The sequence below is a fragment of the Nomascus leucogenys genome, chromosome 13 (genome assembly GCF_006542625.1).
Source record: "Nomascus leucogenys isolate Asia chromosome 13, Asia_NLE_v1, whole genome shotgun sequence".
Classification (NCBI taxonomy): Eukaryota; Metazoa; Chordata; class Mammalia; order Primates; family Hylobatidae; genus Nomascus; species Nomascus leucogenys.
Genome location: NC_044393.1, coordinates 98,909,296 through 98,979,727, shown reverse-complemented (window position 1 = coordinate 98,979,727; position 70,432 = coordinate 98,909,296). Strand labels below are relative to the sequence as shown.

Genomic DNA, 70,432 nt, shown 5'->3' with positions numbered 1-70,432 from the left:
TTCTTTAAAACCAAATGCCTCTTTGCAGTGACACCGCACCTGGGTCTGGAGGGAGGTTGAGGACTGAAGAAACAAAATTGAAGGGGCTGGTTGACATTTGTACCTATGTAAGCACCAGAGGAAGCCTTCAGGCTATTTGAAAATGCACCTCCAGGCTGCAACCAGTATCATGAAAAATCGGGAGAGCCTGGCAGCTTCTTACCACTAGAATTGTACCCCAGGGGCTCTTTCTCTGGCTTAGGGACTTATTTTTTCATTAAAGGTGGTAGGATTTTATAAATAGCAAGGAAAAAAAACCCATGGTATTAACATACATTATCTACCAGAGTAGAGGGATGGATGAAGCCCAGGCAAGTAGTTAGGTCGGTAGCCAGCCCCAGAATTGGGGTCTTAGGGCTGGGAGGGGCTGGGCTTGGAGAACATCATGAGATGAAGCTTTGAGAGCTGCAAGCCAGGTTCCAGTCTTGCTCTCCATTTGATTTGTGCCCCACTAGGATTTGGTAAAGTTTGGCTTTACAAGTTTCAGTCTGTGTGAACTGTGCTAAGGAGAAATGAAGCTGTGCCCTGTGTCCATGTTAATGGAAGGCAGGCCTTGCAGGCAGGTGACACTCAGGGGGACACATGGAGGCCATGGTCAGTTATTCTCTGCAGTTAGGAGGGTCCTTTTCACACTAACTTGAGAAATTCTGGGTTTGGCTAAGGAATGAATAACAATGATCACGTCTGCCATCCACCGATGGCCCTGGCACTCCTGTGCTGGGGACTTGTTCAATCCTAGAGATGACTCTGCACAGTAGGCATCGTTCCTAGTACACTAAAGTTGCACAGCTAGTAAATGGCACAGCTAGGATTTGAACTTGGGTTTTTCTGGCTCCCAAACCTGCAACAATCTCACGAAGGGCACTGCTTCCCTGTGGTAGGTAGTGTCAAGACCTACAAGGGCCATTTCTTTCAAACAGTTGTGGGGGCAAATGAGAACTTTTCTCTGCCAATGAATTATGTCCCGAGCCCTCAACTTTCTCTGCACCCTTCACTGCCATAGGCAGCCCTTCTAAATCTGCTCCTGGAAAAGGGCTTTTGTGTCTGTGCTAGGATGTGTGTTTGAGAAAAAAGACTCACTGTGTCAGGGAGCATGCCATGCTTACGTGTGTTTTTGTGTAAATTTTTTTTTTTTTTTTGAGATGGAATCTGTTACCCAGGCTGGTGTACAGTGGCGCCATCTCAGCTCACTGCAACCTCTGCCTCCTGGGTTCAAACTATTCTCCTGCCTCAGCCTCCTGAGTAACTGGGATTACAGGCATGCGCCACCACACCCAGCTGATTTTTGTATTTTTAGTAGAGATGGGGTTTCACCATGTTGGCCAGGCTGGTCTCGAACCCCTGGCCTCAAGTGATCCTCTCACCTCAGCCTTCCAGAGTGTTGGGATTACAGGCGTGAGCCACCACACCTGGCCCATGTAAAAATTTTTACATAACTTTAAAAATCTTTAAACAACTATTAGACCCTGAGTATATCTTTTACCATCTCAATAGCATTATAACTTACTCTAGAAGGGAGGGCTCAAGTATGATAAATTAACTTTTTGTGGGGCTTAAAAATGTTTTGCACCCCAATAGTTGTGCTATCTCTGATTTGAAGCTATTGGAACCTGTCGTGTATAAACCCCAATTCTATGCACTGCAAGTCTCTTCTTAAAGCTTAGACCCTACTTTCTACTCAGTGGCCCCAGCAGGTGGTGGGTTTGATGAGCCCTCAAGCCCTGGAGAAGTTTATCTGATGAAGGGGCACCCCAGGCCCACTCTGAGCAGGCTCAAAGCCACAGAGAGAGGAAAACTGAGATAGTGTCTCTGATTGTACTTATGGAGCTCATACGGAGGGGTGACTGTGACCACCATGCCAACATAGATTGCACTGCTCATGATACAGACCCCGTTTTAAATGCTTTATGAGCGTTATCTCATTTCACCTTCCCAAGAAGCCTCTGAGAAAGGCGTTTTTCAAACGAGAAACCCATCCCTGAAACATCCTGAACAATTACATCCCTGTAATTGTTCTTTGTCTGCACCAAGTCCTGGGCCAGCCGCACTCAGAGTCTCTAAAGAAGAACCCTGTTTTCTACAGCGTAGGTGTCTTGACTAAGCCCTTGCTCCAGCTCATTAGTAAATGATTTTCCAGCACCCTCAGAATACAAAGCCAATGAGGGTTTGAGCTACCTAAGAACCGTGAGCCTTATGCCCAATTTGAGAAGGAAGAGGTTTTATTCTCTCATGGGTAGGGTCCTGGGGTAGTGGAGCAGCTTGTGCTGTGTCTGATCCCCATTTTGGATGTGAGTCTCCAGCAGGAGAGCTTCTCGCCCCTGGCGGTTTAATGGCGCACTGGAAGGAACCCCTGGTGGCTTTGGACACTGAGGAGGTTCCTCACTCAAGCTGGTCTGCTGGACTTCCACCAGGTCACCTGAGGGATGGTGCTGGCTGCACAGTGCAGGCGAAGAATGGACATTGCCCAACATGAGCATCTAAGTGCCTTAGCAGGTTGTCATTGCTATGGATGTGATTCAAGCCTTCTCTCGAGTGATAGAAGGAGCTGATGAGCTGGTGTTGGCTTAGGAGATTTGTGAGCACTCAGGATAGAAAGGCCTCTGCCATGGGGCTCCAAAACTTTCCACAGAAGCAGGGTCTTGGCTAGGCCATGCCTCTGGGTTATTAGGTTGGCTCATCCCATTTAGGTTCCTGTGCCACCAATGTCTCCCTGAGTTTCACTGATCCCTGGGCTTTTCTGTTGCTCTGGGAATGGGCCATGATGCTGCTTCTCCTGGTTTTTCCTGTCTGTGACTGATGTGGGCACAGGATGCCCAGAGGCACGAGCTCCACAACACTCCTGGGTCTCACAAGCATCCACGTGCCTGCTTTGTCCCGAGCCCTTCACCGTGTCCCTGTTCTATAAAGGTTTTGGTTTCTAACGGAGGCAGCCACAGCCTGGAAGCCCTTCTCCGGATTTCACTGCCTGGGAGGTGCTGACTGAAGGGAGTCGTGCAGATCCTAAGGAACCTCAGTGGAGGCCCCATGGAGCCCCTGCAAAGCCCCCAAAGACCCATGCCCTGGACCAGAGCCATCGTGGGCTGTTCTCCCCACTGGCTGCACGTTGGAATCACCCAGGCAGTGTTCCTAACTATTGGTGCCCCGGGGTCCCACCTCCATATTCTGATTTAGACAGGGGGACCTGGGTTTCTAGGGGGTGGGGTTAAAAGCTCCCCAGTTGATTCCGAGGTGCGGGCAAGACTCAGAGCCATTCATGGAGCAGCTCCATTGATAAAAAAGAACTCAGTGCAGGCACTGATGGTGCTTAGAGAAATCTGCTTTGCTTTTTTTTTTTCTTCATCTTTTTTTTTTTTTTTTTTTACTTGACATAACTTGTATGTTTTTGTTGTGTGAAACATGATGTTTTGATATACACTGTAGAATGGTTAAATTTAGCTAACTAACAAATGCATTACTTCATATGTTATCGCTTCTGTGGTAAGAGCACATAATGTCCATTTTCTACATTTCTCAAGAAGAGAATATATCGTCATTAACTATAATCACCTTGCTATACAACAGATCTCTTGAAATTTATTCCTCCTAACTAGCTGTAATTATGTATCCTTTGACCAACATCTCCCCATCTCCCCACTCCTTTCTAACTAGCCTAGCTTCTACTTCTTTGAGTTCAGGTTTTTTTAGATTCCACATGAATCTTGATGAGTGAGATCATGCGGTATTTATCTTTCTGTGCCTGGCTTATTTCACTTACAGAATGTCCTCCAAGTTCATCCTGTTATCACAAATGGCAGATTTCATTGTTTTTTATGGCTAAGTAGTATTCCATGTGTATATATACAACCCATTTTTTAAATCCATTTGTCCTTTAATGGACATTTAGGTTGATACCGTATTTTTGTTATTGTGCATAGTGCTGTAATAAACATGGGAGTGCAGATATCTCTTCAACATACTGATTTCAATTCCTTTGAATATATACCTAGTAGTGAGGTTGCTGGATCATATTGTAGTTCTATTTTTAATTTTTTGAGGAACCTCTATACTGCTTTCCATAATGGCTGTACTAATTTGCATTCCCAGCAACAATGTATGTGTTCCCTTTTCTCCACAGCTTTGATGATAAGTGTTATCTTTTGTCTTTTCGATAATAGCCATATTTGTGAGGTGATATCTCCTTGTGGTTTTTTATTTGCATTTTCCTGATGATTAGTGATGTTGAGCTTTTCTTCATACACCTTTTGGCCATTTGTGTGTCTTCTTTTGCAAAATGTCTACTCAAGTCTTTTGCCAATTTTTCACTGGGTTATTATTATTATTATTTTGCTATTGAGTTGTTTGGGTTCCTTATATATTTTGGATATTAACTGCTTGTCAGATGTATAGTTTGCAAATATTTTCTCCCACTATTTAGGTTGTCTTTTTCGCTCTGTTGGTTGTTTCCTTTATTGTGCAGAAGTTTTTAGTTTGATGTAATTTCATTTGGCTCTTTTTGCTTTTGTTATCCATGCTTTTAAGGTTTTTTAAAAAATTATTGCCCAGATCAATGTCGTGGAGTTTTCCCCCTATGTCTTCTTCTAGTAGTTTAATAGTTTTGGGTCTTGGATTTAAGTCTTTAATCTATTTTGAGTTGAATATGGTGAGATATAAGGGGGTAATTTCATTTTTCTGCTTGTGGATATCCAGTTTTTCTAACACCATTCTATTGAAGCAATTGTCCTTTTTCCATTGTGCTATCTTGGCACTGCTGTTGAAAATCAAGTGGCTATGAAGGTGTAGATTTATTTCTGGGCTCGCTATCCTGTTCCATTGGTTTATGTGTCTGTTTTTATGTCAGTACCACACTGTTTTAGTTACTATTGCTTTGTATTATACGTTGAGGTCAGGAAGTGTGATGCCTCTAGCTTTGTTCTTTTTGCTTATTTCAGCTTTTTGGTTTTATTTTGTGTGTGTTTCCATAAAAATTCCGGATTACTTTTGTTATTTCTGTGAAGAATGTCATTGGTGTTGTGATATGCCTTGCTTTTAAAAGTTAAACAGCAAATTCTCATTAAGTTCAATTTTTTTCATTTTAAAAATACTTGGTTCTAAGGAGCTGAAATTTCCACTTGTTACTCTTGTTGATGGAGCAGCCTGGTCAGGATCAAGTATCACCAGCACTAGTGAGGCACTGTCATGGGCTGAACTGTGTCCCCCAAAATTCATATGTTGAAGTTGTACCCCTAGTAACTCAGAATGTGACTATATTTGGAAATAGGGTCTATAAAGAAGTAATTAAGATGAGGTCATTAGGTGAGTCTTAATCCAATATGTCTGGCGTCTTTATGAGAAGAGGTAATTGGAACACAAACACACACAGAGGGATGACCATGTGATGAGGAGAATGCAGGGAGAACACAGACATCCGTGAGCCTAGGAGAGGTCTCAGAGGGAACCAACCTCGCAGATGCCTTGGGCTCAGGCTTCCAGCGTCCAGAACTGTGATAAATAAATGTGTGCGTTTCAGCCTCCCAGTTGTGGTACTTTGCTATGGCAGCTCTAGCAAACAAATATGGGCACCAACCAAACAACCAACTATCATAGTCACATGGAATCAAGGCTCAGATGAAAGGACCTGACAGGGATCTAGGAGGAAGGGGAAGGGGGAGCAGGTAGGTCTTAACTTGAATCTCTGCACCTCCCTACCACATTGCCCAGTCCAATGCCTGGGCTTTGGGTTGTAATTCACCATCTCTGGAGCTGTGTTTGCTGCCTTTGCTGCCTCTGAGAGTTGAGCTAAGCAAACACTTACCTAGGCAGGATGAGCAGGTGAAGGATGAGGGTCCACATGCCCACCCAGTCTGGACTCTTGGGACATTCCCAGTTGGCAGGTTTGGGAGTTTTCTTCAATATAGCTTTTCCTTCAGTCCACCTTGGTCACTTTGAAGCCTGTAAAAAACTAGGCTTGTGGACGGGTGCGGTGGCTCATGCCTGTAATCCTAGCACTTTGGGAGACAGAGGCAGGCGGATCATGAGGTCAGGAGTTCGAGACCAGACTGCCAACATGATGAAATCCTGCCTCTACTAAAAATACAAAAATTAGCCAGGCGTGGTGGTGTGTGCCTGTAATCCCAGCTACTCAGGAGGCTGAGGCAGGAGAATTACTTGAACCCGGGAAGAGGAGGTTGCAGTGAGCCAAGATTGAGCCACTGCACTCCGGCCTGGGTGACAGAGCGAGACTCCATTTCAAAAACAAAACAAAGCAAACAAACAAACAACTAGGCTTGTTGGACCAAGAAATCTAATTATTGGTGTTTTTCCACTTGTGGGAAAAATGTGCCTAATGCATTTGTATGTCAGTCTACTTATTTGTTTATCTGTCTATCACTAGTGAAAAGATCATACAAAAATATTAACAATGGTTATCTCTGGGGTGTGAAATTATGGGTAATTTTTGTCTTTTTGTTTTACTTTTCCATTTTTCCCAGCTTTCTCCAATGGGCATGTATTTATTTTTATAATCATAAAAAGCAATAAAAAAGTCTATAACCAAAATACAGTGTTCGAGAAGCCCAAGTTCTTGATGAATAGTGTACTCTGAAAAAAGGCATATAACATATGGCAAAGACAGGGAGAAATTCCATCAAAATATTCTTCTTAGTTGTTGCTGGATTGTTAACCTCTTTAGGCTCTAGATTAGCTCAGAATGAGAACATTTAGCAATCTCAAGGCCTCTGTTGGAGCCAGTTTCACAGTGAAGCAAAACCCCCACCCCAGGGCACAGCAAAGTCTTTGTGCTGAGAGGGAAACAATGGCACATATGTCCCAGAGAAAGAGGCCGCTCATAATTCTTTTCCCTGGCAGCCTATTAAAGCTTCTCAGACATTGGACTAAATTCTGTCCTTCCTCCAAGAAGAAGTGGACTTCTGTGTCCTTGAACAAAACCCAAAATAAGTTATGGATATAAGCCAGCAGCTTTTCTCATGGACTGCAGAGCCAAGAGTCACTACTTGTCTGTCCTCCACACTCAGGTCAGTTTTCAGAAAAAGGAGATTTCTCATTCCAACGGGAATGCAAAGAAACCAAGGCTTTGCTGGCCAAGGGCCATTGTGTCATTATTTAACAAGTTCCTTCATCCATTTATGCCCCAACTGAATCAGATGCAGATTCTGTGCCTGGCACTGTGCTAAGTGCTTCACGTGTATATTTTATTTTTTCCTCACAATGACCCTGTGAGGGTCATCAGATTACATATGAAGAAGTGAGAACCGGCTGGGTGTGGTGGCTCACGCCTGTAATCCCAGCACTTTGGGAGGCCGAGGCAGTCAGATCACGAGATCAGGAGATCAAGACCATCCTGGCTAATATGGTGAAACCCTGTCTCTACTAAAAATACAAAAAAATTAGCCGGGCGTGGTGGCGGGCGCCTGTAGTCCCAGCTACTCGGGAGGCTGAGGCAGGAGAATGGTGTGAACCCGGGGGTGGGGCCTACAGTGAGCCAAGATTGCGCCACCGTACTCCATCCTGGGCAACAGAGTGAGACTCCATCTCAAAAAGAAAAAAAAAAAAAAAAGAAATGAGAACCAAGATCTCAACCCACCCTGGCAGTGCTTTCAGAGCTGCACAGCTCTACCACACTGTACTGCCCTTGCTGTGGAGACACAGATATGAAAAGCCCTGGCTGTGCCCTGGGGGGCACGAACTAGAGTGAGTAGAGTCAGATGTCCTCAGGTAAGGGTCAAGTAAACAAGTAAGGGTCATAAAAGGGCCAGGTGCAGAGAGCGAGGTATGTACAGGCCATGGAGGAGGGAGTGGTCCAGTCAGCCAGGGTGGGGCAGTGGTTTGGGAAATGTTTCCCAGAGCAGATGGCCTTTGTACTGGGTCTAATGAGGCTGACAAGGGTGACTATTCTGTGTGAGGGGAACAGATGCTAGTAGTGAGGTTATTACAGGCCAAAGGAGCAACATCAGCAGCAGTTCAGAAGCACAAAGATTGACCCCCACTCTCAGCATTGGACATATATCATCTAGGCAGAAAGTCAACAAAGAGACATTAGATTTAAACTGCACTATAGACAAAGGGACCTAACAATTTGCAGAACATTCTGTCTAACAACTGCAGAATATATATTCTTCTCATCAGCACATGGAACATTCTCCAGGATAGACCATATGTTAGGCTTCAAAATAAGCCTCAACAAATTTCCCAAAATCATATCAATTATCTTCTTAGAGCACAATGGAATAAAATTAGAAATCAATACAAAGAGGGAACATTGGAAACTATACAAATACATGGAAATTAGACAACATGTTCCTGAACGACCATTGGGTCAATAAGAAATTAAGATGGAAATAAAAACAATTCCGTGAAAGAAATGAAAATGGAAACACAAAATACCAAAACCTGTGAGAAAAGTAAAAGCAGTGCTAAGAGGGAAACTTATAGCAATAAATGGTTCCATCAAAAAGTAGAAACATTAAAATTAACAATCTAACAATGCAAGGTGAAGGGGCAAGTGAGCAAGAAGTGAGATAAGAAGTAGAGGTTGAGCAGCCAAAACAAAAGTGAGATTAGCTGGGCGTGGTGGCGGGTGCCTGTAATCCCAGCTACTCTGGAGGCTGAGGCAGGGGAATTGCTTGAACCAGGGTGGTGGAAGTTGCAGTGAGCCAAGATCATGCCACTGTACTCCAGCCTGAGTGACAGAGCAAGACTCTGTCTCAAAAAAAAAAAAAAGAAAAAAGAAAAAAAAGGATAATACACCATGATCAAGTGAGATTTATGCCAGGGATGGAAAGATGGTTCAACATATACAAATCAATAAATGTGATACATCACATCAACAGAATGAAGGACAAAACCATATGATCATCTCAATAAATGCAGAAACAGTATTTGATAAAATTTCTGATAAAAATTTTTGATAAAAATTGATAGAATTTATATAAAAACTCTCAACAAACTAGGTATAAAAGGAACATACTTAAAATAACACAGACCATATATGACGAGCCTATATGAATGAAACGTCATTTGCAGCAACATGGATGGAACTGGAGGCCATTATCTTAAGTGAAATAAGTCAGGCACAAAAAGACAAACATCACACGTTCTCACTTATATGTGGGAGTCAAAAAATTTGATCATATGGAGGTAGAGAGTGGAAAGATAAAGAACAGAGACTGGGAAGTGTGAGTCTGGGGAAAAGGGGAAGATGAAGATGAGGCAGGATAGGTAGTCAAGGAAGTTACTATGTCCTTGGGATTTGGCAACCTTGGTGACCTCACAGTCACCACAATAAGCCCCAGCATTCGCACTGCAGTCAAGCTCATTCAAGCAAAGCTGTCTCCAGTAGGGAATTTCCCCTGTAGAGAGCATGCACATTTTGATTTTACCTGTCCTCAGACTGACCCTTTGCTCATTATAATAATAAAAAACACCCCTGGTTGGCGATTTAGGGTGCTAATGAGACATGCAATGTATGAACAAGCATGCACAGGTACTGCACATGTGCACCCAGAAGACCACCCAGAACATGCTTCCTAGCAACACAGTTTCCCACCCCGTCATGAATAATCAAGTAAGCCTTCGATAAAGGGAGTCTCCCTCAAGTGGGTCTTTGCTATCTCATCCTCATGGGCAGCCCACCCTGAATCCCTCTTGGGGCATCCTGTCTATTCTGCACTAACTTTCAGGGTATTCTTCCTTCTTTGCAATAAATTGCTCTATGCTGCATCTCCTTTGCTGTGTGTCTCCTGTTTAAATTCCTTTAAACTAGGAAGACAAGAACTGAGGTTTCACAGCAGCCATCGACAAAGAGAAGTGGGTTAAAGCATACAAATATACAGTTAGAAGGAATAAATTCAATGTCCGATAGCAGAGGAGGGTGACCATACTTAACAAAATGTATTGTACTTGGGTGATGGACACCTGGAATACCCTGGCTTGATCACTATACATTATACATAAGTAACAAGTTTTCTCATGTACCCCATAGATTTGTACAAAAACAAAAAAGCACAAAAACTGGAAGCAGTCTGGAGTCTGTCAACAGGAGAATGGATGAATAAGGGAACTATCTGATTGTGGCCTATTTGATGGAATATTACTCTGCATTAAAAAGGAACAGACTGAGACTGATACATGCAGCATGGATGAGTCTCCATGACATTGTGTCAAGTAAGAGAAGTCAGACTCAAAAGATGAAGTCCTTTCCTGAGCACTTACTATATGCCAGACACTATACCAGGTATTTGCAAGATAACGCCATCTATAGGAAGTTCTGAAGAGGCAAAAAGAACAGTGGCTGGCTCTAGGGGGTGAGGGTGAGAGTGGGACAGACTGGGAAGGGGCATGAGAATGTTCTGGGGGTGATGGTAATGCTATCTTGCTGGGAGTTTGGGTCACACAAATGTATGCATTTGTAAAAACTCATTAGATGTGCATGTGGTAGGCTGAATAATTGCTCTCCAAGAGGGTCACACCCTGATTCCTGGAAGCTGTGAATACGTTGTTTCACATGGCAAAAAGGACTCTGCAGATGCGATTAAATCAAGAATCTTGAGATGGAAGATTATCCTGCATTATCCATGTGGAACTGATGTAATCACAGTCTTTATAAGAAGAAGGCAGGGGATCAGAGTGGGTAGGAGAGGTAACTATGAAAGCAAGAGGTCAGTGATGTGAGGGAGGGGTCATGAGCCAAGGAATGCTTTAGAAGGTGAAAAAGGCAAGGAAACAGATTGTCCTTCAGGGATACCAGACGAAGCCAGCCCTGATTACACCTTGACTTTGGCCCAGCCAGACTGATTTTGGACTTCCAAGAGAATAAATGTATGTCATTTAAAGACACTAAGTATGTGGTGATTTGTTACCATAGCAAGAATACTAATACACTGCCTCTAATATTTGTGCATTTCATTGTATGTTAATTTTATATACAATGGGAAAAAATTTCATTGTATGTTAATTTTACATACAAAAGAAAAAAAGAACTGGAAACAAATTTGGAACTCTAGTTAATAATATGCATGCTGAAGCATTTAGGGGTAAGTAGGCAGATATCTGCTACTTACTTTGAAATGCATAAAAATGGGATGGATAAATGAAATGATACATGATAAAGCAAATACAGGAAAATATTAATTTTAGTGTCTAGATAGAGAGGTATTCACTTGTAAATTTTTAAAATTTTATTTTTGAAAATTTTCATAGTAAAATGTTGAAGGGAAAAAGGCAGAGGCTTGATCCTCGATGGTTTTTAGGAATTGTGAGTAGTTCTGCACAGTTAGGTTGTCTGTACTGGGGTAAGAGTAGTTGGCTCAGCCAGTCAGAATGCTGGAGGAGTAGGGAAGGAGATTTGGAGGGAATTTAGACTTTATCCTGAAGGCAACGAGGAGCCAGTGAAATGCTTTGAACAGGGAGGTACAGAAAAGGATTTGCGTTTTCAACTGTCACTGCACAAGTCATACCCCCGACTGAATTCTTTGAACAGCTGCTTACTTGACTTGAATGCAGGTCATTCGAAGAGAAGTTAGGGCTTTAGTCCTTTAGAATTCAGCTTTAGTCAAAGGGGTTCCTCCCTCTGTGTTTGCCTCATCATAAGTAGTGGCGGACAAACCTGGAGGTTGTCTCATCAACAGGTACAGATTTGAAAGCTGAGAGTTGGTAGGAAAAGGGCAGTTAATTCTAGTCTCATCTTTAAGGCTTACCTGTTCTTGGGGGTAAACTACATGAAGGACAAAAATATAAAATCTTTTTATAGAACAAGTAACTGAGGTGAACCAGGAGTCAGAAAGTCTGGATTCAAATCTCAGTTATGACATTTTCTAGCTGTGTGGCCTTGGACAAATTCTGAACTTCTCTGAGCCTTAGTTTCCTAGTTCAAAAATGGGGAAAACACTAGTCAGGGCCTCATAGGGTTGCTGTGAGGATTCTAATAAATGAGGTCAAAGTATCCACCATGAAGTACCTGGTATATTGCCTGCCATGCAGTCAGTGCTCAAGAAATGTTCAGCATTTTCATTATTGTTCACTGACCTACTTCTCAACAGAAAGCTTGGAAGCAGAAGCTTAGCATACTCCTCGCTTATACCATTCCTCCCCTATCATGAAAATGATGATCAACTGCATGCCTTTAGTCTAGACAATTCTGAGCTTCAGGCCCATATCCCCATTTTCCTCATGGGCATTTTTCTTTGCCTAGCCCACAGGTATCTCAAACTCAACAAATTCCAGGCAGAACATATTGCCCCTCCCTTATCATGGGAATGCCACCATAAACCCCCAAATGCTCCAGCCAGGCATCTGAGAGTCCTGCCAGACTCATATTTCTTCCCCTCCCAGTCACACCCAATGCCCCAGCAAGTTCTATTTCCTGAGAATTCCTTCACCTATCTCCTTCATTCCATTTCCTCCCGTATTGTTTTGGATTGTGCTTTTGCTATGTTTTACCTAAATTCCTGCAGTAGACTCCTACTGGCTTTCCTACTCCCAAACTTGTCTCCTCCAAATATAGCCTGTCTGCTTCTGCTAGAATGACCTTTCCACAGTGGGAATCTGGCCATTTGCTACCCTGCCCAAGTCCTCCAGAGGCTGCCTACTGGGATATGTTGGCTTCTGTGTACCTCTAGGGTCTGACCTCTCATCAGTCTCAGCAATGCCAGCATACCTAGGCTCCTATCTCGGCACACACCCCTTGCCTGGAACACTCTGCCCCTTCCGACCTTTGCTTGGCTGCTGCCGACTCTCTGATGCCTCCCTTGATCATCTTCCTCTCTCCGCCGTGCCCCCACCTGGAGCTGACCTCCATCATAGCCCTGGCCTCACAAGATATCCACAGACTGTAACCTTTGCCTCTTATCTCTGCATGGCCAGTGCTTAGCACGGTGGCTGGCAGTTGTAGGTACTCTATTGTGAATGCAGTTGATTCCAGGATCAAAGGAGAGTAAAGTTGAAGAAAAAGAAAAGTCACAAAAGTCAGTTAGGGTTCTGCTAGGAAACGGCATTCTCAGAAGGAGGAATATCGAGTTTAAAGAAGGGACTATTTACAAAGATGAGGCAGGGGCAAGGACATCACCAGGGGAGGTGAAGCACCTTGGAGCTAAGCGCAGTTGGAAGCCATTTTCATCCCTAGGTAGGTGAGAAGAGGCAAGGAGAGGGCATGGCTAATAGATCGGGGGAGACTTGCAGGACACAGTCACCCGACCAAATCGGTGGCTTTTGGCAGAACAGTGCCAAGCCAGGCTGTGATCTGGCACAGAGGAAGCCAGGGGAACAGATACTTTGATCTCATTCCTTTCTTTTGTTTTTGTCTTCAGGGCTGGCCACATACTCTGTTGGGAAGAAGGCTCAAAAATGAATCCTTTCAAGCAGACCCGCTTTGGTTTCCACCCCTCTATTCTGAGAACCCAAGCTCAACCCATGTGTTCTGCCTTCAGGCAGAAAATGTCAGAATCATAGGGAAGACTAAGCTGAAAAAAGAATTTGGAGTTCCAAAGGAATTCTGTGCCACCTGCCGTCCAGCAATTCCCTTTGCCAGGTAATGGCATGACAGTAAAGACGCACTCTGTTCTGAATAGGCAGAGAACTGGCTTGGCCCAGGACTTAGGGTGGGTAATGTTCGAAAAGACCCATTTGCTAGGACATCTCAGGGAAGGCACAGAAGCCTTTGCAGGCGAGGCTGCAGGGAGAAGAAAACGCACGGGAGACAGTCCTGATTCTAAGGGGTTACAATTGGTTGGGAAGGCAAGGCAGCCACAAAGAAAGCACAGCATGTTCGGGCCAGGTGGGTGCTTCCTTAGGACAGCACTGCCTATTTGGGAAACAGTTGTAGAAACAGATGGGACAATCCTTGTCCATCGAGATGGGGTCAGAGTGACTGCACAAAAATATGGCTACCCCGAGTTACCACGGTTGCCAACACTTGCCCTCCTTCCATGCTCACCAGGCAGGGTGGAGGAGCTTGTTCTTTTGGCAGCCTGACCCAGGAGAGGAGGTGAAGCAGAGGGCTCCCAGAGGCTGCCCTTGTAGGTCCTAGCGCAGCAGGGTGACGCTGGGCCAGGAGGGCCCCAGGAGTGGGGTGGGGGAGGGCCACCGGCTGGAGGCGCCGGCTCCACTTCCACTTCAGCTCCTGACCCTCAATTCCCGTCTGCGGCCCGGTGACCTCGGCCTTCTCCCCAGCCACCTTGCTGGCTGGCCCTGTCTTCCCAAGGTCAAGTTAAAGAACCAAGGTGTGTAAGGTCATGTCTTCCCAGTCAGGGAGCCGCCATATCTTGGTATCCAATGGACAATCTGCCTGCTGCTCACTCTCTAACAGCCAATGATGAGGGAGCTGTGTGCTAAGCCCCGCCTCCCCACCCCATGAATGTGCGCAGCGCCACCTTGTGTCCCAGTAGCGCAGCTTTGGGGAGTTTGGAAACACTCCTGGTTTGGGATTCTCTCAGCAAATATTTAATTGTGTGTGCTGTGGCCAGGTAAAATGCCAGGTACTATCTTCCTCTACATGGCAGGGACAGACATGTGTTCCAAAAGCTCACTGGGGATAGCACCACCTTTCTAAAGTTCCTCTTATCTGTTGCCCGGCCTCCAAACCCGGTGGTCCTTTATTAATTCAGCTGTGGCATGGGAGTTCATACTCTCAGCTTCCTTTACTGCGTTTCCTACTCTTTCTGGCTTCAAGTTGTTGAAGTCAAAATAAAAATGTAGAGACTGAGCTCTAAATTTAACAGTTTATTTGGGAAGAAAGGATTGCCACTTGGGACACACATGCACACCGTAAGAACAAAGAGAAGGCTGGAGGTTTTACTGAATGTTACCCATTGCTCTTTGAGAAAGGTCATTGGCACTAATAAGGTTCTGGGGAGCTGGCAAGTTCCAACTGGTGGGCAATGGCATTGGGCAAAATTAGTCCTAGAGTTGCAGCAAGTTATCTCAGCAGGGTCGATAAAACTGGTCTCAGGTTACAACAGTTGGTTTCAGCAGTTAGACATGCGGAGAATTACATTCTTGGAGCAATGCTGTCTTTCCTGAGTGCTTTTCCCCCTGGCTTTTTGACTTTGTTTTAGTTGGGTGTGACAAAAATGACCCAATTCATTTGATCAACTTTCACAAACATTTCTGGAACTAGCGGCATCCCTGATGTTGGTTTTATTTTGTTCTTGAAAGTGTTACCAGATGGTGCTGTGCAGCTCCAGGCTCTTGGTGTCCTGAACAAAGAATTGGACGAGATACACACAGATAGCAAAGCAGCAAAAGTGTATGATGCATAGTATTACACTCTCGGAAAGGGGAGAGTGGACTGACCTCTGCAAAATGAGATCAACGTCAATTTGGTGTACTTTGAGTTCTTTTATATATTTTTTCTCTTCTGTGGCCAAGACAGCCTGATCTCTAGCCAGTGTCTGCCTTTTGATGGACAGGTGGCCTGCTTAGTTATTTAATACTTTGGCCCGTGTGCGCTTGTGACTTTTTGCTAGTCACCTCCATCCCATAATTTTAAGTACATGCATAATATGCAGTCCATATGCATGAACCTTAAGTAGCTAATTACCATATGGGAACATTTTAAGGATACGTTTTCTGTCTAACGTGCATGCTCATCTCTGAGGAGCTGCCCCTGACAGGTTTGGTCCGGATCTAGCCGGCCATGTGGGCTCCTTACTCACTTTTTAAAAATCTCACTTTTGTTTTGGCTGCTCAGCCTCTGCTTCTTATTTCACTTCTTGCTCACTCGCCCCTTCACCTTGCTTCTGCTCTCATGCTCTCACTCATTCTTCCTGTATCCAGTCTCCGGTTCCCTCTCTACCATCTCCTGCCTCAAAAGTGCTGCTCAGAATATAATTTCTCTTCATAAGTTATGGTTCTTGATTTTGGGAAATGAGTTTCCATCTTGCTGAACTTCTTAACTAGAGAATACTGTTGGGATGTGTCTACATCTATGTGACACTACTGGGACCCCTTGATTCCTATTTAGAGTCTAAAAGAGAGACATTGTTACTTAAAGGCAGTGGCCATTTAGCTGTCTCTCTTAGATTTGGTTCATATAATTTCTGATTTTCATGTCAGATTATAATCTGTAAACTTCTACTCAGGTCACCGCACCACTTTGATGGAATTTCCATTCCCTTTGTCCTCAAGATTTGTCTAAAGATATTTGACTTTGACAGAATTTCGGGTTCTTCAGTTTTCTTTTTAATTATAAAATATACATACAAATGAACATTAAGCATATATAGTTGTGTAAATAATTATAAAACAAACTTAATATATCACCAAATCAAGGAATAGCTCATTACCCCAGAAACACCCCCAACCCCCTAATAACAATCCCTCCCTTTCTCCCTCTCTCCAGAAACAAGCCATATAATAACTCTTGTACAAATTACTTTTTTGCTTTTCTCTAGATTTTTTTCCTTTTTTGTAGGCATTCCTGAAGGATATAAGTTGGTTTTGTCTGTTTTGAACTTTCTATAAACAGAGTCTTACTGAAGATAATTTTTTGTCTTATATATTTTTCTCAATTTTATGTAGTTGTAGGTTGTTCATCAGTGTGTAATTTTCTACTCTGGGAATTTGCAACAATGGGTGTATCCATTCAAATGATGATGGATATTAGTCTTGTTTCTAGTTTGGGGATATTATGAACAATGTATTTATAATCATTTCTGCACACATGACCTTGGTAATTTGTGTATCTGGGTGTATACCTTGAAATGCAATGGTGGAGTCATAAGTCATATATTTCAACTTTGCTAGTTCATGCCTGTTTTTCAAAGTGGTTGTACCAGTTTACATTTCTGCCAGCAGCATACAAGAGTTCCCATTGCTCCACATCCTAACCAACACTTGGTATTGCCAGACTTTAATTTTTGTGGAATATTGTGGATTTAGTTCATGTTATCTTATTGAGGTTTTAATTTGACTACCTGGTTTATTGATGAGGTTGAACACATTTCCATTATTTATTGGCCATTTGGGCTTCCTCTTACGTACAGTGTCAGATCTTTCGCAATTTTTTCTGTTGGGTTGTCTGCCTTAATGATTTTTAACAATTCTTCATGTGAAATTGCTGGCATTTGACCATTTTTGACTTACAAAAAATGGCAGTTTCATATGATTCAATTTAACACCTTCTAGATATTGGTCCTTTGTTAATTATGTGTTGACTAATATTTTATCAGATTATGTGGCTTATCTTTTCATTTCCTTCCTTCATTTTTTGAGAATCAGAAAGTTTTAACATGAGTGGATTTGGACTTATCAGTCATTTTCTTTATGGCTGGTGCTTTTTATGTCTTGTTTGAGAAATCCTTGTCTTTGGGGCTAAAGGTGACCAGATTGTGCTGGGGGACTGGGGCTGCATTCTCAGGGCATTCTACTTTGGGCCCTGGGTCACATTGCCTCTGTTGGGGAGGAGGCAGATTTCTCTGTGCCCCTAGCCTTGACTGGGTGGGGGAGGGAGGAGAGGCTACTCCCGGGCTCTTTGTAGGGTAGCACTCGTGTTTCCAAGAAGATCCTCTCCTGAAGATTGTTTCCACACCGTTCTTTCAAGTGCAGAGGGTCTTCCTAATGAATCGGCAGCCCTGCATCTCACTGGGCCAGGGTTGGGGCAGGAGTAGGCCAGCATCACGGTGGATGCTCAGCTAGGGTGGGCTGTGACAGGGGTTGGCTCCAGCTCAGAACTGGAAAACCTGTTTTCTGAATTGTGTGTCCTAGAGCCGATGAGGTGGGACAAGGAGAAACTGGCTGAAGACAGTGAAACAGTAGGAAAAACCCTGCCTGCCCTGTAACTCTGGGGCCTGGGGGATGTAATGGTGTGATTCTGACCAGTTGGCTGGAGCAGAGCAGGTAGCCTGGGGCGCGCCAGACGGAAGACTGGAAAATGTCATGGCTTTTTGGCCCTCACTCCTCAACGTCACTGTGGGTTGGGGGAGGCAGGGGACTGTCCAACCTGTTCACAGTTCCCTTTCCAGTGCTGACAGTGCCTGCCACGTGAGAGGTATTAATACACATTTGTTCAATCAATGAATTAATATTTTTCAAAGAATTGCATGAAAGAGTTAATGTTTTCTTTTCTATTTTTTTCCCTGGGGAAAACTTTTTGTAGCCTGTAGGTGGCAGAGTTAATCACATCTAGCTGGCTTGTAAGAGATAGTTCAGATACGGAACCAGGCTTTTGCATTTAAAATTAATCTTGTTCTAATTCTGTTTTTGAACTTGTTAATCATTAAGGTCCTAAGAAACATTGGCAGAGTAAAACCGAAATAAAGACCTGGTAAACTACTTTCTTGGGCTAAAGATGGTATGAATTTTTCTTCTAAGTGCTTCTAAATCAGTCCTTTAATGGTTAGGTTGGATGTAAATTCTTACCATTCTTCACTCAGATAAATGAATGTCAACCCAGTTTTTCCTTCTGCTGGAAAATGGTCTTTTACTCTCAGAATCTGGCAACCTCCTTTGTGTCTCGTGTCTGGAGGATCAGAGTCCGGGAAAGCAGCTCCCCTCCACCCCACTTCTCAGGCCTTCTCCCAGCTTCCCTGTTTCTCTCTCTGCAGCCACCGGGCTTCTCTCCCTGCAGCCACCCTGCCCCCTCCCAAACTGCCTTGGAAAGTCTCGTGTCTCCGGTTTTCTCTTCTGTAGGAAATCAGATGTCGTGCCACTGCAACCTTTCATTCAAAATAAAAATTCAAAAGCAATTTGTGTATTTGAAAACACATCCAAAGCCACAGGCTTGAAGTTCCTGTTTTGATGGGGAAAATGAATATTCACATCTGGAGATAACTTTGGGATGTTGAGATAGAGACAGGCAAATTCATCTCAAACTCATTATTATTTTAGATTCTTATCAATTATCATTATAGCAAAACTGATCATTTTTTCTGTGTACAATTTGTGAATTTTAACATGTGTACAGATTCATGTAACCAACACCATGATCAGGATAAAGAACAGTATCGTCACCCCGCAAATCTTCCTTGGGCGGTCCCTTGTTCAGTCACATGCTCTTCCCAGCCCTAACCATGGGGAACCATTGAGTTGTTTTCCATCACTATAATTTTTCCGTTTTGAGAGTATCATATCAGTGGAATCATGCATTACGTAACCTTTGGGGACTGGCATCTTTACCTCAGCATAATGATGTTAAGGTTCATTCATGTGATTCTGTGTATCAGTAGTTTATTCCTTTTATTGCTAGTAGTATTCCTGTGTATGGATATTCCTACAGTTTATCCATTCACCCATGCAAGGACATGTGTGTTGCTTCCAGTTGTTTGGTAATTATAAATGGAGCTCCTATAAACATTCACATACAGAGTTTTATGTAAACATGAGCTTTAATTTTTTAGGGTAAATATCATGGAGTGTGATCACTGAGTCATCTGATGTAGGGTTAAATTTGGAAGAAGCTGCCAAAGCATTTTCTAGAGTGACTGTACCATTTTGCATTCTGGCCAACATCTGGTATTGTCTGTGTTTTCTATTTGACCTGCTCTAATTTGTGTGTAGTGGCATTTGATCATGATTTTAATTTGTATTTACTTAATGCCTAGTGGTGTTGATCATTTTTTCATGTAGTTATTTGTCATCCGTGTATCTTCTTCGGTGAAGTGTCTAAGTCTTGCTCATTTCTAAAACTTGGGTTGCTTGCTTTCTGTTGAGTTTTGAGAGTGCTTTATATATTCTGGTTAAGTTCTTAACCAGGTATATGGTTTGCAAATATTTTTCTCCTTGCATATAGTTTATCTTTTAATGAAGTATTTTGTAGACCAACAGTTATTAATTTTGATGAAGTCAAATTTATCACTTTTTTTATTTTGTGAACTGTATTTTAGTGTCATGTCTGAGAAATTTTTGCCTAACCTCAGGTCAGGAAGATATTTTTCCTGTGTTTTCTTCTACAAGTTTTATGGATTCATGTTCTACATTTAGGTCTATTATGCCTTCTATGTTAATTTTTCTGTAAGCTGTGAGATTGTGACATCATGTCATGTGACATCATGTCAAGGTTAATTTTTTGCATATAGATGTCTAGTTGTTCCAACACCATTAGTGTTGTTGTCTTTCCTTATCAACTCCAGGACACACAATTTGGGAAACAGGTTTTCCAGCTCTGAGCTGGAGTCAAACCCTGTTCACATTAGTTGAAAAGACTATCCTTTCTCCATTGAATTGCTTTGGTACCTTTATCAAAAATCACTTGGCCACGTTTGTGCGACTATTTCAAGACTTTCTTTCTATCCTGTTCTACTGATGGATGTGTGTCTCTCTCCACCAGTACCACAATGTGTTGATTGCTGTAGCTTTATAGCAACTCCTAAAACATCCAATTTTATTCTTTGTCTTCAAAATTGTTTCAGCTGTTGTGGTTTATTTGCTTTTTCATATTCATTTCAAAATCAGCTCCCCTCTCTCTTTCTATCTCTCTCTCTATATGTTTATATGTATATTTATATATACATAAAATTTCTGCTGAGATTTTGGCTTGAATTGTGCTAAATTTATAGAAAACTTTGGGGAGAATTGACATCTTTACTATGCTTAGTCTCCCAACCCATGAACGCAGTATGTATCTCATTTAGTAAGGTCTTATTTGATACTTTCCTTAACATTTTGTCGTTTTCATCATACAGATCCTGTAATATTTTGTTAGACTTACATCTAAGTATTTAATTTTTTGGAGCTGAGGTAAATATATTTTAATGTTGCTTACCAATTGTACATTGTGAATATATTCAAGTACAGTTGTTTTTTGTGTGTTGACTTGTATCCTGTGACCTTGATAAAGTCACTTATTAGCCATAGGGCTTTGCGTGTGTGTGTGTGTGTGTGTGTGTGCAAATTCCTTGGGATTTTTTGTATAGGCAATTATTGTCACCTAAAATAGGGACAGTTTTTCTTTTTCCTGTTTAATCTATATGCCTTTTTCATTTCTTGCCTTACTGTACTGGCTAGGACTTCCAGTATGATACTGATTGGAAGTGGTGGGAGGACTCATTTTTTTCTTTTTCTCTATCTTCGGGACAAAGCATTCTGTTTTTCACCATTAAGTATAATGTTGACTGCAGGGTTTTGGTAGATGCTGTTTATCAACTTGAGGAAGATTCTCTCTATGTCTAGTTTACTGAGACTTTTTTTAAAAAATCATATTTTGATGTAGAATTTTGTCAAATGATTTTTCTGCATCAATTGATATGATCATGTGGTCTTCTTTATACTTTTCATGGGGGATGGTCTGTAGTTTTCCTTATTTTTACTGTCTGATTTTGGTCTCAGGGTAATGTTGAGCCCATAAAATAAGTTTGGAAGTTTTCCTCTTCTATTTTCTGGAAGGGATTATGTAGAATTAGTGTTATTTCTTCTTTAACTATTTGGTAGAATTATCCAGTAAAACCATCCAGGCCAGGAGATTTCTTTTTCAGAATATTTTTTGCTGTAAATTCAATTTCTTTAATAGATGTAGCACCATTCATGTCAGCTAATTCATATTGGATAAGTTGATATTTCATGGGTTTTGAGGAATGAGTTTATTTCATCTAAGTGGTTGACTTTCCATGTATAGAGTTGTTCATAATATTCCCTTATTATCCTTTTAGTGTATGTGGGGCTTGTAGTGATATCCCCCCATTTCATTCTGGATATTGGTAATTTGTGTAGTTTTTCTTATTTTCTTTTTCTTTTTTTTCTCTTTTTGGACAGAGTCTCACTCTGTTGCCCAGGCTGGAGTGCAGTGGTGAGATTGTGGGACTCACTGCAGCCTCAACCTCCTGGACTCAGGTGATCCTACCACCTCAGCCTCCAGAGTAATTGGGACTATAGGTGTGCACCACCATGCCTGGCTAATTTTTGTATTTTTTGCAGAGGTGGAGTTTTGCCATGTTACCCAGGCTGGTCTCAAACTCCTGGGCTCAAGTGATCCACCCACCTTGGCCTCCCAAAGTCCCCAGATTACAGGCATGAGCCACCATGCCTGGCCAGTTTCTCTTAGTATTATAATTTTTTGACACTCTTATTAGAGCTGTATCAATCTTTTCAACAAACCTGCATTTAGTTTCATTGATTTCCCTAATTTTTCTGTTTAATCAATTTATCTTCTTTATAATTTTCCTTCTTCTATTTTGCTTTGAGTCAATTTTGAGTTTATTTTGCTCTTTTTTTAGTTTCTTAAGATAAAATTTTAGATTATTGAGCTAAGAACTTTCTTATTCTTTCCTCATACAAATACTTAATGCTATGAATTTGCCTCTAAGCACTTCTTTAGCTGTATTCTACAAATTTTGTTAGGAAAAATTTTCATTTTTGTTCTGTTCAACATATTTTCTAATTCCCTTGAGACTTCTTTGATCCATGAGTGATTTAGAAATATGTTGTTTAATTTTCAAGTGTTTGGGGATTTTCCCATTACTTTTCATTTGTTGTTTTATAGTACATTATGGTTAAGGGAATATACCCTGGGTGATTTTAATTCTTTTAAATTTGTTGAGGTTTGTTTTATGACTGAAGATATGGTCTATCTTTGTGAATGTTCCATGAGCACTTGAAAAGAATGTGTATTCTGATATTGTCGTGGATTGTATTATAAATGTAATGAGATCCAGTTGTTGATGGTGTGGTTCAGCTCTTCTATATCCTTGCTAATTTCTGTCCACTCATTCTATCTGTTACTGAGTGAGGAATGTTGTGTCTCCAGCTATAATTGCGGATTTGACAACTTCTGCTTTCAGTTCTATCCACAGTTGTTCCATGTACTTGGAAGCTCTGTTGCTAAGTGCATGAACATTTAGGATGATTCTTTTTGAGGTGAAAATTTATTAATTAGAGTTATGTCTGGCAGTGAGTGCCAGAATATGTCAACGAACCTAAGCTTTTTTCACACATCAACATCTAGGTAGGCAGCTCAGGATTAGTATGTTGTGCATAGGTCACACTCTGTCCTGTTGCTCTTCAGTGAATGGATACTATTCCTAAATCATGTCGTGGCCCAAGATAGCTTGCTCTAGATACAGTTGCGCTCTTGTTGCCTAGGCTGGAGTGCAATGGTGTGATCTCAGCTCACTGCAACCTCCGCCTCCCGGGTTCAAGCGTTTCTCCTGCCTCAGCCTCCCGAGTAACTGGGATTACAGGCATGAGCCACCATGCCTGGCTAATTTTGTATGTTTTTTTTTTCTTTTTTTTTTTTTTGAGATGGAGTCTCGCTCTGTCACCCAGGCGGGAGAGCAATGGTGTGATCTTGGCTCACTGCAAGCTCCGCCTCCTGGGTTCACACCATTCTCTTGCCTCAGCCTCTGGAGTAGCTGGGACTACAAGCGCCTGCCACCACGCCCGGCTAATTTTTTTGTAATTTTTAGTAGAGACGGGGCTTCACCATGTTAGCCAGGATGGTCTCGATCTCCTGACCTTGTGATCCACCTTCCTCGGCCTCCCAAAGTGCTGTGATTACAGGTGTGAGCCACCGTGCCAGTCCGGTCCGTGTTTTAAGTGAAACTCTTCATTCAAAACAGTTTTTTTCCATCAGCTTGGCTGGTAGCTACTGTCCACAGCAGCTAACAGAGTTCTGGACAAAAGAGCAGCAGGACATCCACCTGCATGGGTCCCTTTGGGGAAGCCTTGCCATAGGAGTCAGATTTCAGGCATGGCTTCAATGACACAACCACAATGTGAAAGTTTAAGAGATTTTAGTACTTGCAGACCCTGGGGGCTACACAGCATGCCTGGAGGTCAGGCAGCACAGGCAGAGACAGAGAGAAAAGGATCCCTTTATTGGGTCCAGGGCATTATTTAAATAGGTTTCCCACAAGGAGTTTTAGTTGGTGGATTTAGAGCAAGCAGGCCTGAGTTCCAGGAGCATGCAGAGGTGCTCACTGTGGCATGTCTGCACAGTTGATACAGGGTGTGGGAGTCAGCAGGGCCAGTGGAACAGGGTGTATCCAGTTGACCTATAGTGAGCTGGTCACCAGGAGGCAGTTGTATAAGGCAGCTATCTGGATTGGCCACACAGGAGAGCTGGGATGAAGTATAGAACTGGAAACTGTATTGAGGGTAACTGAGCCCTGCTGCTGGTATGGGAAAGTCCAGTTAATATTCAAAATTAATGCTGAGACAAGTAAAATTATAAGCATTCATTATACTGCTGCTATCACACCTGCACTCCAAGCATCAAAAGAGATCATGGGGGCAAAGGGCATCTCTCTCTTAAAGGATGTTCCCAGGACACACATGCACTATTTCCTTTTAAATCTTATTGCTTAGAATTAAGTCACCAAAGGAGGCTGAGAAATCTAGTCTCCATTCCAAGAAGCTATATGCCCAGTTTTTTTGCAAGGGACCTATTACAAAAAATAAAGGAAGAAAGAATGAAAACTGGGGAGCAACACCAGTCTCTGCCAAAGGCCACTTCATGCACCTTCTCTGGTGTCTGCGTAGTCAGTCCCACTGATGATGTATATAGCTCTGGTTTTCCTTATACCCATTCTAGAAGTTTGACCAAAGGAGATTATATTCCCATTTGGGGACTCTGTTATACTTCCTTTGAAGTAGGGAGGAGAGAGGATTTGGGGATTGGTGAGTACTTTCTGTTCTCCCCAATTTTTTTTGTTAGCAATCCACATTTATTTGAGTAATTCATACTGTAGGGTGTCCAGTTTTTAGACACTTATATATTTATATGTATCATTTGATCCTCACATTAGCCTTGGGTTTTAGATATAATTATCCACATTTTACAAATACAAAGACTGTTGCTCAGGAGGTTTTGTAGGTAGGTCAAGGAGCTAGGAAGTGGAAGTGCTGAGATTTGTGCTCATGTCTCTGACTGCAAGCTCAGAGCTCTTACAGAGCACCATGCCAGCTTTATTCCCCCTGTTGTCCTTGGGACAGCTTTGCCAACTGGGGCCATAGTCTGGTTTGATTCCCTCCTTTGTCTAACTATTTATTTGGATTTCGGGGGACATGGAAATTTTCTTCGACATTCTTTATTTTTTTTTTTGTCGTGTTTGGTGAATTTTTTTTATTACTATACTTTAAGTTCTAGGGTACATGTGCACAACTTGCAGGTTTGTTGCATAGGTATACATGTGCCATGTTGGTTTGCTGTGCCCATTAACTCGTCATTTACATTAGGTATTTCTCCTAATGCTATCCCTCCCCCAGCCCCCCACCTCATGACAGGCCCTGGTGTGTGATGTTCCTTGCCCTGTGTCCAAATGTTCTCATTGTTAAATTCCCACCTATGAGTGAGAACATGCAGTGTTTGGTTTTCTGTCCTTGTGATAGTTTTCTCAGAATGATGGTTCCCAGCTTCATCCATGTCCCTGCAAAGGATATGAACTCATCCCTTTTTATGGCTGCATAGTATTCCATGGTGTATATGTGCCACATTTTCTTAATCCAGTCTATCATTGATGGACATTTGGGTTGGTTCCAAGTATTTGCTATTGTGAATAGTGCTGCAATAAACATATGTGTGCATATGTCTTTATAGTAGCGTGATTTATAATCCTTTGGGTATATACCCAGTAATGGGATCGCTGGGTCAAATGGTATTTCTAGTTCCAGATCCTAGAGGAATCGCCACACTGTCTTCCACAATGGTTGAACTAGTTTACACTCCCACCAACAGTGTAAAAGCGTTCCTATTTCGCCACACCCTCTCCAGCATCTGTTGTTTCCTGACTTTTTAATGATGACCATTCTATCTGGTGTGAGATGGTAACTCACTGTGGTTTTGATTTGCATTTCTCTGATGACCAGTGATGATGAGCATTTTTTCATGTGTCTGTTGGCTGCATAAATGTCTTCTTTGGAGAAGGGTCTGTTCATATCCTTTGCCCACTTTTTGATGGGGTTGTTTGTTTTTTTTCATGTAAATTTGTTTAAGTTCTTTAAAGATTCTGGATATTAGCCCTTTGTCAGATGGGTAGATTGCAAAATTTTTCTCCCATTCTGTAGGTTGCCTGTTCACTCTGATGGTAGTTTCTTTTGCTGTGCAGAAGCTCTTTAGTTTAAGTAGATCCCATTTGTCAATTTTGGCTTTTGTTGCCATTGCTTTTGGTGTTTTAGTCTTGAAGTCCTTGCCCATGCCTATGTCCTGAATGGTATTGCCTAGGTTTTCTTCTAGGGTTTTCATGGTTTTAGGTCTATCATTTAAGTCTTTAATCCATCTTGAATTAATTTTTGTATAAGGTGTAAGGAAGGGATCCAGTTTCAGCTTTCTGCATATGACTAGCCAGTTTTCCCAGCACCATTTATTAAATAGGGAATCCTTTCCCCATTTCTTGTTTTTGTCAGGTTTGTCAAGGATCAGATGGTTGTAGATGTGTGGTGTTATTTCTGAGGCCTCTGTTCTGTTCCATTGGTCTATATCTGTTTTGGTACCAGTACCATGCTGTTTTGGTTGCTGTAGCCTTGTAGTATAGTTTGAAGTGAGGTAGCATGATGCCTCCAGCTTTGTTCTTTTTGCTTAGGATTGTCTTGGTTATGTGGGCTCTTTTTTGGTTCCATATGAACTTTAAAGTAGTTTTTTCCAATTCTGTGAAGAAAGTCATTGGTAGCTTGATGGGAACGGCATTGAATCTGTAAATTACCTTGGGCAGAATGGCCATTTTCACGATATTGATTCTTCATATCCATGGGCATGGAATGTTTTTCCATTTGTTTGTGACCTCCTTTATTTCGTTGAGCAGTGGTTTGTAGTTCTTGAAGAGGTCCTTCACATCCTTTGTAAGTTGCATTCCTAGGTATTTTATTCTCTTTGTAGCAATTGTGAATGGGAGTTCACTCATGATTTGGCTCTCTGTTTTTCTGTTATTCATGTATAGGAATGCTTGTGATTTTTGCACATTGATTTTGTATCCTGAGACTTTGCTGAAGTTGCTTATCAGCTTAAGGAGATTTTGGGCTCAGATGATGGGGTTTTCTAAATATACAATCATGTCATCTGCAAACAGGGATAATTTGACCTCCTCTTTTCCTAATTGAATACCCTTTATTTCTTTCTCTTGCCTGATTGCCCTGGCCAGAATTTCCAATACTATGTTGAATAGGAGTGGCGAGAGAGGGCATCCCTATCTTGTGCTGGTTTTCAAAGGGAATGCTTCCAGTTTTTGCCCATTCAGTATGATATTGGCAGTGGGTTTTTCATAAATAGCTCTTATTATTTTGAGATACGTTCCATCAATACCTAGTTTATTGAGAGTCTTTAGCATGAAGGGCTGTTGAATTTTGTTGAAGGCCTTTTCTGCATCTGTTGAGATAATCGTGTGGTTTTTGTCATTGGTTCTGTTTATGTGATGGATTATGTTTATTGATTTTCATATGTTGAACCAGCCTTGCATCCCAGGGATGAAGTCGACTTGATTGTGGTGGATAAGCTTTGTGATGTGCTGCTGGATTCAGTTTGCCAGTATTTTATTGAGGATTTTTGCATCAATGTTTATCAGGGATATTGGTCTCAAATTCTCTTTTTTTGTTGTGTCTCTGTCAGGCTTTGGTATCAGGATGATGCTGGCCTCAAAAAATGAGTTAGGGAGGATTCCCTCTTTTTCTATTGATTGGAATAGTTTCAGAAGAAATGGTGCCAGCTCCTCTTTGTACCTCTGGTAGAATTCGGCTGTGAATCCGTCTGGTTGTGGACTTTTTTTGGTTGGTAGGCTATTGATTATTGTCTCAATTTCAGAGCCTGTTATTGGTCTATTCAGAGATTCAACTTCTTCCTGGTTTAATCTTGGGAGAGTGTATGTGTCCAGTAATTTATCCATTTCTTCTAGATTTTCTAGTTTATTTGCATAGAGGTATTTATAGTATTATCTGATGGTAGTTTGTATTTCTGTGGGATCAGTGGTGATATCCTCTTTATCATTTTTTATTGCATCTATTTGATTCTTCTCTCTTTTCTTCTTTTTTTTTTTTGAGATGGAGTCTCGCTCTGTCGCCCAGGCTGGAGTGCAGTGGCGCAATCTCGGCTCACTGCAAGCTCCGCCTCCCCGGTTCACGCCATTCTCCTGCCTCAGCCTCTCCGAGTAGCTGGGACTACAGGCGCCCGCCACCACACCCGGCTAATTTTTTTTGTATTTTTAGTAGAGACGGGGTCTCACCGTGGTCTCGATCTCCTGACCTCGTGATCCGCCCGCCTCGGCCTCCCAAAGTGCTGGGATTACAAGCGTGATCCACCGCGCCCGGCCTCTTCTTTATTAATCTTACTAGCAGTCTGTCAATTTTGTTGATCTTTTCAAAAAAACAGCTCCTGGGTTCATTGATTTTTTGAAGGGTGTTTTCGTGTCTGTATCTCCTTCAGTTCTGCTCTGATCTTAGTTATTTCTTGCCTTCTGCTAGCTTTTGAATTCGTTTGCTCTTGCTTCTCTAGTTCTTTTAATTGTGATGTTAGGGTGTCAATTTTAGATCTTTCTTCCTTTCTCTTGTGGGCATTTAGTGCTATAAATTTCCCTCTACACACTGCTTTAAATGTGTCCCAGAGATTCTGGTACATTGTGTCTTTGTTCTCATTGGTTTCAAAGAACATCTTTATTTCTGCCTTCATTTTATTATTTACCCAGTAGTTTCAGGAGCAGGTTGTTCAGTTTCCATGTAGTTGTGTGGTTTTGAGTGAGTTTCTTAATCCTGAGGTCTAATTTGATTGCACTGTGGTCTGAGAGACAGTTTGTTGTGATTTCTGTTCTTTTACATTTGGTGAGGAGAGCTTTACTTCCAACTATGTGGTCAATTTCGGAATAAGTGCAATGTGGTGCTGAGAAGAATGTATATTCTGTTGATTTGGGGTGGAGGGTTCTGTAGATGTCTATTAGGTCCGCTTGGTGCAGAGCTGAGTTCAAGTCCTGGATATCCTTGTTAACCTTTTGTCTTGTTGATCTGTCTAATATTGACAGTAGGGTGTTAAAGTCTCCTATTATTATTGTGTAGGAGTCTAAGTCTCTTTGTAGGTCTCTAAGGACTTGCTTTATGAATCTGGGTGCTCCTGTATTGGGTGCATATATATTTAGGATAGTTAGCTCTTCTTGTTGAGTTGATCCCTTTACCATTATGTAATGGCCTTCTTTGTCTCTTTTGATCTTTGTTGGTTTAAAGTCTGTTTTATCAGAGACTAGGATTGCAACCTCTGCTTTTTTTTTTTTTTTTTGCTTTCCCTTTGCTTGGTAGATCTTCCTCCACCACTTTATTTTGAACTATGTGTGCCTCTGCATGTGAGATGGGTCTCCTGAATATAGCACACTGATGGGTCTTGATTCTTTATCCAATTTGCCAGTCTGTGTCTTTTAATTGGGGCATTAAGCTCATTTACATTTAAGGTTAATATTGTTATGTATGAATTTGATCCTGACATTATGATGTTATGTGGTTATTTTGCCAATTAGTTGATGCAGTTTCTTCGTAGCATCGATGGTCTTTACAATTTGGCATGTTTTTGCAGTGGCTGGTACTGGTTGTTCCTTTCCATGATTCGTGCTTCCTTCAGGAGCTCTTGTAAGGCAGGCCTGGTGGTGACAAAATCTCTCAGCATTTGCTTGTCTGTAAAGGATTTTATTTCTCCTTGACTGATAAAGCTTAGTTTGGCAAGATATGAAATTCTGGGTTGAAAATTCTTTTCTTTAAGAATGTTGAATATTGGCCCCCACTCTCTTCTGGCCTGTAGAGTTTCTGCCGAGAGATCCACTGTTAGTCTGATGGGCTTCCCTTTGTGGGTAACCTGACCTTTCTCTTTGGCTGCCCTCAACAATCTGACAATTATGTGTCTTGGGGTTGCTCTTCCCAAGGAGTATCTTTGTGGTGTTCTCTGTATTTCCTGAATTTGAATGTTGGCCTGCTTTGCTAGGTTGGGGAAGTTCTCCTGGACAATATCCTGAAGAGTGTTTTCCAATGTGGTTCCATTCTCCCTGTCACTTTCACGTATGCCAATCAAACGTAGATTTGGTCTTTTCACATAGTCCCATATTTCTTGGAGGCTTTGTTTCTTTTTACTCTTTTTCCCTCTAAAGTTCTCTTCTCGCTTTATTTCATTAATTTGGTCTTCAATCACTGATACCCTTTCTTCCACTTGATCAAATCGGCTACTGAAGCTTGTGCATGCTTCATGTAGTTCTCGTGCCATGGTTTTCAGCTCCGTTATGTCATTTAAGGTCTTCTCTACACTGTTTATTCTAGTTAGCCATTTGTCTAATCTTTTTTCAAGGTTTTTAGCTTCCTTGTGATGGGTTCGAACATCTTCCTTTAGCTCAGAGAAGTTTGTTATTACCGACCTTCCAAAGCCTATCTGTCATCTCGTCAAAGTCATTCTCCATCCAGCTTTGTTCCGTTGCAGGCAAGGAGCTGCGATCCTTTGGAGGAGAAAAGGCACTCTGGTATTTAGAATTTTCAGCTTTTCTGCTCTGGTTTCTCTCCATTTTTGTGGTTTTATCTATCTTTGGTCTTCAATGTTGGTGACCTACAGATGGGGTTCTGGTGTGGATGTCCTTTTTGTTGATGTTGATGCTATTCCTTTCTGTCTGTTAGTTTTCCTTCTAACAGTCAGGTCCCTCAGCTGCAGGTCTGTTGGAGTTTGCTGGAGGTCCACTCCAGACGCTGTTTGCCTGGGTATCACCAGCGGAGGCTGCAGAACAGGAAATATTGCAGAACAGCAAATATTGCTGCCTGATCCTTCCTCCAGTAGCTTTGTCCCAGAGAGGCACCTGCCTGTACGAGGTGTCAGTTGGCCCCTACTGGGAGGTGTCTCCCAGTTAGGCCACACAGGGGTCAGGGACCCACTTGAAGAAGCAGTTCGTCAGTTCTCAGAGCTCAAACGCTGTGCTGGGAGAACCACTGTTCTCTTCACAGCTGTCAGACAGGGAGGTTTAAGTCTGCAGAAGTTTCTGCTGCCTTTTGTTCAGCTATGCCCTGCCCCCAGAGGTGGAGTCAACAGAGAAAGCAGGCCTTGCTGAGCTGCAGTGGACTCTGGCCAGTTCAAGCTTCCCCAGGTGCTTTGTTTACCTACTCAAGCCTCAGCAATGGCAAACGTCCCTCCCCCTGCCAGGCTGCTGCCTTGTAGGTTGATCTCAGACTGCTGTGCTTGCAGTGAGCAAGGCTCTGTGGGTGTGGGACCCTCCAAGCCAGGCATGGGATATAATCTCCTGCTGTGCCATTTGCTAAGACTGTTGGAAAAGCACAGTATTTAGGCGGGAATGTCCCGTTTTTCCAGGCATAGTCTGTCATGGCTTCCCTTGGCTAGGAAAGGAAAATCCCCTGACCCCTTGCGCTTCCCTGGTGAGGCAATGCCCTGCCCTGCTTCGGCTCGCCCTCTGTGGGCTGCACCCACTGTCCAACCAGTCCCAATGAGATGAGGCAGGTACCTCAGTTGGAAATGCAGAAATCACCTGTTTTCTGCGATGATCACGCTGGGAACTGCAGACTGGAGCTGTTCCTATTTGGCTATCTTGGAACACACCAACATTCTTGATTTTTTTATCTTCTGTATCAAGTTGAGAATTGGCCAATCACATACTAAGAAAACTCTGGTGAGATTTTGATTTGGATTGCACTGAATTTATGCATCAATTTGGAGGGAGACGCCATCTTTACAAAATGGAGTCCTCTCATCTATGAACATAGTATATGTCTTTTTTATTTAATTTAGGTATTCATTAATGTTTTTCAATAAAGTTTTATGATTTTCTTTACCAGTCTTGAGTATCTAGATTTATTTCTAAGTATCTTATAGTTTTGTTGCTGCTGTAAATTAAAAAATTTCCTTAAAAAAAGCCAGCAAGGCATTTATTTTTTTGTCATCTAGAGCTGTTCAAAGGTAAGTATACAGGATTGGTTGGGCATATTCAGTTAATGTTGTTGAGGGTCCAGCCTCCTTAGTCTTTTGTATCATTTCCAACCTGTGACTATTACCTGCTTAGCCACAAGATGGCTCCTCCAGTGCCAGGTATGGGGTCCTGATTCCTGGGAAAAGGGGAGGAAGCAGGGAGCAGAAAGTAGGGAAACCAACCAATTCTTTCTGTCCCCAGTGAATTATCTCGACTTCTCATTGGCCGAGAGTGTGGGTCATTGCAATCCTCAGTTGCAAGGAAGGCTGGTAGTAGCGACTTAAAAACAAAACAAAACTGGATTTCTGTTAGTAAGGAAGAGAGAATGACAATTGGATTGACCGTGAGTGGCCTCTTTGTCTCTGGCAATGCTCTTGAATACAGCCATACTAATTTGGTTATTATATCTTTTTTCCCCATCCTTTTACTATCTTTCTGTATCTTTGCTTTAGTTGTGTTTTGTGTAACTAGCATATGGATGAGTTTTATAAAAATATAGTCTATCTTTCTGGTTCAAATGGACTATTTTATCCATTTATATTTATTGCAGTTACTCGTAAATTTATAATCATCATCTTTTTTTTGCTTTCTATTTATTTGTCTCACTTTAAAAAAATATAGTCATGCAGATCATTTAAGGGCTTAGTTGAAGGTAAATTTCTCCAGCAGAATTTGCATTTGTTTCTGACAGGTGTCAGGGGTCACTACCATCTTGAGAACCTTTAAATTATTTTCTCAGAGTTTGGGGGTTTATCCAAGGAGTGGGAATTCCATCCATAAGTCCATGTTAGGGCCGGCTTGTATTCATGAATCTTCATCTGACTCCTTTCACCAAGAGTTTACTTGTCATCTCCCTCGATGGAGTGGATTTTTTCCCAGTTGTTCTCGGAAAGTGAAGATTTATACTGGGTCCTTCACTGTAACTCTCCAGCTTAAGTGGCTCTAGGCTTCATTTACTATCTTTCACATAGTTATTAAGTGCAGCTTTGGGTTGCAAGAGGTTGGCAGATGCCCTAGGGCAGTGTGCAAGAAAGAGTTAAAACAGACGGTTACCCTTTACAAGGTTTTGCTACCCTTGGCGGTCTTCTAGGAATTGGGCTTCTGGAATGTTCCTTGGCTGATAAGGTGTTTTTGTGTGCCTGCATACTAAATTCCAGTCTATCAGCTTGCCTAGACTATATAATGTGATTTCAGGTGGACACCTGCTTTTCCTCTGGGAGTCTGGAATTGCAGGAGCTGTGCAGGTGGAGGGAGTGCCTATGTGGCCAGCTCTTAATAAAAACTCTGGTCTTTGAGTCTTAGGTGGGTTTCTCTGGGCAGAAACACTGCTGTGTTACTGTGTGGCCTCTCACTGTGGGAAGATATAGGAAGCCTGTGCTGGATTCTTCCAGAGTCCACCTAATGTGTTCTTTCCCCACCTTGTGTATCCTTTTACTATAATATAACTTAGCCATGAACACAACTACATGCTGAGCCCTGTGGGTCCTTCAAGTGGAACACTGAGTATGTGGGTGGTTGTGGGACTGACACAGGCAGATACTGGCTTCACTCTCTGAATTCTTGCCCCTACTTCTACTATAGGCTTTGATGGCCTCCATCTTTTTCTTGGTTCATAGTCATGAATTTAAAAATACATGATTCATGTTTTATCAAGCAGTTTTAGGATTTTTTATGGGACAATTTGTAAGGGTTTCTATTTTGCCATATTGTTGGATGTCCTTTCTATATTGTTGGATGTCCTATCAGTGTTATGTTGTCTACTTAATTTTTTCAAACAGTCACAATAAAAAAAAATCTAATTCTTAAATTGCCAAGCATTCATCTTCTTAAATGTTAGTGGTAGGGAGTGGGCTCAGAGTCTCAGCCCCGTTCATCCTTTATTCCTAGGCCTTTGAACCTACAGCCACAGGATCAGCCTCAAAGAGGTTCTAGCTCCAGGACCAGCAACTCTAGCCTGAGGCAGGAGGTTGGGGAGCTGTGGGAGGTTTGCCATTGGCTCCTTCTCCACTTCCTCCTCCAGCCAAGAGAAATTCCCTGGAATAACTAAGCGAGAACCTGGGAACAATAACATGAGAGTTTATTATCACATGACTACTCAGGAGGGGACATGAAGCGGAGCAGGATGGGGAAGGGTTGTAAGGAATGGGCAAGTGCTGCTGGAGCAGGGCTGTGGCCATGGTCATGGGGGCAGGAAAACTGGGGCTGTTGAAGGGTCTCTTTTCCTCAGTCTGGGTCTTCTTCCAGCAGTCAGATGCAGGGACGCCTGGTGCAGAAGCACCAGGCACTAATAATCAGGAGAGGCATGGCTAGATTCCACTCACTTCCAACATCTCCTTCTTGTCTCTTTTCTAAGGGAAGAGGAAAGGCAAGACAATCGTGAGTGGGAGAGAAAGGGCGGAGTCTCTCCTCCAGGGCAGCTTAGCTCTGGAGCTACCAGAATCAGCAGCATGGTACCTGATGCAAAGGCATAGCATGGATATGGACTTCCCTGGATTCCTGGGCTCTTTGACTTGGGGGCCACTTGGTTGGGGATGGGGGCTTTCTGGGCTGGGCCACCACTGGGTAGAAAGACAGGCATGATAATAGGTGGGACTTGGGTCATGGGCCCCTTTCTCCTCCCCAAACTGTACACTGTCCATTCCTGTCTCCTTTGAGCAGTTCCACTGCCCCAAACACACAGGCACACACTTTAGGGACTCACCCCTTTGGTTGGGAACATTCTCCAGCAGTACAGCCACAGAGGGGCCAGGGATGCCAGAAGCAGCAGAATCCAGACACCCAAGAGCATGGCCTGGAGGGTACTGAACAAGGCCTGGGGACAGAGGGCCAAGGCCATAAGCACCAGGATGACAGCTGCCTTCCTGCTCTGTCCCCATGCTCCTTATTGACCTGGGAAAATCTCTACCCCTTTATCTCCAAGTTCGTGGCTTCTGGAGGGGAAGTCAATGCATTCAGTGTGCAGAATGCAGCTGGAAACTCCTCACATTGGGCCTGTGTCCTCATTTGTACAGTGACAGGTTTGGGCTATGATTTGATTCCCTGATAACCTCCAAGACTTCAGAGGATCAAGGGAAAACATGCATTTAACACCTTTGCAGTACTCTGCACACTTGCTATATTGGTTCATTTCTTATTATTTTAATGCTTCTATTTCCCACTAGTCTGTAACACCCTACAGGAGCCATTTCTATTTTGTCTGATGCTTTGTCTTTGGTGACAATACTCAAGCTTGGTGCAGAATAGGTAACACCTATTTCTGGTGGAGAACCTGACTGTTGCCCCCGGCCTGGCCTGGCCATCCCTGCCTCACCTGCTGCTGCCCCTTCTCCTTGGCCACCTACCTTCAGCATGTCCATGAAGGAGGTACACAGGTGTAGCCTTCTGACTTCTTCTGGACTATGAGTGGGGGCTGCGGTGTACCAGTCACTTGAGCTGGAGACGCGGCAGGCACTGTTGTAATAATAGTAGCCGTGTTGGAAATCTTCATTCCAAAGTTTGAGGGCAGCGATGGCTGTGGAGAAAGCTGCCAGCGCCAGCAGAGTCCTCAGCAGGGCCTGGGGAGGGAGGAGGCAGAGAGAAATCTTCGTGTTTCAGTCTCTCTCAGAGTCCAGTCGGGGGAAAAAAGGGCAAGGCCCAGAGAAGCCTGCAACAGGGCAGGAGATTGGGGTGACCTCCAGCCTGAACCTGGTCCCCTCCCATGCCCTTCCCTGAACTTACCCAGTATGTACCACCCCGTTTCTCGTAAATGAAGGCAGCAGCTCCAGCCAGCACAGCCTGGGGAGAGATTGAGCCAGAAGCAGGCTTAGCACAGGAAATGCAAGTCCTCTCCCACGAGAGAGCCTCCATGCAGGCCCTTCCCTGGCACACAGCTTGGGCCGGAGGTTTCATGCTAAGCTTTATTATCCATGGTAAGATAAGTGCTGAGAGGGTGGAGCCTGGATCCAACTCCTGAGGCTGCAAAAGGCCCTGCTTTAGTGACACCTAAGAGCTTGTGGTCAAGCCAGGTGTGAGCCCCTCTTCCCTTCTAAACCTTCCTTTTTAAACAACACCAAGTGCTTTATGAAAATTCCAGGGATGGTGGGATCTTGTGGATAAAAGTCATGGGGTGCTGGAGAAGATCTCGACGAAGGGTGAGTCTATACAGAGTGGGCACTGTTAGGTCTAGAAGCCTGTCCTAACAGTGCCCAATAATCCACTCAGCTGGGCTTGAAGAACAGGAAATCTAGTATATCCCAGTGGACAGGTGGACCTGAATCCTGTTTGGCTAATTCTGTAACTAAGCTGGGTATTTTGCCACGGGCTGGCTGAAGGTAATTACTCTCGGCTTCTGTCAGTAAATATGAGTGTTTTAGTGTTATTCTGAGGGTGTAGGTACCATGACCAGCCTACCCAGCTCCGGTGCAAACTGCACACACCCATCTATTGACAACAATTCCTGGGTTCCCATTGTGTGCAGGGCCTGTGGAGGACAATGGGAATAACCAGGGGGAGATGCTTCCTGGGGGATCACATACTATCTGGAACGCTCTGCCTCCCCCATCTCAGTGCAAGTATCTGGAGATGAGCAGGTCCTTAGATCCTTAGTTGACATTAACTGTTGAAGGCAGGGAGAGGCGGCCAGCCTGGTGGGAGCAGCACTGGGCAGGGTATGGGAGAGCAGATAGTGTGACTAGGACATGCCACCACTGCCCTCAGCTGTTTGCTCATCTGAACAGGCAGGGAATGGGCCTAGATAATCAGATATCTCCGACTGCCAGCATTCTGTGGCACCATGTTGAAGGATGGCAATCAGGAGAGCAATGCCCCACCCCTCTCACAGGCAGTCAAGCACTGTCCTGCTCTCCTCACCACGGCCCCTGTCCAGATGGCAGCTCCTGAGGTGACCAGGAGGGTGTAGTTGGGGATGTAGAAAAATCCTCCCAGGACTGCACTCAAGATCCCCAGCACGATCTGCATCACCTGAAAGACAAAGGACCCAAGATCCCGGCTCCTAGGTGGACCTGCCACTGCAGGGATTAACCGCTAAAACCCCAAAAAGAGAGGGAGAGGTACACAGAGAGAGAGACAGAAAAGAAGAGAAGAGGAGAAGAGAAGAGAGAAGAGAAGAGAAAGGAGAAGGAAGAGGAGGAGGAGAAGAAAGAAGAAGAGGGAGGAGGAGGAGAAAAGAGAAGGGAAAGGAAGGAGAGGAGAGCCGGCCCATCCTGAGTTTGGCCCAGAGGAAAGGATGGACTCAGGGCTCCACTGACTGGGACTCTGCGTGGTCAGTGGCTCCTCCACACCCCTTCAGCCCAGAGCCTCCCCTCCCCAGGCTCTTACTGAGAAGGCCAGAGAATCACATCTCTAAGAAGACATAACTGGCTCGGTGTCCTGTTCAGAGGGAGGCTGGCAGAGAGTGCTGCTGCGGCCAGAGGTGGGGAGTCCCTCCCGCTGCCCCACGAGGCAGGCCGTCACACTCACCCACGAGGCCACCAGCAGCCGGCTGCTGCCCCTGGCCTGAGTGGCCCGGGGCCGCAGCGCAGAGCAGCAAGTCAGCAGGAGCTTGGCCAGGGCAGACTCCTGGTGGATATGCACATCGATGTGGGTGGGCTGTGGGGCCTCCGGGGCCATCTCATCACTGTCGGCTGTTCCCATTGTCAGGGACACAGTCTATGAGGAAGGGAGCACCAGAGAGGAAGCGCTGTCAGAAGATTTTCGCAGATTTCATTGGAGTTGGGGAGGTCAGGGGCCAGTGGTGGCTCAAAGTCACCCAATGAATGGCTGTCCTGGTCACAGGGCCGCACCCCTGGCCCCCTCACGAGGGGAATGTGTGTAGCAGAGGGGGCTGCTGACCATGCTGGAGCTGCGGCGACTACTGAGCCTGCGGGAACCTCCCTTTTCGCCCAAGATCTGCTCTGTCCCCCTCATCCTCCTCTCAGGGCCCTGGCGTCTGGGTCAAGCAGCGCCCCACACCTCGACCCCTCACCCCCTCCACCCGGGCTCTTCCTGCGGCCTCCCCTCCACAGTCAGCAGGCTCTGGGACAGGACCGAGTCCTTGGCTGCCTGTGGAGCTCCTGTGGCAGCAGCTGCGCCCTGGCTGGGCTCCGGATTCCCACCGCCGACCTCCCGCCCCACCGACTGCTGCTCACGCCCGACGGGTTCACGCCGCCCCTGCCCCGTGAAGGACCGCGCTGCGGTGCGGAGGGAGGTCAAAAGCCGGGGCCGCACCTGGCTTCCTCCGCAGTCCCATTCCTGCAGTCTCATCCCTGGGTGGGGGTCCCTCCTACGCTCCTCCAACTGTGCGGAGGCAGCTCGGGGCGCGTGCGGAAGGAGGCCCGGGGGCCGCCGGGAGCGGGGCGCCGCCTCACCTGCGCTCCTCGGGACCTGCGAGCGGGCGGCGGGAGGGCTGGGGCGCCGGCTGGAGAAGTGGGTTGAGAGCTGGAGGCGGAGGCGGGGAGGGGAGGCGGGGGTGGGGCTGAACTTCAGCCCCTCGGGTTCACGGCAGGCTGCAGGGCCTGGGGTCCCTCTGGGGTTCTCCCGCTGCGCGAGGGTCACTGGGCTCTGGGGAGCTGGGAGGGTGCGCGGGCGGACGGCCCTGGGAAAGCCCGTGGGGTCGTTCTCGCCCCCAGCCCCGCCCGGCCAGGCCCGGGTGCAAGTCTGCGCGAGTGGGAGCGCAGGGGGGCGCGCGGGGGCTCGGCCTTCTCCCGCCTGGTCCCCTCCTCCGGGAGGAATCCCCTGCCGGGTCCCCGGGCCGCAGCTGGTTTCGGGAAACCGCGCGGCCTGGGCGGGGCCGCAGTCCCCACCGGTGCATCTGCCGTCTCCGCCCTCCCGTCGCTCCCCTGCTCGGGGTCAGCTCCTGTCCGCTCTGCTCGGCTGCCGGCTCCCGGAGGACGGCAGGTGAGGCAGGGCCTCCGCGGCCCGGGAGACCCTCTTGCCGCAGGACCCTCTGTCATGAGGAGTCCCCAGGGCCATGCCCCGCCCCCCCGCCCCGTCCTGTCCACAGGACGTCTTTCTTCCTCCATCCTGGTTTCCAGGAGGACTCGCGTAGGAGGGAGGGACAGCTAGGTGCAGGTGTTTCTCCCCAGAAAAACGGCTGGAGAGCGGGAAGAGAGGCCTGGGCCTGGCGCGTCCCGTCCACCTTCCGCCGCCTGCACGCCTGGACCCTGGCTGGAGCCCTATGGTGGGGTGGCTCCTGGGACGCGGCCAGGGCGCGGCGGGGCTGCCTGACGCTTTCCCCAGCCCCGGGGCACGGGAGGAGCTGGACAGAGGAAAGTGTTCGGGGCAGCCGGGAAGAGCCCACCACCTACCAGGTGTCGGGCGGCCCACAGGGGAATCTCCGTGGTGCCGGCCTGGTTCAGATCCGACTCTTCAGGCGGCGGCGAGGCAGATCTAGGGGTTGGCGTGGGGCGGGGGAAGCGGTGGTCCTGGGGGCTCGGAGGTAGCTGGAACCTGAGGTGCCTTCAGGGCGAGGCCTGGGCCCTCAAGGGAAGGTCTGGCTGGAATCTGGGGCTGGGCTTCCTTTTGTGGGAAGCAGTCCGAAGCTCTTTTGTGCACGTGCGGAATTGTCTAACTCTTGTCCTTTCTAACCCCAAGGAGGCCAGGTGGGTGAAAGAGTGAAACTGCTTTGAAAAGTAGGTAGCGTACGAATGGGAGATGTTATTAGAATTGTTAATAATGTTTGATTTAAACTGTGATACTTAGCCAGGATGTCCATTAGAATTGCCTATGCAGGATTTATTTTAGAGCCAGGCAAGTTGATTCTAAAGTGCACGTGAAGAAGTAATCTAGCAAAAATGGCCATGACAATTCTGAAAGAAAAACCACACGAGGGGATCATGAAGCAGCCCGATTAGCATTAAGCTCCATGTTAAAATTGTGGTAATGATGCCTAGCCCATGAGACATGCCAATGGGCAGGATATAAGGACTAGAATAGGCCTACATTGTAGGGGAACTTCATTTCTGCTCAGGAGAGAATTTTAAATCACTGAGAAAAAGAGGATGTATTTTCCACAAATGGAACGTATCTTTCAGAAGTTAAACATCTGAATGACAGTAACAGAACTTGGATCCATGTCTCCCAACGGCCAAGGTTGGTCACCCAGCTCCCAAATTCCAGATGGTCAACATTTAAAAGTGAAAACTGAAAGCATAAAGGCACTTAGAAGAAAATATGGAAGATTATTTTATAATCTTATAATCTTGAAACGGGGAAGTCCTTTAAAAGTATAAGAGCTAGACACCATAAATAGAATGAAATAGAATATGCATTGTATGAAAATACAAGCAAGGTCAAAAAATAAACTACAAATTGTAAAGAAACATTTGAAACGCATATCACAAATGGTAATTTTGTGAATAGATAAAGAACTTCCATAGAAAAAAGCAAAACAAAACAAAATGAAACAAGGATATGGGATGTGAACGGAGAGCTCACAAAAGAAGAAATAAAAATGGCCCTTAACATATGAAAAGACAATCAACCTCACTCATAATAAGAGAACTATGGGCCAGGCGTGGTGGCTCATACCTGTAATTGCAGCACTTTGGGAGGCTGAGGTGGGAGGATTGCTTGAGTCCGGGAGTTTGAGACCACCCTGGGCGACAAAGCAACGCCCCATCTCTCTCTCTAAAAAAAGAGAATCTGCCGGGCGCGGTGGCTCACACCTGTGATCCCAGCACTTTGGGAGGCTGAGGCGGGAGGATCATGAGGTCAGGAGATCGAGACCATCCTGGCTAACACGGTGAAACCCCATCTCTACTAAAAATACAAAAAATTAACTGGGCTTGATGGCGGGCCCCTGTAAGTCCCAGTTACTCAGGAGGTTGAGGCAGGAGAATGGCGTGAACCTGGGTGGAGCTGGCAGTGAGCCGAGATCATGCCACTCACTGCACTCTAGCCTGGGCGACAGAGCGAGACTCCGTCTCAATAAATAAATAAATAATAAAATAAGTAAATAAATAAAAGAGAACCATGGATTAAAAGTATATGGAAATCGTTACAGAAAGCAGGTCAGTGGTTGCTCATGGCCAGTGGTTGGGGGTATTTCCTGGGGAGGGGCTTTAGGGAATGTATTGCTGTGTAGGAATGTCCTATATCTTGATTGTAGCTGTAATCACACAAATGTATAAATTTGTCAAAACTCGTTGAGATATACATTTAAAATGGAACATTTTATTACATAAAATTGATTAAAATCCATGCATTTTTCCCCATATAAAAGGAAAAAGATAAAAGAGTTTGCCTCCTGCATGTGAATTGCTACCACCTCCATGGAGGATAACTGACAATATCTACTAAAATTGCAAATGCACATTCCTGTTGCCCTGCCAATTCCACATTGTCTGTAATGGAAAAGGATTGGAAATAACCTAAATGTCTGCCAATAGGGAACCACTTAAATAAATTATGAGGAATTCATACTCTCAAAATATATGCAGTTACACAAATGAGTGAAGAAGCTTTTGTGAAAGTTGTCAGAATCGTAATTGAGTCACTTGAGTTAAAAAAAAATCTGAAAATGGAAAGCCCACAAGGCAGGATTCTCATGCGTAAATAACCTGGTAACAAAAATCATCACAAAGGACTCTGTAAAATGACAACCTTACACAAACAATACTTCCGTGAGGACATCTGCCAGCAACTGCCTGTCTAACCCTGGACTGGTGTCACCCTTGTTATTGATCCTTGTAGCCAAGGATGATCATCTCAAAGAGATTATGTAAGTCTCCCCATTTTTTCCTTTAAAAACTTTTGTCTTCCTTTACCTCCCTGAATGTGCACATGATTTACTATGGTAAGCATATTCTCATTGCAATGCCCTATTCCAGAATAAATCTCATTTTCTTTTGGAGAGCCTCTCTCTGTTATTTAGGTTGACACATTTTATGGACTCATGTAGGATTATTCTAAAAACATATGATCATGTGATCACAGCATCATGCAAATCAGTGTGTATAGTATGCTGCTATTTGTGGGAAAAGGGGGGAGAAATACTTTTTCACACTTTTGTATGCAAAAATGTCATGGTAGGTTTTATAAGAAACTAATAATATTACTTTCCATCTGCAAGGCAAATAGGTGATTGAGGGAAAAAGATGAGAGATAAGGTTTTAAAGGTATATAAACCCTTTTGTAGCTCTTAACTTTTTTATGTGTAAAATCACTAAGGTCACAGTGACATTGATCTCTGCACTGGGAAGACCCTTTGGATCTTGACAAAGACACTGTTTGTTTGTTTGTTTGTTTTTGTTTTTTTTGAGATGGAGTCTCACTCTGTCACCCAGGCTGGAGTGCAGTGGCAAGATCTCAGCTCACTGCAACCTCAGCCTCCCGGGTTGAAGTGATTCTCCTGCCTCAGCCTCCTGAGTAGCTGGGACTACAGGCGCGCACCACCGTGCGAATTTTTGTATTTTTAGTAGAGAAGGGGTTTTGCCACATTGGCCAGGCTGGTCTTGAACTCCTGACCTCAGGTAATCCACCTGCCTCAGCCTCCCAAAGCGCTGGGATTACAGGCGTGAGCCATTGTGCCCAACTGGGATCTTGACAAAGACACTATTTCTCTCCTTTCACCTGTGCTGTGTATTTTTCCCTCACCTAGTTCCCAGACCTCACTTCTATATGTCTTCTCCCTGGCAGGCAGGATGACCCAAAACACGGTGATTGTGAATGAAGTTGCTATGGCCTCTAGGTCATCCCAGCCCACCCACATCAACGTCCACATCCACCAGGAGTCAGCTTTGACACAACTGCTGAAAGCTGGAGGTTCTCTGAAGAAGTTTCTTTTTCACCCTGGGGACACTGTGCCTTCCACAGCCAGGATTGGTTATGAGCAGCTGGCTCTAGGGGTAAGACTGGGCTGGTGCGGGGTTGGGGGGCACATTAACGAGGTGATGAGGTCAATTAAAATATAGAGCCAAATCTTCAAAATTAAAACGTTTTATTTGGGAGGAGAGAATTGCATTTTGGGGCATACACACAGACCAGGTGGTCTCCAGTACATCTTTAGAACAAAGAGAAGGTTAGAGGCTTATAAAAAGGAGAAATGTTACATATTGCCCTTCATGAAAGCTCATAGGTTTTGGGGAGCTGGCGAGCTCTGATGGGTGAGCGATGGTGTGGGTAAAACTAATCCTAGAGTTGTAGCAAGGTCAGAAGCTGTAGATAAAGCTGGTTTCAGGTTGCAGCAGGCAGCTTCAGCAGCCTGATTTGTAGAGAATTACATTTTGGGAGCAACATTTTGTGCCCCGAGTGCTTTTTGCCCCTGGCCTCTCGACTCTGTTTTAGTTGAGTGTGACAAGAATGACCCCATTTGTAGGCTCAGCTTTCACAATGGAAACTCTCCTTCTTCAATAGGATGCAAAAGAGGAAAATGGGTTGAATTCCCATGAGAGGGACATGAGAAATCACTATTTATATCTCATCCTGTGTAGGAAAAAGTTGTAAGTATCCCCACAGAAATTTGGATGAAAAGGAAGAATCAACCTCCTCTTTGGTGCAGAGGAGTCAGTCCCAGCCAGAGGTAGGGCAACAGGAAGAAGAGTCTAGAGGCTGTTAATTCAGTTTCATTGATCCCACATGGACTGAAAGCCTACAGGTGCAAGGCAATGTGTTCAGCACTGCAGGCCAAGCTACAGAGAGAATCCCTGGGCTATATCTAAAAGTACTCAGTGACCATCAGAAGGAACAGCAGCTACACTAATGACTGGAACTAAAGGTAGATCAGGCGAGGGAGAAGCACATCTGACATCCTTGAGGGCAGGAGAACCCTGAATGGAGAAGGAATAGGTATAGACAGAGGTGGAAGATGGACAAAAAAGAATTCCAGGTTAAAGAATGGCAGGAGCAAAGGCAAAGAGGCCAGAAGGCATAGGGCAAGTTCTATAGTGGTTAAGAGTAAAGGGAATGGGCTTCATGAATGGGTGATTTGGGGCCATATTGCTGAGAATCTTGAAAGACCAGGTGAGGAGTCTGTCCTGAATCAGCTTTGACAGTGAGAAGGCTGTCGATGGATTCTAAGCAGGAACCTGCCTCAGAGTCAGGAGGCATCCAGGTGAGAAGGATCGAGGGTCTGCACTTGCATAATCATAGCAGGAATGGTGAGGAGACAAAGGAGTCCCTGTCCTTCGCAGACCTCCATGGCATGGGAGTGAAGGGGTTTGGGGCATAAGGAAAGAGAAGTATCCACAGCATGCAGAGGGTTGAAGTGTGGGCGACCAGGAGATCGGAGCCCTGAAAGTCAGCAGGAGCAGACATTCGGGAGGTGTGTGTGTGTGTGTGTGTGTGTGTGTGTGTGTGTGTGTGTGGTAGTAGGGGATTTGGATGTGACAAATCCGAGATGCCGGTAGGATGTGGAGGTGGTGACAGTTGGGTTTTCCAGGAAGAAGAGGAGTTCTCTTCTGAGTCGGAGTTGGGTGTGTGAACGGCTTATTGGGGTATGACACCTATGAAATGAAAAGAGGGGGAGCAGGATTGGGCAGGAGGAACCATCAGGCTGCAATGCAGACTCTGCCAGGCTAGTGGGGAGCGCCCAGGCAAAGGTTGCCCACTGCAGGAGTTCCACACTGGGTGAAGATGGCCCTTGAGCCACTGTCTTGCTTAATCACTGGCTGGGGGGCCCTCCTCGGTGTGTGTCTTCAGCTTGAAAAATTAGGGTGACCCGGAAGGAGCTGACAACTGCAGGCTGTCAGCAATCAAACAAGCCCTTTCTTGAAGGGGGTCTTAGAGGCACATCTTTGTGTCTGCCACAGAGCCCTCAAGAGTGTGTGTCTGGATCTGAAGAGAAAGGATAGGCCAGAAGCTCAGGTTCAGGCTGGGGGTTTGGATGGGACAATGGGACCTCTGAAGGAGAATGGGGGGAAAAAGTGGGAATCTTCAGGTGGGATGAGAAAGTGTTGAAGTTGGGAAAAATTGATGAAGGATAAATAGCCAAGCCTATGAGAAGGGTGAGGGGAGACCCAGGCCAGTGCTGCTTCATGGATTTTAAGGGGACAGAACCTTCCAGAATCAGAGCTGCAGAGAGGTCAAGGCAGAGGAAAAGGAGAGGAGAGCCACCTAGGTAGGAGCCAGGCAGCTGCTCCCGGGGCAGCCGGGGCACGTGGGCTCACGGGAAGGGGCCTGGTTTCTCATCCTGTCTTGCAGGTGACTCAGATATTGCTGGGGGTTGTGAGTTGTGCTCTTGGAGTGTGTCTCAGCTTGGGGCCCTGGACTGTGCTGAGTGCCTCAGGCTGTGCCTTCTGGGCGGGGTCTGTGGTGAGTAAGGAACAGGCTGTGAGCCTGGAGGGAGGCAAGTGGTGATGGGCAAGAAGGCGCTTATGGATCTCGGTTGGGGCTTTGGGGAAGCAACCAAAGTCTCTGAGGCCAAATAGCCTTTGGCCATGAGGAGGCTGCTCTGGGGTGTAGCTAAAACCCTGTCGCTTCCATTTTTCTCTTGAAGACAGATGGGAGGGGCGGGGCAGGTATAGGTGGAATCCTATCTGTGTGTCAAAGTTCTTTGTCTGTCCCTGGGATCCTGCTTCACATTGGCTACTCTGGGAACTGCTGGTTGGAGGGTGATGATAGACCAATTCAGAAGAGGAAACTAGAGGCCTTTTTCTGGTGTCTCTTTTCAGGTGATCGCAGCAGGAGCTGGGGCCATTGTCCATGAGAAGTACCCGGGCAAACTTGCTGTGAGTCTTGGACACCCTCTCTCCACCTTGTTCACTGACCCCCTCCTGAGTTCTGCTCCATTATCTGTCTTCTGCCCTTTGGTTGTCAATATCTTGGGGTCTTTCTTGGAGGGGAGGAGAGGGTTTCCTGGACAGGGGCTGGGGAAGAGGAGATGGGTTTGAGGTGGGGACCTCATGACTCTTCCACCGATTGAAGGAGCCTGTGTCTTGACCCTCTTTCTCTTCCAGGGCTATGTATCCAGCCTGCTCACCCTGGCAGGCTTTGCTACAGCTATGGCTGCTGTTATCCTCTGCATGAATAGCTTCATCTGGCAAGCTGAACCCTTTTTATACATCGACACTGTGTGTGATCCCTCGGACTCTGTCATCCCTACCACTGAGTACATTTGGAGGCAGCAACGTCAAGAGATGCAATGGCAGAAGGAGGAGTGTAGAGCTTACATGCAGATGCTGAGGGTGAGCAGGAAGAGTCCAGGCTTCGGGGACCCATCACAGCTCTTTGTTCCTAGGGAGCTGGGGGCCCTGGAGGACAGAGACGTAGACTCTTTGAGCTTGGACTTCATGCTGGGTCTTTCACTCAGGAGGTTTTAATGTAAGCTACAGACATTTCTCAGACCCCATGACACAAAGATTCTCTGAATCAAGGAGGATGAGGAACAAAGAGGACACATTTGAGAGAGGAGATAGCGGGCCACCCTTCTGGCTTTTCTGGTGTGTTGGTATCCCAGTTTTCCATTACTTAATTTAAAACCACACCAAAATGTAATGGCTTAAAATTACAACTTATTATTTCTCACAGTGCTGTGAGTTGGCTGGATTCAGATGAGCCATCCTCACTCACGGGTTTTCTCATGCAGTTACAGTCAGATGGGGGTGAAGTTATCCAAGTGCTCGCCGAGGCTGGAGGTCTGAGATGATGCAGTTGCATGGTCCGGAGCTCAGCGGGGGCTGTCAGCAAGAGCCAGTGATGGCTTCTCCACTTGGCTTGGGCTTCTCATAGCACAGAAACTGGATTCCAATGGGGAGTACCCTAGTTGCAAGCATTTCAGGAGACAGAAAGCAGAAGCTGCCAGACCAGCTAAGGGCTTCTCTGTCACTGTATAGTGTCACTTTCACTGGGGCCAAAGCAGTCCTAGGCCCTTCCAGATTCTACGGGTTGAAGGAATAGTCTCCACTTCTTGACAGGGAGTGATAAGGTCACTCTGCAGACAAGCCAGCGGGTTGGAAGCTGTGGCTGGAAACACAGTCAGCTGTGGTGGGAGCTGCAAGCTGGATAGAGTCAGTGCCTGGGTGGGTGGAGAGGGTGGTGATGTGGGCAGCATTGGAGTAGCTGACACCTGACTGTCTTTGTTCTTCCCTTATCTCCAGAAGTTGTTCACAGCAGTCCGTGCCCTGTTCCTGGCTGTCTGTGTCTTGAAGGTCATTGTGTCCTTGGCTTCCTTGGGAGTAGGTCTTCGAAACTTGTGTGGCCAGAGCTCCCAGCCCCTGGTGAGTTGTCGGGGAGGGGCTGCTGGGCAGTGTGAGTCTGGGTGGTGAGTGTGTGGGACAGGTAGGAGTGTGGGGCCAGGGGCATCCGAACCTGAGGCTGGGCCTGGTGCCCCTCAGCTTCTTTCCATATGCAGCTCTCCCCTTTGCTATCTGGGGAATGTGGCCATCACCACGGTCCTGGGCCAGCTCTCACTGCCCTGTGCCTCTCTGCGCCCTCCCCTGCTCTGATCTCCCCACTCTCCCCTCTGCCCTGTCCCAGGTGTTCGTCTGACTCCGCTTCCTCTGCCACCTTGTTTTCTTTTGCCTGCTCTGCGTTTCCTGTCACCTTTTCCTTTCCCTCCTCCTTTCCTTTTTCTGCTTTCTGAGTTCTATGATGCTAACTCTGCCTGCATCCTTTTCCCCTAAGGATTTCTTTTTTCTTTTTTTCCAGAATGAGGAAGGATCAGAGAAGAGTCTACTGGGGGAGAATTCAGTGCCCCCTTCGCCCTCTAAGGAGCAGACCTCCACTGCCATTGTCCTGTGAGCCGCCAAAGACCCCATGAGGTGCCTGCATGCCCCTGTCTAGGGCAGCCCAGGGCCCCCACTCCTGGCTCCTCACACTTGCCTCCCCTATGGCCGCTGTCCAGACCCTCCTCCTTTCTTCTCCCCACATTGGCACCTGCTGTTCCCACTCGGGGGTTCTCAAGTCCATGAACAGATATTGTTGCATTTTCCACAATGCTGATTAAACATAATAAACAATCCAGAAAAGCAATTTTGCCCAGAAAGATATGGTTTCCCTTTGTTTATACACCTCGTGTGCTGTGAAAGGCCTTTGTGTCGCTATGTATGAGGTTAAATGGGAGCTGATTTATCCCATTGAAACACTGTCCCAAGAAGATTAAATTTAATTATGTTCTGCTCTACATCCAGGTGGCAAAACCCCCTTTTATGATTTTCTTCAATTCAGTGTAAAGTGTAAGTCTAGTGGGCCTAGAATCTTCTTAACCTGCTGAGATTGTCTGGGCTCCTACAGCCTCAGCCTGTAGACTTAAGAGAACTGTGTGGAGCATGGAACGAGATTGTTGCCCCCTCCCTCCCTATCTCTTTCCTTTCTCTTTTTTCGTTTGCAGTAGCTAGTGTTGGTTCTGTCTCTTTTCCTCTCTCCACACACACATAAACACATCCTTAGTCTTCTTTCCTTTCATTGTAAATGCTAGCGAATTGATTTTGACTTTTTCCATTTTCTTTATATATGAAGATATAAATATATAGATGTAAGCATTTCTGAAGGGCAGGAAAGCTGGTAGGGGCTTTATGAAGTCTCCATGAGGTCAGTTTCATGACTTAGCAGCCCCACAGGGCTGGGCTTCAGGTCCAAGTCGATGGGCTGCAGGGCCTGCACCTTCCCTCTTGGCAGAGTGGCGCCACACAGGTGCAGAGCTGCTGAGCTGGGCGAGACCTGCTCCCGCACAGGACTTGGAGTGGGGGCCTGTGCCGAGGGCGGTGCTGCTCTCCCTGGGGCCCTCACCAGCCTGTGCTTTACATAGAGGCTTGTAAAGAAGCCTGCGAGACAGGAGTGTGTTCAGAATATGGACAGGGTCAGCCGATTACAGCCTGAGGGGTAAATCCAAACTGCCATTGAATTTTGTAAATAAAAATTTATCTAAACACAAGCACACCCATTTCTTTACACATTGTACCTGTTTTTGTGCTACAAGGGCAGAGTTGAGGAGTCTTAACAGAGACTGAATGGCCCACAAAGCATAAAATATTTACTATTAGGCTTTTTACACACAAAGCTTGCTGGCCCCGTTGTAGGAGCTTGCAGTGTAGAATGTTACGTTCTGTTTCGCTGTCAAGGGGTGTGGAGTGCTCAAGAATCCCTTCCCAGGGGAGCCAGCCTTGGATGAGCAGCAGGTGTGTAGCCAGCTGGTTTCCTCATTCCCCAGGGTCCAGAGCCCACAAATCATCAGGCAGAAAAACTTAGACTCAGAACCATTGCAGTCCCTCCCTCAGTCCCCAATAAAGAAGACATTAGAATCTCAGAGGAAATTTAGAATCTCCTGAACCTCAACATTTATTTTACCCCCAGTGATGGAGTAATGGAAGCCCCCAATTCTTTGCTAAACAGGCAAATGTAAAGTAGCTGAGCCCAGAAGCCAAGCTGGGTTGAAGTGGATAATGTGGAAAGAGACCCATTAGCAGGGCAAGAACCTGTGGGGCCTCACTTAGCCAGGCTTCAGGGAATGCTTAACCCATCAAAAAGTGTGGATGGCTGCCTTTCCCCAGGTCGCATGTTTCCACACATCTTGTGAGCAGTGGCACTGACTGCCTTTTCAAAGATGTTCTCACCTCCTAGTGGGCAGCCTTGGAAAATAGTGTCTTCTTCTGGACCAAAGGACAGGCATGGTCACCTGTTATAAAAGAATCAGATTCCTTAAGCTCAGGGTTCCTTTTCTAGAACCCAGCCCACTGGCTGTGCTGGTGTCACCTGCAATGCCTCTTTGCATTGTCTGTGGGAACTGGGGTCCTAGAACCCGTGCGAAAATGCTGCTACTGTGGCCACTGCTATTGCCGTGTGTAATAAATTGTTCTTTGTCACAACTCGGGGTTTTGTGGCTTCTACCAGCACCCATGAAACTGTGGCAGACTGACTTGTTGACCTGCATGTACAGTTAGATCTCAGACCCTTCACTGTTCCTGACTACCATGTCCTGCTGTGTGCAGGGTTATGATACACACAGACTTAAGACAGAGCTTCTGACACTAAGAAGTTTACAGTCTGCTTAAGAGGTGAGGCATAAACCCTTGACTACAAAGAACGAATGTTACTTGACTGCCAAGTTAGCGATGCATCAGGCAGGAAGGTGGTGTGCTTGCTGAAGAACTGTAGGAAGACAAGGGACATGAGAAAGGAGAATGCAAAGTAGCAGACATTCAGGGGCAGAGCACCCTGAGCTTGCCGTTGCTCATGTCATGAACAGCCATGAGAACGCAGAGTGGGCAGGGCTGCTAAGACCTCAGTGTCCATGGGCACATTTGATAGGACTGAATTACTTGCCCACTCACCACCCTGACTGCAAGGAACTGTGGCCAAAGTTGGGCAGGGGGGGTTGTCTTTTAGTTGTCACAGATGTTGACATTCAGAACTCCATCTACAAAGATCTCAATCTATACTGCAGCATGGACAGAGGGCTGGTCCTCAAGCCTGGAGAGTACCAGAGTCCTTGAGGCAGGAAGGAAACCTTTTTTGCTTCTGGGGTAGAGTGGGAGGTGGTGGGCGTGAGAGGCTGAATTTTTGTCCCCTCCAAATTCATATGTTGAAGCCCTAACCCCTAGTAGCTCAGGATGTGACTGTATTTGGAGACAGTGTCTTGAAAGAGGTAATTAAGTTAAAATGAGGTCATTGTGGTGGGCCCTCATCCAATATGTCTCATGTCATATCAGAGGCAATTAGAAGGCCGATAGGCCCAGAGGGAAGGCCACATGAGGACACAGGGAGAAGACGGCATCTACTAGCCAAGGAGAGCCTCAGAGGAACTCCGCTGGTGCCAAATCTTGGACTTTGGCCTTCCAGAACTGAGAGAAAAGAAATTTCTCCTGTTTAAGCCCCTCAGTCGGTGTTTTGTTATGGCAGCCCTAGCAAACTCAGACACTGGGAGACGGGAGACAGCTTGAGACAGCCTGGGAGGGGGATTAGGTGTGCCCCAGCACTGCGTTTTCAAAATCCCTTCCTTGTTTAATGTTAAGGAGCCCTTTGTGCAGCCCCCCGGGTTCCCCATAAAGGGGTGCCTCTCATGGTGTGGGACCACACCTGCCTTTGCCACAGCTGAAAGCTGCAGTTCCCAGGAGCTGCTGTTCCTGGCACATCACCCTGAGGTCTCATCACATCCTCAGGCCACCGTCGCCCTGTGTTGCCTGGTCCCACCAGCCTCTCCTCTCCCTCCACATCTGACTCCTCAGGGTCTCCAGGACACCTCCCCACTCCCTAAGTGCTTCCTGAGGGGCACCCCACCCCCTTTGTCTTCACAACATCTCTTCTAGCATAATCTCTATAATCACAGGCATTTCTAGCACAGTCTCCTCTAGTATAATTTCCAGTAAATCTCCCAGGCTTTTCTGGTATAATCTCTTCCGGGAGCTCAGATGTTAACAAGCCAGAAAGAGCAGCTTCTGCTTCCTGCTTTGGATATCAGCCAAAACTGTCTGAGGCCGAGAGAGGCTTCTGAAATGCCTTTCTGTCAAGCGCCCAGCTATATGGTCAAAAAGAGGAAGGAGAAATACTTGGAAATTTGGGGCCACTTAAGTCTGTTCGTTATCTTGCCCTGATGACCTTGGGGTGCTGACATTCGCAGCTCCTGCTGAATGTCCTCTCTGTCTTGAAGCAAGGCCCTGCCACTCCGTTCTGGGACCTTTTCTTTCTGTTTCCACGTAGGGCAGATGACTCTGCTACCCCAGAGTGGCGCTTTGCAGGAGCTGCCCTGTCTCAAACTGGGCATGTCTGTTCCTTGGGATGTGTCACTGGAGCAGATGAGGTGAAGGAGGGAGAGCCTGGCCAGGGATAATGAAGGAGCAGTAGAAACTCTACTCTGTTCTCTATAATCATGAGGGCTTTGGGGGCACAGCACGGGATTCTCTATGCAGGTCACACTCCCCATGGGATGGCACAGTGCTGACCTGTTGGCACTAGCAGAGCAGGTGGCATGCGGACACACCTGGTCCAGACTGGAGGGGAGGGAAGATGTCACAGTTTCTGGGCTCATAATCCTGAGCTTCTCCATGGGCTGGAGGAAGGTGGGAGCTACGCTTTTCTTGTATTCAGCCTTCTAGGGGTTATTAATAAATATTCAGTCAATAAGCAACAATTTTTTTTTTTTTTAGAGACTAGGGGGTAAAGGTTGATTTTTTTTCACTTCTATATTCTGTAAAAGAAAAAGTTTGGCAGCCAGTGGGTGGTCTCAATTCTTGCTGCTCAAGGTGTGACCCACTGGCCTGCATGGGCAACCCTGGGAACCGGCTAGAGATGCAAAATCTCCTCCACCCCAGACCAGCCAAGTCAGAACCTGCATTTTCACAAGGTCCCAGGCACTATATGTGCTTCGTACATTTCGAGGGGCACTGGTATGAATATTACAGTTAGGTAGTTTGCGGGAAAGAATTCAGATACATAACAGGGCTCTTTGAATTTAACCTCTTTGTTTTCATTCTTTTCACGAACTTGTTAACCTTGGAGTTTTACAAAATAATTCTAGTGGTGGCCAGACGCGGTGACTCACACCTGTAATCCTAGCACTTTGGGAGGCCAAGGCGAGTGGATCATGAGGTCAAGATATAGAGACCATTTTGGCTAACATGGTGAAACCCCGTCTCCACTAAAAATACAAAAATTAGCTGGGCATGGTGGCGCTCACCTGTAGTACCAGCTACTTGGGAGGCTGAGACAGGAGAATTGCTTGAACCTGGGAGGTAGAGGTTGCAGTGAGCTGAGATCACGCCATTGCACTCCAGCCTGGGCGACAGAGTGAGACTCCGTCCCCTACACCCCCTGCCAAAAAAAAAAAAAAAACAACTCTAGTGGTTTTGAAATACTGAAATTAAATGTAAAAAGTGGCCTCTTTCCTTACTTTCCTTAGCTGAAGATAGTATTAATTCCTGTATTTCAGTGTCTCTAAGTTAGTCCTTTTATGGCTAGATCCAGCAGCAATTCTTTTCCTTTTTTTATTCTGGTAGACAAAAGTCAACTTGGTGGTTTTCTTTTTTCTTTTTCTTTGTTCCCCCTGGGTTGTTGTTGCACAAAATGGCCCCTTTCTGCCTGGCAACTTCTGTATTTTTCCCCTGGAGTTTCCAAGCCTCTGAGTGAAGATGGTTTCCCCTCTATCTGATCCCTCTCCCGGCCCCACTTCCTCTGTTCCTGTCTCCTCTTCCCATCCTTCCCCCTCTCCCCTCCAGTGAATAGCCTTAGAAGTCTGAATCTTTGTGCTCTGTAGAAAGTCAGATGTGACACTCTTCCTTTCTGCTTCTGTTTACTTGGAAAAGCTGACAGCTATTTGTCTGTTTGCACAGCTCAGTCTTGGTGGTAAAACTGCACAGACACAGATGGGCATGACTTCATGGCCCTGGCACGAGGGCATGCAGATAATCTCAAGCCTATTTGTGTGCAACGTATTTATTGAAGGATTTAAAACCATTCAGAGTATAAACAGGAAATGATTCTTCTTCTTTTTTTTTTATTTTCTAGTCACTTCTTTTAACTGTATTTTGTCAACTCACTCATTCGCCATCGAATCTTGGGTTCTTTAACATCTGGACAGATTCTAGATTTCACAACTCCGTCATTACAATGGTCTCACATTCAGTGTTCTAGGCCCAATCCTTTTCGTGTTAAAAACTGCAGCTATAGGCTGGGTGCAGTGGCTCAAGCCTGTAATCCCAGCACTTTGGGAGGCCAAGGCGGACGGATCACGAGGTCAGGAGATCGAGACCATCCTGGCTAACACAGTGAAACCCTGTCTCTACTAAAAATACAAAAAAATTAGCCGGGCGTGGTGGCATATGCCTGTAGTCCCAGATCCTTGGGAGGCTGAGGCAGGAGAATGGTTTGAACCCGGGAGGTGGAAGTTGCAGTGAGCTGAGATCGAGCCACTGCACTCCAGCCTGGGCGACAGAGCGAGACTCCAAACCAAACCAAACCAAACCACACCACACCACACCACACCACACCACACCACACCACACCACACCAAACCAAACCAAACCACACCAAACCAACTGCAGTTATTGGATCCTGGTTTGCCTCTCTCCCAGAGGAGACTCAGATTGCACGGACGGGGAGGAGCTGGGGAGGGAACTGGGGTCAGGGCTGACTCCTCTTCCCTGCTGCTTTCCCACTGGTCTTCTCGCCCCCCTCCAGCTGAGACAAGGAAGAGGGATGCAGGGCAAGGTTTCCAGAAGTGACTGGCCGCAGGAAAGCTGCAGAGGGAGTGGTGTCTGGGCTCCGCGTTCATAGCCTTTGCTCATGTGATGTGGGTGATAGGTGGTGTCTAATTTTGTTGCTCAGTGTGGGAGGCACTTGGGAATTACCCTGCCCTCTGCTACCTTAGCTGCCTGGGTCAACCAGGAAAACCTGGAAAAGTGTTTCTAGAGGAGGGGAATATGAAATGGCAGAAAGGAGAGGACTTTCTTGTACTGGGAAAATTCTTTGGACCGCCTCTTGCCTCTGCAAAAACCTAGAGTCTGCTTTTACAGATATTTCTAGTGGATGGCATAAGGCCCTGTGGTCTCAGACTCCACAGAGAAAGCCTGGAGCCTCAGATCCAAAGAAGCACTCACACAAAAAATTGCAACAAAGTATTCGGAAAACTGCCAACTGTACAAAAAAATCCCCTCCTGAAGTAGGAATTCACTTTCACTAGGTGCTGCTATGAACTTCAGGATTTATCTCATTTACCTCCCTCCCTTGACTCCTCGCTTTCTTACTGGTTTAATCTATTCCTCCCGTTTTACCCCTAAAAACGAGGTTTGTTCACTTGCCAAGTAACAAACGACTTTTAGCGGGAACTCAGGTTTTGATTAATGGGAGGCCTTGTACTTCGTACAAGTGAGGAGAGCACCGAGGGTATTCTCCAAAGCCATGCCTCCCCGACGGAAAGTGACAGGGGGGCTTATGGGGCGGTGGAGAGGGTGCGTCATCGTCATCACATGCAGAGGATTCTCAGCTGCACGAGTCCTCATGCCAGCATATAGGTCGCGTACAATGAACAGGAAACTGTAACTTCCCTGGGTGGAGGTTTTAGCATGGTCATGAGAAAAGTCCACTCAGGTTCATCTATTTTTTTTTTTTTTAAGAGACAGAGTCTCACTCTGTTGCCTAGGCTGGAGTGCAGTGGTGTAATCATAGCTCACCACAGCCTTGAATTCCTGGACTGAAGTGGTCCTTCCACCTTAACCTCCCAAAGTGCTGGGATTATAGGCATAAGCCATCATAGCTGGTCCTGCAACTGATTTTTGAATGTTGATTTTGTATCCTGCAACTTTGCTGAATTTACTTATTAGTTCAAACAGATTTTTTTTGTGTGTGTGTCTAAGTTTGAAATCTTTAGGGTTTTCTACATATTAAATCATGTTGTCTGAGAACAGAGATACTTCTGCTTCTTCCTTTCTAGCTTGGATGCCTTTTATTTATTTTTCTTGCCTACTTGCTCTGGCTAGAACTTCCAGTACTATATGGAATAGAAATGGCAAGAATAAACCTCCTCATCTCATTTCAGATATGAGCAAAAAGGCTTTCAGTCTTTCACCATTGATGTTAGCTGTGGGATTTTTATATAAAAATATTTAATTATATGTTTTGTAATTTAAAAAAAAATTTTGACGTCATGTTTGTTGGAACTTTATCTGTGGGATATATTTGGAACCTAGGTTGATGAATGTACTTTTTTCAGAGAAGATTTTAGTTTGTTTCTGCCAGAAACCTGGGATCACTGTAAGTTTAGGATTTAAAAAATTCCCAGATTGAGATTTTTTGGTATCATACGTTTCGGCTATAAATTCTACATATTTTTCAAAAGATTTCTAGTGGATTAAGCCCATAGTGCACATGCTCTTTTTTCCTCCTTTTCTTTCTCACTCTCCTAACTCCCTCACTTGTGATCTCCAGGATCATCTCCAAAATAAATTACGTGTATCCACATCCTTGCCATAGTCTGCTTCGGGGAAATCTAAACTAAGGCGGGCCCCAAATCTATATAATTTGAATATCCCGGTTTCATATAAGCACCTAAATCTGTGAGCTATAATGCCCACAGTTTCTCAGGAGAGTCTTTCCTTTCTATCCAGAACCATGGTAGTGTCCTTGCCACAGTTTGTTTCGGGCAAAATTCTTTTGGGGTTTATTTTTCCCTTGAAAATATAATTTTTTTTTTTTTTTTTGAGACAGAGTCTCACTCTGTCACCCAGGCTGGAGTATGGCCCACTGCAATCTCACCTCCCAGGTTCAAGTGATTCTCCTGCCTCAGCCTCCTGAGTAGCTGGGATTACAGGTTTTTTTTTTTTTTTTTTTTTTTTTTTTCTGATCGCCCCTAGTGCTGGGATTACAGGTGCCCACTATCACACCCGGCTAATTTTTGTATTTTTAGTAGAGATGGGATTTCACCATGTTGGCCAGGCTGATCTCGAACTCCTGTCCTCAAGTGATCCGCCCGCCTCAGCCTCCCAACGTGCTGGGATTACAGGTGCCCACTATCACACCCAGCTAATTTTTGTATTTTTAGTAGAGATGGGATTTCACCATGTTGGCCAGGCTGATCTCGAACTCCTGACCTCAAGTGATCCGCCCGCCTCAGCCTCCCAAAGTGCTGGGATTACAGGCTGGAGCCACCGTGCCCGGCCAGAAAATAGAATAATTTGAATATCCTGGTTTCATATAAGCACCTAAATCTGTTTTCCACCTGTGTTGGCACTCAGTTTTTCTTCTGTCCTCTATGTAGCCATGAAAACTCAAGTTTTTAACAAATTAACAGAAATTGACAGTTGCTCTTAATGAATTTACAAAAATTTAAAATAACTATTTGTGTCCAGAATTTTCTGCTTTTTTGTAGTGAGTATTTTTTAAGGCTTTTGGGCTACTGCAGTGCTAAAAAATGAATACTTGAGTTACACTAGATCTTATTGATTTCTAATTTAATGACATTATTATGTTTAGATGATTTAGGCCTCCAGACCTCCATATTTTTAGATATGAAAGCCCAAGTCTGTCTTGAAAGTAACAGCTCTGGTGGCTGGCTGTTTTCTTCTTCACCAAACGTCTTCTTGGTCAGGACAGATAACTGCCAAGCCTGGCGCTTCTGGAACTTTTTCCTACTGTCTAGTCTTTTGTGCCCTCATCACATGCCTGTTCCTGAAGCCAGCCCAGGAACAGAGAGAAGCTACTCTGGATCAGGTTCGTGAGCCTGGGGAGCAGCATCTTATAATTTTGTTTCACTCATTTGGTGATCTCTTCCGCAGTCCAGAAGATTTCCTTGTGAAGTTAACAAAATCTGGGAGGCTGCGTTCAGAAAAAATGACATGCACACTGGCTGGTGGTTGTGGAGATGAGGATGGGAGGGTGCATGAGTGGCTTCAGTGGGTTAGTGAGTCAGAGAAGGGTCTGTATGGTCACTGACGTGCGGCTACTTGAGATGTCCAGGGGGCCTCCCACATCCTAACCCTGCACCAGTTGTATGTCAGCGTTTGTGGTCCTAGGAGTCAGATGCAGGGACATGTGGCCATGCTGAGGCTGCAGGAGCCAGGAACCCCAGGAGATGGGCCTTGCCCTTCTTCAGCAAAGGTAGGGCTAGATGCCTCTTGTTACAATTCCTTCTAGAGCCTTTTGTAACTGGGAATGTGTGGAATTGGGGGTGGGTGGGTGGGTGAGAAGGATGAATCCTGAATACTGAGCTAGGGATAAAGGGCAAAGGACACTGAGCAGGCTCTTGTGATAATCCAGGCAAGCACTGATGTGTTTTGCACCGGGATGGTGGCAGTGGAAGTAGCAAGAAGTGATTGGATTCTCAATATATTTGGGCAGCAGAACTTACAGGATTCCCAAACAGGATGAATGTGGGTTGTAAGAAAAGAAGGGGAGTAAAGGACAGCTTCCAAATTTTGGGCTCAAAGTATTGTTAATTACCAAGACATGGAAGACTATGGAGGGAACATTTTTAAATGACAGAAAACAGGAGTTCAATCTGGGGCATGTTAAATATGAGAGGATTTTGAGAGATCAGGCTGAGATGTTGAGAAGGCATTTGGACATGTTAGCCTGGAGTTTAGCAGCATTTGGTATATATAAACTTGGAAGTCAGCAATAAATTGTAATGGCAAACAAATCCTCCTGCCTTGTATACACAAAAGAGATATTAGAGGGAATTGGGAGGACAGCTTCTAAATATTTGTTGGATGAATCAATAAATGGAATGAATTATTTTTTCCAGCTGTACGTGGAGTTTGTTTAAGCCATTTGTATTGAACAGTTTGCAATGTGATCAACAGGACATATTTGGGGAATAATCGAGTAGGCCAGTGGTTCTTGGTGTGAGCTGGGAGAACTTTTGCACCCGGAGATATTGTGAAATCATCTAGGGACTTTCTCAAGTTACACCACCATTCTTGGTTGAAATTTTTGTGGTGGGGAAATTTTTTTTGAGAACCATCGAGTTAGTGCTAGCATAGAATCTAACAAGAAATGGCCCTGCATACATTCTCTTTGCTTCTAATAACAGCCCTAGATTTCCATTTTTGGATCTACCTTTTCCTTTTTATCAGGCTAAGTGTTCACGGTGGGGCTCTGTCCTTAGTTCCAGGGATAAAGCCTGTGACCCAAACTTAAATCAAACTGCAGATCATTTTCCCCGGGCCATGGAGATTGTTTCAAATGTGGGCACATGGCCTGAATGGGTTATATCAGAGTAAATCTTTGGGCTTCTGGGTTATGCCACCAGCACTGGCTCTTGCTTTTCTCACTGAACTTGAACCTAGATGGATGTAAGCTGGGGCTGTGGCAGCCGTCATTGCCCCGTGAAAAGTCCACTTGGAGCTGCCAAAGACCACCCCAGGAGCTTCAGAATGAAGACAACCTGGAAGTCAGAGCTGACAGGTGAAAAACAAAAAACCACTCACACCTGATTGTATTGCTTGAATTCTGAATTCAGCAGTGCTTGAAGCCAGATTGAGCCTTGACCATTTTAGTATATGATCATTATGCAATCTTTTGCTTACGACACATGCAGTTGAAAGAGTCTCAATTTATAATAGGCTGAGAGACTAGGTATAGTAACTAGCACTTAAGTGGGTTGTCTAGGCTCTAGGCCCCAGATATTTAGGAGCTGCACTCAGAGGCTCCTGAGCAAGGTATGTGTCTGGGGTGACCCCAAGTGCACTTGCCAATCTGAACTATGAGGAAATACCATGTAATGGGGGAGAGGTGAGTGTGGCAGGCATTCCGATACTTTGGGGAAACTCACTTCAAGCAAGTGTTCTGTTCCTTAAAAAGCTGAATATAAACTCAAGTTTTGCAAATATATATATACATATACATAAAATGTGTAGTTTATTTGTCTAGATAATTCACTCTGCAGACAAAATCCAGGTGGAGTAACTTAGTGCCTGTGAACGCTGAATCCCCAAGAGTCTATCTTAACGTCTGTGCTAGAGAAGCAGAATCAAATCAGAATGCTGGATCCCATTTACCTCTTAATACCTGCACTCTGCAGCTGAAAAAAGCATGAAGAGGCTATTTATGTATTCATCTCATTAAAAAATAAAAGCAAGGCTGGGCGCAGTGGCTCACGCCTGTAATCCCAGCACTTTGGGAGGATGAGATGGGTGGATCACGAGGTCAGGAGTTTGAGACCAGCCTGACTAACACGGTGAAACCTGTCTCTACTAAAAATACAAAAATTAGCCGGGCGTGGTGGCGCACACCTGTAATCCCAGCTACCCAGGAGGCTGAGGCAGGAGAATCGCTTGAACCACCTGGGAGATGGAGGTTGCAGTGAGCTGAGATTGCGCCACTGCACTCTAGCCTGGGCGACAGGGCAAGACTCCATCTAAAAAAAAAAAAAAAAAAAGTAAACCCAACTCAGTGTGTAGAGTGTGCTATGATTTATTTTAAAAGTGAGTGTGGGTAGTGGTGATGGGGAACAGTATGGACATTTCTGCTGTAACATTTATATATTGTTGAAAAATCTTGCATTCCTTAAATATTTCATGTTAAAAACAACAGACTTATGAGAGAGTTATGGTTGGATCACGTTGTTGAAAATTAGTGCTTTGTGAAGAGCGCTGACAAAAGCAAAAAACCAGTCTTAATACAAATATTAGTACAATGAGAGACAAGTTAAATTTCTTATAAATGTAGAAACACTGTAGTAAAAAAGAAAAAAGAAACCTCTTTACTTTTAGAAATAAGGTGAAGTTAGCTTGAGGAAAGCGCTGTAAGGAAGAGTGAAGTCAGCTGAGTCATGGACACAAGTGGAAATCGTGCAAAGATGAGCCAGAAGCATGGAAAAGCACCTCCAAGACAGCAGAACTGATCCAAGAGAAAGGAGAGGGGAGTGGGCATCACGTACAGCCAGAGGGCGCCACCTGCCGGTAAGAGCTGAATAGTGAGCTTCGTGTTTCTTGGGATAAAACATTGCATAATATACAGTACCGGGAAAAAAATCACATAAACGCACTAATGCTGCCTCTACGTTATACTGCCATCATTCCCCTAATTTATCACTCCCTTATGAGTAAATTCGGGTTACAAAAACTTGTGTAACATAACATTGTATATATTCTTTGCAATGTATGCAAATACACACAAATATGTAAATATATGTTTGTAAATGCATAGCATAGTTTCAGATGGAAACACCCAAAGTGGCAACACCGACTGCCTGTAGGGAGTGAAACCGAGCATCTAGAAGGTGAGGTGTGTGTGGGGGTACTTTTGAGGTGTGGCCCACCTGTATGTTTTGAATATTCTCTAATAAAAAAAAATTTAAATAAAATCATTAAAATTTTTTAAAACTGAAGACTTCCCCTAGATCCTTTCTATCATCTTTAACTAGAACCATTCTGGCTTTATGACTAAACCTATCCGCTTTGGTCATTTTACTTCTTTAAAACGAGACAACCATGTGACATCCTGGGATCCACTGAATGACCTGGTTCACAAGAGAAGCCGGAGTGCAGTCAGGACAAGGCAAACAGCCCTTCACTGGAAGAACTGGGCAATCTATCTGGTGAGAGATAAGTTTAAATAGGGCTGTGACACTGCAGAACAAAGTCCCATTTTTTGGACATTATGGGGGTTGAAACCCCCGCCTGACAGACTCAGAGTCCTTAACCAGACTGCCCCAGCTGGGAGAAGGGTACCAGGAGGGTTTCCACGAGGGCAGAGGCAGCAGGTGTCTGACTACCTACTCCACTTGCAAGGATGAATGGAAGGCCAGGGCTCACCACACAGGTGAACAGTAGAAGACCGCATGAGCCTATGGAAAAACAGACCCTAGGAGCAGCAGAAGAGGAGAAGGTCCAAACAACATCTTCAGTGAGATTAAGACTATAGTTTATGGCAGTCTCGTGCATCTATCAACAATAAGAACGTGCTATATAGAGAGACAATTAGAAGACAAGAGTTACCTAGAGATTGAAAATAAAATTGCTGAAGTTAAAAAACCCTGTATTGGCCGGGCGCAGTGGCTCACACCTGTATTCCTAGCACTTTGGGAGGCTGAGGCAGGCAGGTCACTTGAGCCCAGGAGTTCAAGACCAGCCTGGGCAACACAGGGAGACCCTGTCTCTACAAAAAAATTGCAAAAATTAGCCGAGCATGGTGGCATGCGCTTGTAGCTTGGGACTGCATCCTAGCTCCATGGGAGGCATAAAGGGAAGGATCACCTGGGCCCAGGGAGTGTGAGGCTGCAGTGAGCTGTGATTGCACCACTGCACTCCAGCCTGGGCAACAGAGTGAGATTCTGTCTCAAAAACCAAAAAACAAACAAACGGAAAAAAACAAAACAAACAAACAAAAACCACCCAAACTCCCCCCAAAAACCCTTGACTTAGAAAATGATGAAAAAGAGAAAGTGGCATAAAATATTAGCGAAAAGTTAACAATTCAAGAGGGCAATCTGAGATTGGACATCCACGGGCAGGTATCTCTGAGTGAGAACAGAACAAAGAGGAAACATGAAGGCATGGGAAGGCAGCTGCACAGAGTTAAGGAAGACTTTGGTTTGCAGAGCGAAACAGATCGCCTAATGCAAGCACAGTAAGTAGGAAAAAAATACTCACTTAGACTCATATATATGAAGTTCCAGAGCCCCAAGGATAAGAAGACTCCAAAACTTAAACAACAACAGCAGCGATAATAACAACAGCAGCTAGGTGACTTACCAAGGTGTAAGAATCAGATTGGCATCAGACCTAACAGAAACTGGGTAACAGAGCAATGTCCTCAGGATTTTGAGAGGAAATAATTTTGGACTTGAATTCTAAAATTCACTCACTCCAGGAATTACTGCATGAAGGGGTAGAAAAAAATTAAACATTTAAAAATTGTAAAGAAAACCCCAAATAACTTAGAAATTGGACACATTTACTTAAATTATGCATAAATAAGTTCCCAAATTACATTGCTCTAGTGTGCACCAAGATTATCAATAAATAAATGATTAATCTTTCTTGAAAGACTTTAGTAAACATTGGTTGTTGTCGCAGCTTTGCCTCTGTTCTGCTCCTTCCTGGAACAGGCCCCTGATTTTTCTTTGAAAACATTATTCCTCCCTCCTCCATCCTTGGGTTTTAAGTGACTCTAACTTAATCTTCTTTGCACCACAGGGACTTGGTATGCTCTATCCCTGGGGCTACAGTGATGGTTCAGATATGGGTTTGTAATCCAAGGCCGTCCCATAAGACTGAGTCCTGGGATTTTTTTTGTAAATTAAAGAAGTTTTTATCGATACATAAAATACGTATTTATGGAGTATATGTAATATTTTATTAAATGTACAGAATGTGTAATGTCAAATCAGGCTATTAGGGGTATCCATTACTTGGAGTATTTATCATTTCCATGTGTTGAAAACATTTCAAGTCCTCTTTCCTAGCTATTTTGAAACATACAATACACTATTGTTAACTATAGTCACCTTGCTCTGCTATCGAACATTAGAACTTACTCTTCTATCTAACTGTATATTCGTACCCACTGACCAACCTTTCTTCACCTTCCTGCCCTCCACATCCTTCTCAGCCTCTGGTGTCCATCATTCTACCCTCTACTTCCATGTGATCAAATTTTTTGAACTCCCACATATAAGTGAGAACATATGGGCCAGGTGTGGTGGCTCACACCTGTAAAGTCAGCACTTTTGGAGGCGAGGTGGGTAGATCACTAGAGGCTAGGAGTTCGGGACCAGCCTGGCCAACATGGTGAAACCCTATCTCTACTAAAAATACAAAACTAAGCTGGGCATGGTGGCGCGCACCTGTAAACCCAGCTACTTAGGTGGCTGAGGCAAAAGAATCACTTGAATCTAGGAGGCGAAGGTTGCAGTGAACCAAGATCATGCCACTACACTCCAGCCTGGGTGACAGAGCGAGATTCTGTCTCAAAAAAAAAAAGAACATGTGATGTTTGTCTTTTTGTGCCTGGCTTATCTTATGTAAGGTGAATATATATATTATATATAATATATGTATATGTATATATGTGTATATACAGGTGTATATATAAAATCTTATGGTATATATGTTATACATACACATATACATGTGTGTATATATAACATACATATATATACACACACACATATATAAAACATTTTCTTTATCCACTCATCAGTTAATGGGCCCTTAGGTTTGTTTAATATCTTTGCAGTTATGAATTGTGCTGCAATAAACATATATGTGAAAGTGTCTTTTTGATGTAATGACTTCTTTCCTTTGGGTAGATACCCAGTTGTGGGGTTGCTAGATTGAATGGTAGATCTACTTTTAGTTCTCTGAGAAATTTCCACACTCTTTTCCATAGAGATTATACGAATTTCCCTTTTTACCGCATCCATGCCAACATCTGTTGTTTTTTTCTCCAACTTTTATTTTAGGATTAGGGATATGTGTGCAGGTTTGTTGCACAGGTAAGTTGTGTGTCATGGGGATTTGGTGTACCGATTATTTTATCACCCATGCGATAATCATAGTACTCAATAGGTAGTTCTTTGATCCTCACTCTCTTCCCACCTTTCTCCCTCAAGTAGGCCGCAGCGTCTCTTGTTCCCTTCTTTGTGTCCATGTGTGCCCAGTGTTTAGCTCCCACTTGTAAGTGAGAACATGTGGTATTTGGTTTTCTGTTCCCGTGTTAGTTTGCTTAGGATAATGGCCTGAAGCTCCATCCATGTTGCCACAAAAGGCATGATCTCATTTTTATGACTGCATAGTAGTCCATATACAGGTATATATGTAGCAATTTTCTTTATTCAGTCTACCATTGATGGCCATCTAGGTAGATCCCAGGTCTTTGCTATCACAGATATTGCTGCAATGAACATATGCGTGTGTGCATCTTTATGGTAGGATGATTTATATTCCTTTGGGTATATACTCAGTAATGGGATTGCTGGTTCAAATTGTAGTTCTGTTATAAGTTCTTTCAGAAATCACCAAACTGCTTTCCACAGGGGCTGAGCTAATTTACATTCCCACCAGCAGTGTGTAAACGTTCCCTTTTCTTAACAACCTCAAGCATCTGTTACTCTTTGACTTTTTTTTTTTTTTTTTTGGGATGGAGTCTCCCACTGTCACCCAGGGTAGAGTGCAGTGGCACTATCTTGGCTCACTGCAACCTTCGCCTCCCAGGTTCAAGTGATTCTCCTGCCTCAGCCTCCCAAGTAGCTGGGATTATAGGCATCCACCACCATGCCCAGCTAATTTTTTGTATTTTTAGTAGAGATGGGGTTTCACTATGTTGGCCAGGCTGGTCTCAAACTCCTGACCTCATGATCTACCCGCCTCGGCCTCCCAAACTTTTTGACTTTTAATGATAGCCATTTTGACTGGTGTGAGATGGTATCTCACTGTGGGTTTGATTTGCATTTCTCTAATGATTAGTAATCTTCATTTTTTCATAAGCTTGTTGGCCATGTATATGACTTCTTTTGAGAAGTGTCTGTTCATGTCCTTTGCCCATTTTTAAATGGGTTTTTGCTTGTTAATTTGTTTAAGTTCCTTATAGGTTCTGGATATTAGACCTTTGTTGGATGCATAGTTTGCAAATATTTTCTCTCATTCTGTAGGTTGTTTGTTTACTGTGTTGGTAGTTTCTTTTGCCGTGCAGAGGCTCTTTAGTTTAATTAGGTCCCATTTGTCAATTTTTGTTTTTGTTGCAATTGCTTTTGTTATCTTTGTCATGAAATCTTTGCCAGGGTCTATGTCTAGAATTGTACTTCCTAGGTTTTCTTTTAGGATTTTGTAGTTTTAGTTTTACATTTAAGTCTTCAATCCACCTTGAGTTGATGTTTGTGTATGGTGTAAGGAAGAGGTCCGGTTTCAATCTTCTGCATATGGGTAGCCAGTTATCCCAGCACCATTTATTGACTAGGATGCCTTTTCCCCATTGCTTGTTTCTGTTGACTTTGTTGAAGATCAGATGGGTGTAGGGGTGTGGCTTTATTTCTGGGCTCTCTATTCTGTTCCATTGGTCTATATGTCTGTTTTTGTACCACACTGTGCTGTTTCTGTTACTGTAGCTCTCTAGGAAAGTTTGAAGTCAGGTAATGTAATGCCTCCAGCTTTGTTCTTTTTGCTTAGGATTGCTTTGACTATTTGGGCTCTTTTTTGGATCCATATGAATTTCAGAATAGTTTCTTCTAATTCTTTAAAAAGGTCATTTGTAGTTTGATAGGAATAGCATTGAATCTGTAAATTGATTTGGGCAGTATGGCCATTTTAACAATATTGATTCTTCCTATCTATGAGCATGAAATGTTTTTTCATTTGTTTGTGTCATCTCTAAATTCTTTGAGCATTGTTTTGTAATTCTCATTGTAGAGATCTTTCGCCTCACTGGGGTTGAGAATTACAAAACTCTCCTTGGTTAAGGAGGTGAAAGATATTTTATTGAAAGGTATTTGAAAATGCCTAGGTATTTTATTTTTTCTGTGTGTGTGGCTATTACGAATGGGCTTGCATTCTTGATTTGACTCTCAGCTTGGACGTTGTTTGTGTATAGAAATGCTACTAAGTTTTGTACATTGAGTTTTTATCCTGAAACTTTCTTAAAGTTGTTTGTCTTGAATCTGTAAGAGCTTTTGGGCAGAGACTATGAGGTTTTCTACATATGAAATCATATTGTCCGAAAACAGAGATGCTTTGACTTCCTCTCTTCCTATTTGAATGCTTTTTATTTCTTTCTCTTGCCTGATTGCTCTGGCTAGTACTTCCAGTACCATAATTGAATAGGAGTGGTGAGAGTGGGCATCCTTGTCGTATTCCAGTTTTCAGAGGGAGAGAGAGGCAGAGAAGGGGGAGAGAGGAGAGGAGGAGAGGAAGGAAGGAAGAGAGGGAGATGGAAAGGATGAGGAGAGGGAGCAGAGAGGAGAAGGAGAAGAGGAAATGATGAGAGGGGAGGAGAGAAAGGAAGGAAGAGAGGGAGATGGAAAGGATGAGGAGAGGGAGCAGAGAGGAGAAGGAGAAGAGGAAATGATGAGAGGGGAGGAGAAAACGAGTAGGGAGAGGGAAGGAGAGGAGAGAAGGGAAGGAGGGGCAGGAAGGAGGAGAGGGAAGGAGGGAAGGGGAGGAGAGGGAAGGAGGGAAGGGGAAGAGAGGGAGAATCTGAGCCATGACTAAAATCTAGGTAAAATCTTTGGACTTTGGTCATGTGAGGAATTGCCTTTTTGGCTTAGGCTCAGTAGAAGTTGAGCTTCTCTTACCTGAAACAGAAGGCATCCTGACTGATTCAATAGCTTACCTAGAGCTAGAGACAAAATTGTAAAAGTTACAAAAATGTTGCCAAGCAGTCAGAACCAGCAACGCTGACTATAACTGTGGCAAGTGGACCAAAACCTACATAACATTTATAAAAGCATTCCGGGGTTCAGAAAGTTATCCAAAGATATCCCTTCCCAATTCTGGGATTGGACATAATTGCTTAACGGTGCATAAAACTTCTTAGAACAGCAGCCATGATGCACAAATTGTAAAAACGTGTAAAACCAATGACAGAAATGAGTGATTTTAACATTTTTAAATATTTTTATTGTGGAATTTTAATATTTGTTTTTGTTTTTAGTGCAGTATTTTCCCTCTTTTTCCTTCTTTTTTAAATTTATTTTTTACTTTTAAAAATTTGTACAAATTTGTGGAGTACATGTGAAATTTTGTTACATGTATATAACATGCAATGATCAAGTCAGGGCATTTAGGGTGTCCATCTCATGAGTACAATATATTTTCGTTTCACTATAATCACTTTACTCTGCTATTAAACATTGAATTTATTCCTCTACCTAAGTGCATATTTGTACCGTTTAACCCACTTCTCTTCATCCTAACTTTGTCTTTCCTTCCACCAACCTCACCCCACACTCACCCCAATTTTCAAGTAATTTGTCTTAACAACTTATGTCTGTTTAGAGTCTTCTCTGCACTAATTTAATTATACTTCATGTGTGTATGTATCTTTATTGAGGCACAGTTAACATACAATGAACTATATACACGTATTTAAAGTGTACAATTTAATAAGTTTTGACACATATCCATTGCCCCCCCCCAAAATATCCTCATGACCCTTGTCAGTCCTTCCTCCCAACACTTCTCACCCCCATCCCCGAGCAGCCACTGACTTGCTTTTTGTCACTATAGAGTAGTGAGCATTTTCTAGAGTAAGTGGAATCACACCATATACACTATATGTACTCCTTTTGTTTGTTTGACTTTTTCCACTGAGCATAATAATTTTGAGGTTCACCCATGTTGCGTGAATCAGTAGCTCATTTCTTTTTATTGAGAAGTCATTTTCCATTGTATAGATATGCTATAGTTAATGTATCCATTCACCTGTTGATATATATTTTGTTTGTTCCCAACTTTTGCCTATTGCAGATAAAGCTTTTATGAATGATCAGGTGTAAGTCATTTATGAACACATGATTTCTTTTCTCTTAGGAATATACCTAGGAGTGGAATGCCTGAGTCATATTATGGGTGTGTAAGATTACTTTTTAAGAAACTGACCAATTATTTTCCAAAGTCATTGCACCACTTTTTTTTTTGAGACGCAGTTTCGCTCTTGTTGCCCAGGCTGGAGTGCAATGGTGTGATCTCAGCTCACTGCAACCTCCGCCTCCTGGGTTCAAGCGATTCTCCTGCCTCAGTCTCCTGAGAAGCTGGGATTATAGGGGCCTGCCACCACACCTGGCTAACTTTTTTGTTTTTTTTTGTATTTTTAGTGGAGACAGGGTTTCGCTATTTTGGCCAGGCTGGTCTTGAACTCCTGGCCTCAGGTGATCTGCCTGTCTTGGCCTCCCAAAGTGCTGGGATCACAGGTGTGAGCCACTGCGCCTGGCCAATTGCACCATTTTATATACCACCAGTCCGTCCACATCTTCACCAACACTCAGTGTGGTCAGTGTATTTTTAGCCATGCTAATAATCCTTTTTAGTGCTGCATAATAGTTCCATGATATGAGTATACCAATATGAGTATCCCTACTGATGCACTTGTGCCTCTCTTCCTATGTTTTTGCCTCTAGAAACAATTCTGCAAAACCAGACTATACTAACTGGAGCTTTTATTGCCATGAGACGGAGTCTTTGGAATAGGGTTGATGCATTAAAGTATATAAATATTTTAAAATAAAATAAATCCTATTGAGTGCTTTCTTAAAAGGCTGTAATAATTTACATTTACCGGCAATGCATTAAAGTATCTTTTGCGTTTCTTCCCAACCTCACCACTAATTTTTTTTTTTTGAGATGGAGTTTTGCTCTTGTTGCCCAGGCTGGAGTGCAATGGCGCGATCTCGGCTCACCACAACCTCTGCCTCCAGGATTCAAGCGATTCTCCTGCCTCAGCCTCCGGAGTAGCTGGGATTACAGGCATGTGCCACCACACCCGGCATTTTGTATTTTTAGTAGAGACGGGATTTCTCCATATTGGTCAGGCTGATCTCGAACTCCAGACCTCAGCTCACCACTAATTTTTGTCAATAGTATATAACTTTTTACAATGTTTTCAAGTTGTTTTGATTTTCATTTCCTTCATTATGAAGTTGAATATTTTTTCACATGTGTATTGGCCATTGATTGTTCATCTGTGAACAGTCTAAGGATGTCGCACATTTTTATTTTTGTGAGTTTTTTTGGTAACATAGATTTTAAAATTTCATCTTAAATTTTTTCTTTTCCTTAGAGATGAGGTCTCACTCTGTTGCCCAAGCTGGATTTCAGTGGTGCAGTCAGATCTCACTGCAGCCTACAACTCCTAGGCTCAAGAGAAAAATTTATTTTTTTATCTTTAAATTTGTTTATGGCATCTTTGCCATATTAAACACTTTAAAGCCATCTTTTCTTTTATAACTTCTGGCTTCATATCTTGGTTAAGAAAGTACATTCAGCTCTTGGCTTGTACATATAATCTCCTGTATTTTATCTTAAGATTTTCATGTTCTTATTTTTTTACAGACACAAATTCAATCCTTCTTGGATTTTATTTTATTTTTTATTTTTTTTAAATGGAGTCTCGCTCTGTTGCCAGGCTGGAGTGCAGTGGCGTGATCTCGGCTCACTACAACCTACGTCTCCCGGGTTAAAGCGATTCTCCTGACTCAGCCTCCCAAGTAGCTGGGACTACAGGCAGGCACCACCATGGTCAGCTAATTTTTGTGTTTTTAGTAGAGATGGGGTTTCACCATGTTGGCCAGGATGGTCTCGATCTCTTGACTTCGTGATCCACCTGCCTCGGCCTCCCAAAGTGTTGGGATTACGGTGTGAGCCACCGTGCCCAGCCTCTTGGATTTTTACGTAGTGTGAGGTAGCAGCCCAGCTTTAGTTTCTTCTAATTGGAAAGCTGTTTTTTTCTTACCACTTAACTAAATAACCAATTTTCCTCTGCTTTGTCATACATTTATTCCCATTATTAACTAGGATTCATTACGTACTAGGTATATTGTCTTACTGATTTATTTGTGTGTTTTATGCCAATGCCAGACTAACTTATGTTCAGGCATTTTTTTTTCCCCACAAGGGAGCCTTAAGAAAGCATATCTAATTCCACACACAAAAAGAACAGATTTCAATTGGAATTTAATTATGTATATATCCATTTTGGGAGAATGTATATTTTCATAGTGGTAAGTATTTTCATACAAGAACATGGTCTGTTTTTCTGTTTGTTCAGATCTTGTTTCATGTTTTTCAATATGGTTGAGTTATATTTATAGTTAAGTATATCATGAATATATATATATATATAAGAGTATATGTGCAGCATAAAGCTCAATAAAACCATACCCAGTTTAAGAAGTAGAGCATTGCCCTTCGAAGTTTCCCATCCCACCTCCATGAGTTCCTCTCCTTCTCACTAGGGTATTATTACTATCCTCTCCTTTGTGTTAATCATTCACTTTCTTTCTTTTTCTTTTTTTTTGAGATGGGGTGTTGCTCCATTGCCTAGGCTGGAGTGCAGTGGTGCAATCATAGCTCACTGCAGCCTTGACCTCTTGGGCTCAAACGATCCTCCCACTTTGGACTTTTGAGTAGCAAGATCACCTTGTGCACCATGTCACCTGCTATTTTTTTTTTTTTTTTTTTTTTTTTTTTTTTTTAGTAGAGACAGGGCCTCACTCTTTTGCCCAGGCTAGTCTCGAACTCTTGTCCTCAGGAATCTTTCTGCTCTGGCCTCCCAAAGGGTTGGGATTACAGGTGTGAGTCACCGCGCCCAGCCTTTCCTTGATTTTCTTTATAGTTTTGTATCACCTA

The 70,432-nt window shown here is 44.4% G+C and overlaps 2 protein-coding genes and 1 long non-coding RNA gene across 7 annotated transcripts; 2 read left to right on the top strand and 1 right to left on the bottom strand.

The window, feature by feature from the left end:
• The first annotated feature begins 13,535 nt into the window (after positions 1–13,535).
• TMEM176B (transmembrane protein 176B) lies at positions 13,536–47,709 on the top strand. 3 transcript variants are annotated; one of them, XM_030826142.1, is made up of 7 exons: positions 13,536–13,558; positions 42,426–42,634; positions 44,928–45,038; positions 45,398–45,454; positions 45,683–45,910; positions 46,823–46,942; positions 47,373–47,709. In XM_030826142.1, exons 2-7 carry the CDS (start codon positions 42,431–42,433, stop codon positions 47,463–47,465), a joined length of 813 nt encoding a protein of 270 aa, XP_030682002.1. In that variant the 5' UTR covers positions 13,536–13,558; positions 42,426–42,430; the 3' UTR covers positions 47,466–47,709. The 3 variants fall into 3 exon arrangements, with proteins under 3 accessions (XP_030682002.1, XP_003270964.2, XP_003270960.2); XM_003270912.4 differs by lacking the exon at positions 13,536–13,558 and adding an exon at positions 38,456–38,684; XM_003270916.4 differs by lacking the exons at positions 13,536–13,558; positions 44,928–45,038 and adding an exon at positions 38,455–38,684.
• Positions 33,867–38,574, bottom strand: TMEM176A (transmembrane protein 176A). Of its 3 annotated transcripts, none has more exons than XM_012512216.2 (7): positions 38,156–38,243; positions 37,269–37,457; positions 36,660–36,770; positions 35,529–35,585; positions 35,153–35,365; positions 34,513–34,623; positions 33,867–34,159 (listed from the first exon to the last, which is right to left on the bottom strand). In XM_012512216.2, the coding sequence occupies exons 2-7, from the start codon at positions 37,440–37,442 to the stop codon at positions 34,118–34,120; spliced, it is 708 nt and encodes a 235-aa protein (XP_012367670.1). In that variant the 5' UTR covers positions 37,443–37,457; positions 38,156–38,243; the 3' UTR covers positions 33,867–34,117. The 3 variants fall into 3 exon arrangements, with proteins under 3 accessions (XP_012367670.1, XP_030682004.1, XP_003270959.2); XM_030826144.1 differs by lacking the exon at positions 38,156–38,243 and adding an exon at positions 37,904–37,932; XM_003270911.4 differs by having other exon boundaries at positions 33,868–34,159; positions 38,016–38,574.
• Positions 47,710–58,111: 10,402 nt separating the features above from the next.
• On the top strand, positions 58,112–61,437 carry LOC115838057. The gene is made up of 2 exons (XR_004033114.1): positions 58,112–58,556; positions 59,864–61,437. It is a non-coding gene; the product is annotated as an uncharacterized LOC115838057 (long non-coding RNA).
• The last annotated feature ends 8,995 nt before the right edge of the window (positions 61,438–70,432 follow it).

Excerpts from the sequence above, each read along its gene's own strand:
- TMEM176A (XM_003270911.4), bottom strand. The coding sequence starts at position 38,051 with ATGAGACTGCAGGAATGGGACTGCGGAGGAAGCCAG. Across the intron at positions 37,458-38,015 it reads GGGACTGCGGAGGAAGCCAG|ACTGTGTCCCTGACAATGGG; the intron begins GTGCGGCCCCGG and ends CCTTCCTCATAG. Across the intron at positions 35,366-35,528 it reads AACGGGGTGGTACATACTGG|GCCCTGCTGAGGACTCTGCT; the intron begins GTAAGTTCAGGG and ends CTCCCTCCCCAG.
- TMEM176B (XM_030826142.1), top strand. The coding sequence starts at position 42,431 with ATGACCCAAAACACGGTGATTGTGAATGAAGTTGCTATGGCCTCTAGG. Across the intron at positions 45,455-45,682 it reads AGTACCCGGGCAAACTTGCT|GGCTATGTATCCAGCCTGCT; the intron begins GTGAGTCTTGGA and ends TTTCTCTTCCAG. Across the intron at positions 45,911-46,822 it reads CTTACATGCAGATGCTGAGG|AAGTTGTTCACAGCAGTCCG; the intron begins GTGAGCAGGAAG and ends CCTTATCTCCAG.